The sequence below is a fragment of the Pleuronectes platessa genome, chromosome 9 (genome assembly GCF_947347685.1).
Source record: "Pleuronectes platessa chromosome 9, fPlePla1.1, whole genome shotgun sequence".
Classification (NCBI taxonomy): Eukaryota; Metazoa; Chordata; class Actinopteri; order Pleuronectiformes; family Pleuronectidae; genus Pleuronectes; species Pleuronectes platessa.
In genome coordinates, this window is record NC_070634.1 from 27,472,703 (window position 1) to 27,540,752 (window position 68,050).

A 68,050-nucleotide genomic window follows, 5' to 3' on the forward strand; every position below is an offset into this window, starting at 1 on the left:
ATAAAAGACAAGCAGCTGGAACATCTGTCCTCCCACAATCAGGTGAGTCCTCAGTCTGTCGTCCTCCACAGACCTGGAGACATCCTGTCTGTGCTGCTCCAGCCCTGAAGATGTGTAGCTCACTGACTGACCACAGACCAGGCGGCTCGGCCCCGGTGCAGCGAGCCAGGCTCCAGCAGCTTGACGTGGCAGCGAGCGCAGCCCAGAGGAGGTAAACACCAGTGGGGAGCAAAGGTACACAGAGCGCCTGGTTCAGCATGAAACACTGATCTGTTTCAGCACGCTGCACAACACACCAGGTGTGTGTCTGTGTGTGAGTGTGTGTGTGTGTGTCAGAATGTTTACTAACCACACCAACGTATTCCTGCCATCGCTTGTAAAACAGTCACTGAACTCTCAATTGACAGTTTGCCTCCAGTCTTTTCTAAAGCTGGGTGGAGCAGGACACCCGTATGTGTGTGAGTGTGTGTGTGTGTGAGTGTGTGAGTGTGCGTGTGAGAGTGTGTGTGTGTGTGTGTGTGTGTGTGTGTGTGTGTGTATCCCCTCCCCACCCTGCAGCTGTGTGTGGGACATGTTGAAACAGGCTTCAGCAGGTAAAACCAGGTATGAATCCAGACACTGATCTGCAGCAGCTTCACATTCCAGCTGAACGTCCTGAACTCTGAAGATCTTTATATTCATCAAGTGAATTGAACAGAGAGAGAGAGGGGGGGGGGAGAGAGAGAGAGAGAGAGAGAGAGAGAGAGAGAGAGAGAGAGAGAGAGAGAGAGAGAGAGAGAGAGAGAGAGAGAGAGAGAGAGAGCAGCCATGTTGAGACAGAAGCAAACAGCTGAGCAGCACAATGAGGGGGGAGCTCAGACAGACAGACAGACAGACAGACAGAGAGCTTATATATAGGTTTAAGTTTGAGTTTTAGCCACACAAAGTAAAACATGGAAGTATATAATTATCAAATATTAATTGATTTTTCCTGAGTTATAAAACATTTAATATTTTAACAGCAAACTTGACCAATCCAAGCAGAGTGGGTCTTTCCAGGAGGGGGGGGGGGGAGCCTTAAAGCAACAGGAGCCCAAACCAAGTGTTAGAGACAGAGGCTGAATAGAGGAGCTGCAGCGAGAGGGATTTGACAGAACACATTCCAGATTGAGGACTCTGTGTAAACCAGAGTCTGAACTAGCAGATGCATGTCGGCTAGAGTTTAAATCAAAGGAGCTTCCTCACATACCTGCCTCACATTCCACACATGCAGCCGCTCCACTGAGGGCCGAGGGGCCGGGGGGGGGGGGGGGGGGGGGGCGAGGGCCTGGAGGTTTGTGGCCCTGCAGGACTGGAGGAGGGAGGAGGCTGGACTGGACTTCCCTCTGCCCAGCCAAACACGTTATGCAATCATCCACAACAGGTCTTCACTCTGAGATTTACTGCTCAGGTCACTGTGGACTGTCCCACATCCAGAGACAGAGACACAGGTTCAGAGCCTGAGAGACGGATCCTTCACAGACGGAGACCTTCTCTGAACTGAGGTTCAGACTGAACTGAGGCTTTATTTGTATTCATAAAAAAGTGAGATGGTTGTAACTGAAATCTGGAAAGTGCTCAGAGAGAGGAAGCTGACACAGGTCCTGTGATGAGTGGCGGGGAATCAGGAGCAGAGTCCTCACAAACCACCTGATGAAGATTTGTAGAGTCGAGACTTAAAAACATCTGAAAATGTTTTTCATGAGAAACCTACAGATTGTCTCTATTTGTCTTTCTGCTCCGGACTCTTCTGAACGAGGCTCAGCTCCATCCAAGCTGCCGTCGGGTGAACACATGATGTTAACCTCGGGGGTTCGAACCTGTGTCTCTGCTGACTCATCCTTCTGACTTGTTGATAGTGTGTGAATGTGTCTCCGGCTCTGTGGTCTTTGGACAGAAGATTAAAATCTCTGGGATGTGTTATTACATCAGTTGTAATCACTGGTTACTGAGCCGGGTCACGGGGGGGAGGGGAGGGGGGGCTGTGGGAGCAGCTTGAATTCATTCAATCGAGTGACGCTGGACGAGGTTGTTGTTTCAGTCTGAGGTGGTGACGGAGGGGCGGAGTCACAGTAAGAGAAGAAGAAGAAAACACAGCAGAAAGATGGGGGGGGGGGGGTGCTGACAGCTCCACTCTCTAATTACCCTGATCACACCTTTCCTCCACCCTTCCTTCCTCCTCCTCCTCCTCCTCCTCCTCCTCCTCCTCCTGCTCCCTGACTCATTTTATTTTCCTTGTGTTATGGCAGCCATCATCCGCTCCTCCACCTGAACCTGGCACTGTCAGAATAAAAGCATGCTCCACCCTCCACTTCACTACCAGGAGGAGTAAAAACCATAAAACCTCACAGAGCCACTGATTCTTATTAAACTGACGGACTTTCATTTCAGCCTCTGGTGAACTCACAGCAGCTCCAATAAAAAGATGCAATTTACAGGTTGTTGTCCGAGCAGCTTCACATTTGTTCATATTTTCTCTTATTGGGGGGGGGGGGGGGGGGGTCAAATGAGAATCCCAGCGCAGCTTCGTGGTCTTCAGATTTAAAACCTCTCTGCGGCAGCATGTGTGGAGAAGCAGGCTCCTGCTCTGATCAGAAGCAGGAGCAGTGTGACTCCGCTCTGTGGGAGACATGTAACTTGTGTAGTTATTTTGTGTTGTTACTGTACGAGCTGTCGATGACGAGTGTTTACGAGGCCGACAGCTTCTATCCACCAGAGGAACGTTACTCTCACAGAAACGAGTTCACTGTGAAACTCGGCAGCAAAACATAAACACACATAATGTGATTTACAGAGTTGTGTTTGCTTTATTGTGAGCATGTGCTTATTATTACTGAGCTGCATGTGTTTCCACTCAGTGCTTTTATTAATAAGCAGAATCACACTGACTCATGTTCCTCACGCCTCTTTTACAAATCATCAATAACTCAGTCACATCACCTCTTATTCAAATTATTAAGCAAACACAGAAATATAAAGTGACATAAAGAAATATAAAAGTCTCTATATTTTGTGATTTTTGCAATATTTAAAAACTTGCGTCATCTGGATTATGAGTTTTCCAGCATCTGGAGATGAAACGCTTCTGATCTCGGGTCAGTGTGAAAACTCCAGAGTTGAGTTTGAATCTGGACAAACACAAACTGAGCCTTTCATGAAACCAGCATCCCTCTTCCTGATTGGTTCTTATCAGTCACGTGACTCGACTTCCAGCTGTGAATGTAAAGCGTTGCCAATACTTCAGCTGTTTTCACAGATGAATTCTGGGAAATGTTCTGTGGCGTCTGGACTGAGACAGCTGAAGTGACCCAGTGTCAACGATCATGTGATATTCTCATCTGTATGGATTATAAAATGTAAATATTATCTATTTACTGATGATCATCTAACAAATTACAGGGCTTTATGTTTATAATGTTTCTATTCCTTAAAACGGAATCTGGAGCAGATTGAAAACGTCCTTCAGACAAAGCATCATAAAACACATCACCCCCCCCCCCTACACACACACACACACACACTCAAGAATCAATAAATCTATAGAGAACAGCAAACAGACAGATGCCACCGACTGACAACATCTACACACTGACTCATGTTGAACAATACAACACACACACACTTCAAAAGATATTACATTGACTTGCATTGAATTCATTGAGACTATAATCTTAACCATAGTTACTATGTACCTTACCTAACCCTTAACTTAGCTCTTAACTTAACTTAACTTAAACCTCAAAACTCAAAGGACGATCCTTCCCAACATGTTCACTCTTCTTTTTAGATTTTAATGCCACTTATAGTTTTCATCTGTGATGTGTTTAATCCTTTTAGTGTTTTTAGGGCAGGTGCATTATTCAACTTTTATTCTGTGTTATTAATATTCTGGGTCGTACACGATGTGTCCTGGTACTGTTTGTTGCTGCTGTAGCACTTTAAACCAACAAACACCTCAAACCAGACGTTAACCAGAGTTAATCCAAACCCAACCTCAGCCCACAACTTGATATAAACCTCATCTGAACCTTAACCAGGTCAACACAATGTGACTGTGTAAACAAATGTACATCATACGTAATAACTGGACCACACACACGCACGCACACACACCCTCACACACACACAGAGAGAGCATGCTGGGAGATAAGTAGCCTTTTAGCTCATGAGCATCGAACCTGTGACACATTCAAACATTTGAACTCTTGTTAATCATCATGAAACGACCGGATCTCCTCTCGGTGCAGAACCAGCTGATTACCTCTCACTTCCGGGCGGGTGACAGCGGCTCCATCCTCCTCCGGTCCCCCGCGCACATCACCGAGTCCCCGGTAGATCCTCACGGAGCCGTGCGACACGCAGCCCGGTCCCAGCGGATCCTCCGGTCAGCGGCAGCTTCCCGGTGCCGGTGGAGGCAGAGGGATGCTGAGGCTGAGGAGGAGGAGGAGGAGGAGGAGGAGGAAGAGGAGGAGGAAGAGGAGGATGCTCAGACACGCTGCTCCTCTTACAGCTCATTGGTTCACAGACACCCCCCCGTTCCCCCCTACGACCCAATAAACCGCAGATTGAATTTTCACGCATGAGATGCCCCCCCTCAGTGCGGCACCCAAACATCAAAGGGGGAGCCACGTGGTGGGGGGGGGGGGGGGGGGGGCACATCCAGAGGTAAACACACGAGGGAAATAGATAAATTAGACTTCACTGATAAGAAGATAAAAGTTATTGAGCAGCAGATATGATGACGAGAGAACTGATTATAATCAATAAGTTAAATACTCAAAACAAACTTTAATCAAATGTCTTGATTGTTTTTGGCTGAAGTTTATTTCATCCTTTTCATTTGACGTCAATTTTAAATGTATTTTTTTTGCCTTCATTTGATATTTTAAACTATCATCTCCTTTCTTTGAATTTTATCTGTCGCTCCTGTATGTCCACATTTTACATAATGTTTCTGTTTCACATTTTTCTTCATAAGAAAATGTCCAGAATCACTTTTTCAAATGTCCTGAAGTCGAGATGTTTCCTCACTGAACCTCTGTGTCTGTAACTGTGTCTGTAACTGTGTCTGTGGATGTGGATGTTTCTGTATCTGTGTCTGAGTCTCGATCTGTGTCTGTTCCTGTCTGTCCCATGTGAGCTCACATCCTTTTAGTGTTTCCTTTGTTTCCTTCTTTATTTTTAGTTTCCTTTCATCCCCCCTCAGCTCCTCCCCCCTGCTCAGTGACTGTGAGCCAAACACTGCTCCTGTGTCACCTGCTGGCCAAATGCTGAACTACATCTATTTCTTTTTATTTGTCATCTGCATATTTTGTCAAGGAAGGTTTTGTTTTCTTGAGGATGGACACACACACACACACACACTCACACACACTCACACACACACACACACACACACACACACACACACACACACACAGAGACACACACAGACACACACAATACACACTATGCTTGAAAGCTAGTTAAGGTTTTATTTAAGGAGAAACCAATGTGTGTGTCTGTGTGAGTACATTCTCACATGGATTTGTGTGTCCTGGCATTGAGTGTGTGTGTTGTCTGGGTGTGTGGATGTGTTGGTGAGAGACATTCCTCTGCTGCTCTCTTCAGTTTCCTGCAGTGTTTGTTTGAATCTGTCATAATGGTGGATGAGGAGCGGCCTGTGGTCAGGACACTTCTGTTAATATGAGTTCATCCTGAGCTCGGAGCTGAAGCAGTGATCAGGAGCTTCTTCACTGGAGGACACACACCACTCAGCTGACCCGGGACTGGAACCCATCAGGTCCTGGGACCAGTCCACCCACAGGTGGTTCCATCGTCACCAGCACATGCTGCACAGCTGCTCAGAGCCCAACGCTTCAAGGCTGCAGTTATTTATTCTTACTATTATAATAAATGCTTTACCATAAAAGCCCCAATGGTCCATAACATAAATATGAATGTGAGATGAGTCATTGCTGCGTTGACATTTTTAATCTAATCAGCAGAAAAGGTAATATTGTGCATTTAGGACAGTTACAGTTAAACGCCTGAAACATTAACATGAATTAGTTGTGTTTAAGTTGTTTTAATTGTAAATGTTAAGTTTGATTTACTTTCAGTTGGAGCAGTTCCCATGAACTCACTCCAGGCTCAATGCTAAGCTAAATGCTAAGCTAAATGCTAAGCTAAGACTTGAACAGTGAGGATCCATCGTCACAAACCATCAGAGAATTTCTTTAAGAATGAATAAAAAACTTTTCCAGCAGCTGTGATGGAAAAAGAAAAAGATGAATTGTGTTATTAGGACAAACATGGAGTCACAGTGACAGATGAAGACTCGTCTAACAAAAGGATTTATACATCTGGTGATGTCACTGCGTGTTTCTCTCATGTTCTCCCATCATGCCTTCTGTCTCTGTGGATTCAGCTGATTTACTGAGAGGAAAAGATCCACAGCAGAACAATCCACCAGCAGGAGGAGTGAGGAGGAAGAGGAGTCGGTCCTCGGGGGACGGGAGGTGTCAGCAGGACTTCACGAGGTCCAGATGATCACTGTCCCTCTGCTGAGGAGATTAAATGAGGCTTGAAGGGATAGTTCACTGAAGATCTCCTCATCATCTACTCACCACTTTGACGGAGGGTGAAGAACTCTTCTGGAGTCTGGGGGGGGGGGGGCGACAGCGTAGCAGTATATGGTGAATTCTTCTTCAGATGTAACGGTTCAGTTACAGGCAGGAGGATCCCAGAGGACATTCAGGAAACAGACCTGGAGTCAGTGAGGTCGGTTCGAGTCACTTGGAGCAGGAAGGAGCCATGTTGTGTTTTAGATGTTGTTTCATTACGTCAGACCCCCCCCCCCCCCCCATCACAGTGGAGAGTATAGAGTGAATATTACTTTCTGGGAGAACTGTCCCTTCCATCCCTTGTGTTTCCGTGGGATTGTTTCAGATCAGACTCAACTCTCTCCTCCCAGTTGAGTGATGGAAAGTCACAGTTGTAATTCCAGCAGTCAGACTGGAAACTGCTGTGTCAGAGCTCATTATGGATGCTTGGCTGCCCGTGGAGCTGGGTTCGGTTCATCACGCTCTATGAGCACTGAAGTCATCGGTGTTTTCCTGTGCTTGTGCAGCAGAGCGAGCAGACCCTGGATCCCATGAGGATCCACTACAGGTCCAGAGCGGCTGAGAGCAGGGAGCCGCCAGGACCACTGAGGACACGGAGGGGACGTCCCCCGTCCCCCGACTGCTTTCTGGCAGTTTGGGGATTTAACAGCCTGGGAGGAGAGAGCAGTTAAAACCAAACACATGGTGAGTCGGCTACAGGCTGATGGACTTCACTTATACAAGTTCAAGGTCAATGAAGGTCGACATTTCAAGTCAGAACTTTTCAAATCCGTTCTGACTGGAACCACAAAGTCCGATCCTGAACTCACATTCCTGTGGTTCTGTTCATTCTCACTGGGTTAGTTCATCACCTGAAACTCTAGAGAAAGGTCCCAGTGAAGAAAGGTTCCAGTGAAGAAAGGTCCCAGTGAAGAAAGATCCCAGTGAAGAAAGGTCCCAGTGAAGAAAGATCCCAGTGAAGAAAGGTCCCAGTGAAGAAAGGTCCCAGTGAAGAAAGGTTCCAGTGAGGAAAGGTCCCAGTGAAGAAAGATCCCAGTGAAGAAAGATCCCAGTGAAGAAAGATCCCAGTGATCCAAGCACACACAGAAAGACCCACTCATCGAAATTTCATAACTAAACATAACTCAACACAGTTTAGTGCGATCATACTGGTCTTAATATTTTACATTCGTACATTAAAATGTGGATTAAAATGTTTATTTACATTATTTTGAAATAAGTCTGATATAAAAAACTTTCACACTTGGCTAAAATGGAAAAGTGAATTTATTTGTTGAAATAAAATCCAGAAACTATTTTTTGGAGTTCGGAGATGTTTGAAAACAGCTTCAGGGAAAGAGCTCAGTGTGTGTGTGTGTGTGTGTGTGTGTGTGTGTGAGTGTGTGTAGAAGTAGTGAAGGTAGGAGTCGATTACTGGAAAAAGAAAAACAAAGAAACAGCAGCGAAGAGTTTCTCTCTCTCCCTCTCCCTCTCCCTCTCCCTCCCTCTCCCTTTCCCTCTCCTTCTCTCTCTCTCTCTCTCTCTCTCTCTCTCTCTCTCTCTCTAATCAGGCATTAGTTTAAACATCATTGTTAAATAAGGACGATACAAACACTTCCTCTCGGCTGCAGCACATCAGGCACCTGCCACTTACACTAAATGGATAATTGAGAAAAAAATAAACTGAGGGGTGCTCTGCTGCAGGCCAACGGGGGGGGGGGGGGGGGGGGGGAGAGAGAGTGAGTTTCAGTTATGCAGTGTGTGTCTGTCTGTGTGTGTGTGTGTGTGTGTGTGTGTGTGTGTGTGTGTGTGTGTGAGACTGGAGGGGTGAGCGCACGCACAGCCACCAGCGGGGGGAAAATTGAAGGCAGATTTTCCACGGCAGGCGTCGGCTCCAAATTGCTCGTTTTGGACGGAGAATTTGCTTCTGGCACGAGATGTGACAATGATATTCATTTCAGAGCTCGCCCCCATTCATACCAGGCTGAACAAACACACACACACACACACACACACACACACAAAGACACACACACTCACACACGAGCCGAACCAAAACTATTAGTGAAAACTCAAACTGCCTTCAAAGGAGAAAAAGAAACATTCCTCATAGACTCGAGTTCAGGCCCTGATCAAAAGACATAAACTGTAACCCTCTCTCATAATGACTCTCACACACACACAGACACACACACACACACACACACACACACACACACACACACACAGTGTGTCGAGGGTTATATGCGTTACCAATCCGGGGTCATCATCAAATAACTAATTAAACCAAACTGATCAGAAACACTTGATCGAGTTTGATCTGTGTCCCATGTGTTAACATGGAGGGGGGGGGGGGGGGGTATATGATCTTTGCTGCAACCAGCCACCAGGAGGCGCTCAAGAGGAATCGGCTTCACTCTTAGGAGCTGTCATGTCGTCTGTGGTCTAATCAGATATTTACTGATTCACTCATAGTTAAAGTTTTGGTTGTTTCTCCTGAAATGAAGAAATTAAAAGACATTTAAATCTTTGTTATAATTTCTTTCTTATTAAGTTTATGTTTGTCTGCATGAATCTGTGAGTTCTCAGATCAGCAGGAGGAAATCCATCCAGCTCCACGAGGACTGGGAGACACCAGAGGAAACTGTGGTGATGATGGAAAGCTCCAGAACCATCACTACACGGACCAACGTGAGACTTATATTCATTTTAGTCTTTCTCTAAGATATCATTTGATATTTCTTCATTCCACTGCATCACTTGTCGATAGAGAAACAGGTTTTATTCTTTCAGGTTAGTTAGAATAAAAGGTTTTTAGGGATTGAGCAGATAATTAGATTTTCTCATGGTTTGATTCTCTGAGTCACTTGTTCTGGACACTTTGCTGTGTGGTGGCCTGTGAGGACAGTCAGTGTCCAGCAGAGGGAGGGAGAGTCACACTCGTCCTCTGAGGAAACGACCTGGTGAGTAAAGTGACAGTTGGAGCAGAGGTCAGGTTCTCTCCAGCTTCGTGGAGACACTCAGATCAATCTGTCTTTTAACCGCTTCTCCATCCAGAGCGGTTTGAAGGCAGAAGGAGTTCTGGAGCCTGAAGGCACCGTGAGGCCTCTGGACGAGGACTCATGTTGAAGTCCCTGAGGTCACACATGTCCAGACTCCTCCATGTCTCCCAGGTCGTGACCGTGTCCTGCTGCGAGAGGACGGACTTCCTGTAAGACATCGACTGCTCCGACACTCAGAATAGTCCCGGGACCACGAGGGAGAACGAGCCCGGCCATGATTATAGAGCGATGCTGTCTGGGAGTTCACGTCACGTCACTCACCATAATTGTTGTTTTGGTTGTTGCCCTGTTGGACCTCAGCTTCGCCGGGAGAATTAGAAACACTAATTCATCCTGGACCAGGGCGCTGGCGGCAGCAGCCATCTTAAGTTGAGCCAGAAGCGTTTATCACGGTGGCATCGAGTTACCTCCAGGACGAGAGGGAACTATCTTTGTCTCTGTGGGAAAACACAGAAGTGACTCTAGGTCCTGACATCCTGTACTTTAGAGTCTCTGTCATTTAGACCAATGAGCTCAAACTGAAATAGACGTTTTCATGTGAATCGCTCACAAACACCTCACATCGCAGAAAAGAAGTCGTAAACTTTGATTAATTCTATATAAAGTCATTAAAATCATTTCTGTAAAGAGACATCGACAGGAGACAGGAAGTGACAGTGGACACCAGACGAGACCGGATGAACCAATGAGCAACTGAAGGTGAATCTCAACGTCTCCGTGACACTGGAGGACGTTCAGAGGACGTCAAGTTCAGTGGGAATCGTCCTCAGTGGGAATCGTCCTCACTGGGAATCGTCCTCACTGGGAATCGTCCTCTGTGGGAATCGTCCTCACTGGGAATCGTCCTCAGTGGGAATCGTCCTCAGTGGGAATCGTCCTTAGTGGGAATCGTCCTCAGTGGGAATCGTCCTCAGTGGGAATCGTCCTCAGTGGGAATCGTCCTCTGTGGGAATCGTCCTCACTGGGAATCGTCCTCAGTGGGAATCATCCTCAGTGGGAATCGTCCTCACTGGGAATCGTCCTCACTGGGAATCGTCCTCAGTGGGAATCGTCCTCAGTGGGAATCGTCCTCTGTGGGAATCGTCCTCACTGGGAATCGTCCTCAGTGGGAATCGTCCTCACTGGGAATCGTCCTCAGTGGGAATCGTCCTCAGTGGGAATCGTCCTCAGTGGGAATCGTCCTCAGTGGGAATCGTCCTCAGTGGGAATCGTCCTCAGTGGGAATCGTCCTCAGTGGGAATCGTCCTCACTGGGAATCGTCCTCAGTGGGAATCGTCCTCAGTGGGAATCGTCCTCAGTGGGAATCGTCCTCTGTGGGACTTGTCCTCAGTGGGAATCGTCCTCACTGGGAATCGTCCTCAGTGGGAATCGTCCTCACTGGGAATCGTCCTCAGTGGGAATCGTCCCCTGTGGGAATCGTCCTCAGTGGGAATCGTCCTCAGTGGGAATCGTCCTCAGTGGGAATCGTCCTCAGTGGGAATCGTCCTCACTGGGAATCGTCCTCAGTGGGAATCGTCCTCAGTGGGAATCGTCCTCAGTGGGAATCGTCCTCACTGGGAATCATCCTCACTGGGAATCGTCCTCAGTGGGAATCGTCCCCTGTGGAGACGTCCTCCACTCATGTTTGATCTACAGGTTCTGATAACTGATCTGATGTCAGTTGAGACCAGAGAGAAGCACTGACACAGAGATCTCAACCGTCCTGATACGCCTGTCACCTGCACCCATTGGATGGTCCTAGCTGTCAATCACCCCCCCCCCCCCCCATACATCCTGTGCTTTATGGTCTGTTTGACTCTAAATGATCATAATTCACTAAATGATCATCAGCTGTTTGAAGAAGACTTGAAACCAGAGACTGAGACATCTTCATGTTTCCTGACGTTATAAAGTGAGAAGTCACTTTCTATAGAAACTACCAGAGGAGTCTTCATCCATTGTTTAATAGAGTCTGTTTATCGGACCAGTTAAAGTGTTTCTACTCGTACTGGGAAGTTTCTCCTGACGACTTTAACACCAGAAGTGTTTCCACGAAGCTGCTGACACGGAGAAGCCTCCTCCCTCTCTCTTTGACATGAAGATATTCACACGTGTTGATATCCATGTTTTTAATGATGTTTCTTCTTCTCTAGTTTTTCTCTTCTGGGCAGAGACGATCATAGAAACCTCAACTGAGACTCAAACCTGAATCAAATCATCATCTTCTTCCAACGTGTGGATCAGAACTCGCTGAATCCTGAGAATCCAAGCTGGAGATGCTGATCCATGTCGACACTTGGATTTATGGATTAACTCTTTCAGCCAGAATCCTGAGTTCAGACAGTTGGATTGAGACGCTGTGAGAAGATCTGACGAGTCTTTGTCTGAAGCTCGTCTCTGCTTCGCCACATAAAGAAAACGCTAGTCCTGCTTTTCCTTGGCTCCGACAGCTGGAGCCAGAACCACTGCTGCACTAACCTCCAGTACGATTTAACACTGAGAGATTCACAGCTGCTGCGAGGAGACGACCCCGTGGTGAGAGAACTAGGGCTGCAAAATTCCGGGAATATTCAAAGTGGGAAACCTTCCATGGGAATATACGGGAATATACAGGAATATATGGGAATATACGGGAATTAACGGAAAAAAACTGGATATTGTGTGGGTAATTTATACTAACTGTATTTACCTTGTCATATACAGACATTTTGTTTTGTCATAGGCTGATTTGAGACCTGAGGAAACTTTGGGCACTTGACTATATGCTTCTGGATCTGTGTCATTCTTAACATAGGTCTTTGCACATTATTTGTAAATGTACACAGACTTTCCTTCTACGTTGGCTGGAGTGAAATGTCTCCACACATGAGATAGTGCATGTGGTTTTTCAAAATTCCTAAAATTCCCGAGCTCAATATTCCCATGGAGAGTTTCCGGAAATTTACCGGAAATTTTTCGCCCCTTTGCAACCCTAGATAGAACAGAGTAAAATGAAGTTTAACTTGTTTCTTCTTCATGTGAAGCAGCCGGATTGTCTGCGTTCCTGCAGAAGAAGAAACGCTGAGTCCACATGCTCATCAGCGTTAACCTTGAGACTTTAATTATGTTTCCTTTACAGCGCAGCAGAGAGAGAGAGAGAGAGAGAGAGAGAGAGAGAGAGAGAGAGAGAGAGAGAGAGAGCCGTGCATCTGTGTTTGGGAAAAGTGTGTAATAATAGTGACTTAATCACACAAACAGTGCAACCTCTCCGTCAACTCCACTGTGCGTGGAAACTCCAGATCTCGGGACATTCTTCTGGTCGCTCACCCAAACCACACACTGCTAGCAGCTGTGCAGTATTTCACTCTTCTCTTCTCTTCTCTTCTCCTCTCTTCTCCTCTCTTCTTTCTGACGAGCGCTTTTTCCAAAACCACTCATTAATAAAGTATTTGTGATCATGTGGCACTGACAGCGGGACAAAGATCACTGCCGGCGGAGAGGGAGGGCCGAGCAAGCAAAGGGAGGAGGGCGGGGGGGGGGAGAAAAAGTCAAGAGAGGAGAAGAAACAAAACAAAGAGAAAAGAGGGGATGAAAGAGGAAGAAAAAAGGGTTTGGATGTTTTAGAGGAGAAGAGTGAAGAAACGCTCTCTTTCCCGCTCGGCTCTCAGACTCCCCGCCCCTCCCTCGCTCTCACTGTCTCCGCTGTAATGAGCTCCAGATGTGCTGCTGAGGGTGGGGGTGGGTGGGTGAGGGGGAGGGGGAGGGGGAGGAGAGGGAGTGGTGGTGGTGCTGGGGGGGTGGGGGGGGGTTGCCTTGTATGTCATGTGCTCAGGCGAGGAGAGACGCTGTCCGAGGGGACGCTGTCAGGCCTGATGGAGTGGCTGGCCGAGGCCTGGGGGCGAGGGTGGGGGAGGGGGAGGTGGTGGGGGGGGGGACGGGGGGGTCAAAAAGATCTCCACATCTGGAATCACTTCAGGTCAGCCCAGGGCCCGGCCATGAAAGGTGAGAGGGGCGCCTGGCAGGGGAGAGGGGGGGACAGGAGTCTGACACTGGACATACCACAGAGCGAAACCAGCACAACACAGGAACCAGTGGAGAGAGGACGAGTCCCACCAGCTCCACACACTGTTCAACATGAAGAGATTCAAACCCAGAACCACCCGGAGCCGACGGAGGGAATCGACCGCCTCACGTCATGAGCGGAGCTTTACTTCTAACAGAAAAATAACTTTTCACTTTTCACAAAAACTTCTTTTCAAAACCGTTTCCAGATATTGTGAGAAAAACTGATATTTACACTCGTCGCACGTTGAGTCTGAAATATGAATCTGCACAAAGTCCAGAAGCAAAAATCTAAAGCAGCTCTGAGGTCAAATTAAACGAATGAGGAGGAAGTGAAGCTGTGAACAAGCAGCAGATCGTGGAGATTTAAGTTTCCTCAAATCATTTGAATTTAGAAAATGTTTCAAGCTGAGTTCAGCAGAAGAAGAAGATTCAGTTTTAAGTGATTTTGAAACAAACAGACTCTCGTCCTCCTCGTGTGTCTCCTGTGAGGACGCTCCTCTGCCGCGGGGACATCACCGATCGAGACAACGTGACCACGGCTGTGGTTTCATGTGAGAACCTTTTAGGGCCGTGGAGCGCCGGGCGGGGACGACTGTGGACATGTGTTTGTTGACGTGAAGGTTACGAGGGGCCAAGGAGAAGAAACACCTCGTCTGACAGCCGCCGGCCCGACGAGGCCCCGGGGCCCTCCGTATTAAGGAGAGGATTTCCCTGCTCATAAATATCCGGTTTTTAAGATGGAAATTTCAGGTTGTGGTAATCAGGGAAAAAGAAAACACACAAAGCGGGAACAGCTTGAGGTTTCTCCTGAAGCGGAATCTGTTCTCGAGTTGTAAATCTCCGGTTTATGGGCCGTGCACGAGGTCCGGATCATTTTGCTTTCCAAATGGTCTGAACCATAAACATACTTATTTCTCTTAGTTCCTGAAGCAGAGTTTCGGCCTGGTCGTATATTTGTCTTATGATTCGTCACAAGTCTTCCAGGCGTAAAGATCCAGGCAGAGTTTGTTCGAGGACACAAACTGGGGAAGTAAAAACTCTTTAAACTGAGCGGCTGCACTGCTTGAAATGCATTTTATTCATATACAAGTTTTTATTCTGTTACAGATAAAGGATTATCATAGGAAATGAGGAGAATCTTCTGGTTTTGGATCAGAAATACATTAGCTTCTCCTTTATATTGGACTATTATATGAAACTGTTTGACTGTCAGTGGTATAACATGGAAAGAAATGTGAAAAAACAACTATTTAAAAAAAGTTTGCATAAATGTCAGAAAGTTCTTGTCGCTTTGTTGTTGATTTAAAAAAGAAAATGATAAAAGAGAGTTGTTGATCCCAGTTTGAGTCTTTATCTCCACCGCAGACGGACAAAGACAAATCCACGTGTCCGTCCATGAGTCTCAGGCGATGCAAAGACCTCTGGGTAGAAAAGGAAAAGATCTTTGGGAAACTCGCCTCCGTCTCAGTCACAATCACAAAAGTAAAACTACGCAGATATTCAGCTACAACTTCCAAACAAGACGCCTTTAGACAAAGAGTTCAGTGGCGCCCGGGACGAGAGACAAGGGACAGACTCCCGCCACCGCGTGGTGTCCTTCAGGTACAAGTGGAGTAGAACGCCAAGTGGCTCCATCAGGGAGGAGGGGAGGCTCCGCCCTCCAGGTCACGTGAGATGATGCTCATCCCGGAGACGGCGTCCGGCCGTGGGGGGCCCGCGTCCCCTCGCCTCCCCCTCCTCCTCTCAGTTGACCGTGGGCACCTGGTTCAAGCTGTATTCCTTGGCTTTGAGCCGCAGGTTGGCGATGCTGTTGGCCATGTTCATTCCCTGGGACGTGTTGGTGTTGGAGCAGGTGGGCGGGTAGGTGGCCATGGTGCTGAGAGACGAGAGGAAAAGAGGCGAGAAGGTTACGTCACCTGAAGCTGAGGCTGAGGAAAGAAGAGAAGGAGCCTTGAGATTCAAACCAGGACAAACACACAGAGACACGTCAACAGGGATTTGAACTCATCAGAACATGAAGGGTTAAAGATTCAGGTTCAGTTTAAATTCTGTTTGTGATTCTGTTCTTAATTCACCATCCTGGAGAAAACTTTTCTTTTCTTTGAATCTTCTTTAGAATTAAATTAATTAATAAAGTAAATAAAATAATTATAATCTTCATGCTTTGTGTCTTTAGTCCTAATTGTTTAATCTCTTTTTACTCGATTCAGTTATTTCTGTGTAAATTAATAATTATTTTATTTTACCTGTTTAAGCTTGAAACAGCATCAATCATAGATTTGTGCAGATATTTGGTAGATGAGGGAAGATGTTTATTTTCTCCTCTCGCTTTAATTCACTCATTGATGAGTTGGACTTCTGCACATTAATCATCTCTTTCTGTTATTTTCACATGACATGGTCAAGATATATATATATATTTTTTTAAATGTGGTCATTGAAAGAAGAATTTAGAAAAACTTTCCATTTCATTATCATTGTGTGAAGATTCATCAAATGGTTTTAAAACGACAGATTCTACATCTCAAACATCTTTTAAGCTTCTGCTGGTTAACGGCAGAAAACAGAAGAGAAACCACTTGTTTATAATATAATATATATATATATATATATATATTATATTATATGTGTTTGTACAACAGGAGCCGAGTCCACTTCTAACTGGACGTGTTTGTCTCTTCTCGAGTGTTTTACAGGTTTCTTCAGGACGAGAGGTGAAAAGTCCAGAGATTTAAAAACACTGTTAAAGTTATTAAAAGACAAACACAATAAAAACTATTAAAAAAAACTCTATTTAAGTAAAAATGAACAAATGAAGTCAGATAAATATAATCAGAAGACATTAGTAATCAGAGTTTTGAGCAGATGAACTTTCTTTACAGACGGAGGAGACGTAGTAAAGTGGAAGCGTACTTGTTCTCTGAGGGCAGCATCTTCTGTGGTACTCGGACTGGCCCCCCCTCCGGCATCGGATACCAGCTTTAGGATAATACACACAAGTGTTAGAGTCACATAGCAGGAGTCACACAACAGAGGCCCCCCCGCCGCCCTGCGTCCCGCACTGAGCGTCGAGGGACATTTCATACCGAGTCTCATGACGGAGGTTTACTGTAAATCACGATGTAACCAGAGTCAGAGGACGTGTCCCCGGCCGAGCTGCGTCTCCGGGCCGCGGTCATGATCTGCTGCAGTGGAGCAGCGAGGGGTCACGGGGTCAACGCCGGATTTAATACGGTTTGTTTTCACATTATCACCTCGTCAGAGAGGTCACGGGATCTGTCCACGCTCAGAGGACAGGCTGTTTGGATTCAACACGATTAGTGTGAGTGAGGAGAGAGAGTTTTCTGAAGTGAAGCAAAGGGACAGAGGGACGAGTCCAGCTCGGAGACACAGGAGGACAGAAGACACTTGTGATCTGATCGGGGACTTCAGTGTTTACATCTGCTTCGGGACATTAAAGCTCAGATATGAAGCATTGAACAGAGACAGATGCTTTATGGACATAAGCATCATCACATTTTAAAATGTCTAACGATGTCTCTTTGACTCAGAATAGAATTCTTTACAGATTCTACAAAATAAAACACTGTGATGCTAAAATCACATTTTATTCATTAACACAAACTGTGACTGAGCTTCAGTGAGTTCCATCGTCCACGAGGACAAAATTCAAAAATCAAACGTGACAACTCTTAATTAAATTCACGTTATGATCGAAGTTAAACCTTAAAATACTTTGTCACTGAAATTTCTGTTAAATATAAAACACAGAAGACTGAAGGAGTCATTTTGTGTTTTTCACTTGTTGTATTAAAGTTTGAGTTTAAACCTAAAAGTAAAAAAATCATGCAATAAAAAACAGACTCACTGGAAACACTTGTTTTTCTGATATGAGAATTAATTTCACTTAAACAGAAATTGAATCTGACATTTTGATAATAATTTAATTTAGTTATTAAGTCTCCGTGTTTTGTTCGATGGTGAATTTGAGAAGTTCAGTCGTTCTCTGAGTTCAAATCTTGTTAAGTTAAACTTTGGTTTAAGTTTCATAAATAAAAAAATCCTTGATGTTTTGTCTCATCAGCTCCACATGGTCGTCATATTTATTTTATTCAAAATAGCCCAAATACTCTTATTGTATCTTTACTTAACAACATTTTTGGATTTTTAAAATTCTAAATATATATAAGAAATACTTCTATTATTAAATATTTGAAGAGAGTGAGATTATTCACAGCTACGGGTCTCAGGTCAGTTTGTGTTCAAGCAGCAAAGAGACGAGTAAAGAATAAAAACATGAGAATAAACGTTCTGATGAAGAACCAGACGTTCAGCTCGTGAACTTACAGACAGAAAGTGAACAGAACAGATTGAACAGATTTTAAAGATCAGTCGACATCGTCTACATTTTTCTTATTATCAACAAATCTCCTCAAAAGACTGGAGCCGGCGACGTGTGGTCACTTCCTGTCTGTGTGGTCACTTCCTGTCTGTGTGGTCACTTCCTGTCTGTGTGACTCGTGTTTCTCCAACCAGTCGTTCCCTGTGAGTTTTCAGATTTGTTGATAATAAAGAAAACCTCCAGCCTCTTCCTCTCGTGCACTCACACGTGCACTCACACGTGCACTCACACGTGTTCAAGGCGTGTTCACGTGTGCGTGTGCAGGTGGAGGAGACGCTGCGGCACAGATGGTCCAACGACCTGCGGCTCATGACCGAGGGTCAGTTCGAGTCCAGGTGGATCAGAGGAGATGAAGACGAGCGAGCCAAGAATGAAGAACATGAGCAGGTAGAAGAAGAGGAAATGAAACAATAAGAGAGAGAGTGTGTGTGTGTGTGTGTTTGTGTGGTTGTGTGTTCACATGCAGTTATTGTGGTATCAGCTTGTGTTTTTTTAATACACATGAGAATCAGTTTCTTTCTTTCTTTCTTTCTCCTTCTAGTATTTTCAGATCTTTCTGTAATTTATTTCTATTAAAATGTATCTATCTCTCTCTCTCTCTCTATCTTTCTATCTCTCTCTATCTTTCTATCTCTCTCTCTATCCATCCATCTGTGTTCATGGTGCAGTTCAGAGTGTTGATGTGAAGTGCAGGTCAGGTAGCTGGGGGATGTGAGTGTGGACTCTACCTGTAGGGGGCGGCGCTGCCCCAGGACAGGTAGTCGTTAGGGCGCGGTGCAGGGCGTGGTACGATCGGCTGCTCCACCGCCGTCACGTCCCCGGAGTAGGACTTGAGCAGCGAGGCGTTCTTGCTGGCCAGCATGGCGCGCTCATTCCTACGGAACTTAGCTCTCCTGTTCTGGAACCAGACCTGGAGCCAGAGAGAAGGAACATCGTGAACATCGTGAACAACGTGAACAACGTGAACATTCAGACACTACGATCATCACATGATCATCACACACAGAAGACATGTTTGGGACAAAGGGGCGGAGACATGTGTCATATTCTTATTTGACAGAAACGATGATTAAAGTCTGATCCTGTTGTTTCCTCTTTGTCTCCATTGTGTTTGTCATTGGTGATGTCACACCATCACATGACATGATGAGAACCAATCAGTTCTGTTCTTCAGGTCGTGTTTGAGGATTTGTCCGGTTTCACCGACACAAGCTCGTGAAAATCATTTAAAACAGAATCTAACAGAGCAGAAGCTTTTCAGTCTTTCTGCCGTCTCTCGCTTCTTCAAAACATCTCTCCTCCCTCTCTCCTTCCTCGGGGGGGGGGGGGGGGGGGGGGGTTATGTTGTGGTGAAATCAAATCCATTATTAGAAGCTGCGAGCGCTCGGGGGGGGGGGGGGGGGGCTCGCTGTCCGCTGACGCTCGCCCTCAGGAATGGACCCGAAGTCTCTTTTATCAAAGGGTTCCTGCATCGCTCTCTGCTTCACATTAATCACAGATGTGCTGCTTCTCTCCATCATCACTGTTTCCTCTCCCCCCCCCACCCCCCCCCCACGCTGCCCACAGAACAAATACTTTCACTGCGCTGATTAAAGAGACGCCAGAGAAACGGAGAGGACGTTAGAGATCCACATCGACCTGCAGGACACGTCCCAGTTCTCTGTTTGACACCAGCGACCTGGTGTTGTCAGGTAGAACTTCCTGGTTCCACAGTTTATCTCAGAGTTTCTTCCATGTTTACAGTTTAAAGGTCATAAACACAAACATGCACGGCCACTAGATGGCGCTCTAGTTTTTATTGAAGCCCAGACTGTGAGTAAAGATGGACGACGAGTCTCCACTTCCTCCACAGACGAAGCCGAGAGTATCACAGACACCAACAGACGCTGCCATCTTGTGCAGTCGGAGCCAGAGTCTGTGCAGCAGTGAATGGGGGGGGGGGGGGGGGCGGGGGGAACGGGCTCTAAACCAATCAGGAGTCAGTCTCAGCTGTCAATCATGGTGTCGCTGCCGGAACTGGAATCATGAATCATCATCATGTGATCGTCTGAGACACGAAACTCACTGAATGTGTGTGTGTGTGTGTGTGTGTGTGTGTGTGTGTGTGTGTGTGTGTGTGTGTGTATCAGCGATCTGTAAACCACTGAGGAAATGAGACGTCATTACGTCCACTTTTCTGATCAGATCCAATCACGTCCTCTGGGGACCAGCTGCTCGCGGGCTGTGGTCTCTGCTGTGAGACGTCCACTCGTCCACTCGTCCACCAGACGCTGCGTGGACATGAAACCTGCTGCTGCTCCCAGGAGGACCAGTGAGAGGACGGGTTCAGAGGACACCAGGAGGACGTGAAGGACACGTGATATCTGACCTATCAGAGGCCTGATGTGTAGGAGTGGGTGTGATTTGATGCAAATACAAAATATAATAAAAATAAAATAATAAAAGTGGATGTAGTGAATTTAAAAGTGATCTTTTGAGGAGACGGGATGAGATCATTAATATCTCACCAGGTACAACCAGTTCTTGTGTTTCTCGTTTATTAAAACATCTTCATTTACGTGTCTCTGTAGTTTAACGTCCTCGGGTCTCGACCACAGTGACCGCTCCATGTGAGTGCTACTTCCTGTCTGATCAACAGGTGATGAGATCAGATCCCTGCTGCTGGGGGGGGGGGGGGGGCTCTCACCTGGACTCGGGCCTCGGTGAGGTTGACCCGGCGGGCCAGGTCCTCGCGGACGAAGGCGTCGGGGTAGTGCGTCCTCTCGAACACGCGCTCCAGAGCCTGCAGCTGGCTGCTGTTGAACGTGGTCCTGTTCCTGCGCTGCTTCCTCTTCTTCTTCTCCTCCGTGTTCATCTGTTCATCTGCAGAGGAAGAGGAGATCAGGTTAAAGCTCCGTGCGGGTGAAGCAAAGTGCAGCTCTGCCCACAGGTGCTTCGGTGTTTAGCTTCAGATGTGATTCTCTTTGCTGGAGGGAAACAAATGAAGAAGTAAGAGGTTCAAAGCTCCGTGTCGGGACTCATCACAGTTTAATAACATGGACTCGTAGGTTCCTCCTGCTTCAGGCTGAGGAACCTCCTCACGTTCACCTTCAGCACCCGGACGTTCATCCAGGTCTAAGAACCACGACCAGGAAGAAGCTTCTTCTGGATTTGTATCGTTTGATTTGTAATTTCATGATTTTAAATCCTGCTTCGTTTCTTTACCAAAAAAAACTAAATAAATCAATGTTCATATTTGAAACATCTCACAGCGACAAGTTTAAGTTATAAAATACTTCATAACGTTACATGACTTGTCCCTCACATGGGAGACGGGGCTGAGGAACAAGGAGAAACCTACAGTCGCCATTTTACTTTTCATCTGTGAGGACAAACGAAAACATGGAGTTCCTCCATCGAAGCTCCAGAGCTCAGACTCACAGGTTAGAAGAGGTTCTTCATAACACGGCTGAATGAAGACGTTTCCTACCTGATGGAGATCTGTCCTCTCTCTCTCTCTGTCCTCTCTCTCTCCCTCTCTCTCTCTCTGTCCTCTCTCTCTCTCTCTCTCCCTCTGTCTTCTCTCTCTCTATCTTCCTCTCTCTCTCTCTCTGTTCTCATTATTCCTCTCTCGACCACACGATCAATTAAAGACAGAAATAACAAAGACATACAGGAACACGTCTCGTCTTAAAGGGACGGTCCTCCCACTTCAAAGAGTTGGACACTTTGAGGTTGGAATAAAAAGAATAAAAAAGAATAATTAATTCATGGCAGCGCTCTTCAAAAACAATTATTCTCCATCACAGAGAGTAAAACAAATAAATAAAAGGTATTGTTATTGATAATTGTTAATTCATCAGAAACCGAACTCAACTCAAAGACAAAACACGCGTTCCCTGATCTACCACCTCGATAACACACAAACACACAAACAGCCACAATGACACACAAACACACACACACGCACACAAACAGCCTCAATAACAAACAGCTTCACTAATAAACAAAAACACTAGTGAGCAAACAAACAAAATCTCTTCATCCAAAAAGATGATATCAAATTAAATCTGCTGTGAAACACCCTCAAGATCAGTGTGTGTGTGTCTGTGAGTGTGAGTATGTGTGTGGGTGTGTGAGTGTGAGAGTGTGTGTATGTTGGAGCCTTGTGGCAACAACGAAACCACGAAATAACACTTTAACAGAGGAGAGAGAAAAGAAAACAGAATGTGCTCATCCATGTTCATGCCTAACGCACGCATACACACACACATAAACACACACACACACACACACACACACACACACACACACACCTCAGTACATTTACACTCGTCTTTTGAGTATTCACACTTTAAGAAGCTGTTCATTCATATTTTCACGTCTACAGATGGTTTTAAATTATATGTGTCCGTGTGTGTGTGTGTGTGTGTGTGTGTGTGTGTGTGTGTGTGTGTGTGTGTGTGTGTGTGTGTGTCTGTCGCTGGTTCTGTTTTGGAACCGTTTGGTTGTTATTACAACACAACATCTAGAATCATTGCTTCCTGTCTCGTGTGTTTCTTCTCACTTGTTTTCACTGAGGTTGTTTGTGAAACACGTTAAATCGTCTTCTTCATTTGTTGATATTTAGTCAAACTGAAGACAAATTAATTATTTTAACGTCTAATATAAATATATATTTTTTGCTTGGCAGCATCATGTGTTTGTTTTTTTAATAAGATTTATTATGGAAGTGAAAACGTGTCGTCAGGACCCAGGAATCATTTTCTTATTATATTAATTTAACTTATTATATTTTCTGCAGCTTTGCCTCAAATCTCATGTTTTTCTTCAGCGAATGGAGAAAAGACAAATATCCTGAGGACGACGGAGTCTGAGGCTGAAGAGATTTAAAGTTTATGTGATAATAATTCATATTAAAATACATTTTCTGGAGCTGAGACGAGCTGAAGATCTCAGGTCGACTCAGACATGTGACCGGTCACATGATCGAGATTTTAATGCTTAACAACCACAACACAAAACCTTTACTACACAAACACACAGACACACACACACACTGCAGCATCTTCTCCATGAAAAAGTGTGTGTGTGTGTGTGCGTCTGTGTGTATGTGTGTGTCATTGCTGTTTGTTTTGCTGTCAACATGGGGTCTAATGAGACCCCCCCACACTCCCTCCACCGTCTCAGCCAATCAGGAGGCAGCTCAGAGTCAACAAGTATAAACAGATTGAAAATGAAATGATGGATGTTTCCATCGTTTTGTCTCTGAACTAAAATCTGTACTTTTATTAACTTGTGTTTAAAATATCTGATTTCAAGTTAATTTCATTTGAAGGTTTTTTTTACTTTATTCAGTATTTTTACAGGAAATTGGTGAAAAGTTTGATTATTTCACATAATTTGATGAAAAATAAACGTTTGTTATTATTTAATGAATTTTATAAGAGATGAATAAAATCTCTTTTCTTTTCATTTTGTCTCTTTATTCTTCCTGTATATTTTCATTCTGTCTTTATGCTGTAAATCTTTCTTTATAATTATAATACCTGTCTTTATTGTAATATGTTATAGACACACAGACACAAGTCAGAGGGAACATTATGAAAATCTTATTTAAGACCATTTCCAGTGGATTAAAGGTGGAAACAGTTTTCTATCTTTAACCTGAGTGAAGTTTATAAAATATATTAAATTAAATTTAAATTAAAAGACTTGAGTATAAAATAAATAAATCTTAGTTTTTTAAGACTGTTGAGTTAGCGATGCGTTCAGGTTCAAAGTGATCGGGCGTAAATCTAAGAACTGCCGAGCTTCATAATCTTTTTACCCTTTGACCTTTAATTAAAATGAATCTTCTAACACGTGAACACTTGAAGTGAAAAGTAATTTTCTTCTTCGGACTATTTCAGACGAGAATTTTTAAATTAGCTGAAAAAAAGAAATGTTCAGTTTCTCACAAAATAAAAGCAACAAGATTTATTTTTCTTCTCTTTCGGGAAATCTTTAATATATATTCAGGCTAAAAAGCTGATTTTGGTTCCTCAGATTTATCTCATGATTTATCTTTTTTAAAAGTGATGATATGAACTTTAACTTTCTTGTATTTTATTTAAAGGTTATTCTTCTTCAGGTCGATGTGTTGCTGTTTTATTCCGTTTAAATAAGCACATTGAGTTTCTACCTGTTATATAATTTAATATAAAGCCTTTAAAGTAGTAAATTAAAATTATTTGAGGAAAAGGAGAAAATACGAAAGTAAATCCCCAGAGCCTGAAATTCAAATTCAATCATTTATTTTAAATAAATGATGTTCCTGCTGTTTGGTTTATGACCCTTTTTTAAATTCATTTATTATACCACAAATCTCTGAAACTTTTTATTTTCTCAGTTTGAGTCTTGATGTTTTTTTTTATTAATCTGCAATTTAGTTTTTATTGGAAGATAAAAAAAGAGCAGAGAAGTTAAACTGCAGCTGAAAACGCAAATCGAGCCTCAAACATTATCCTGAAACAAACATTTGGTGATAAACATTAATTTATCACCAAACAGGAGAAAGAGGTGAAATGAAAACCGTAACGTGATTATTCTGACGTATTAAATATAATACAGTTATTATTATTGTTAAATTACTGTTAAGTTATTTTGACTTAAATATCACTTTTAGAAGCAGAACAAAATCAAAGTATAGAATTTAAATATTTCTTTTAACCTTTATTTCTTCCAAATTAAATTTAAATTAAGAAAGCTTTATTGCTGGACAGTAGAAATTCGTCTCTTCAGGTTTGACTCAACACGCTGATCTTCAGTTAAATTACATTTAATAAATAAATAGTAAAACTCGAATTCAGTGAATTTTCCGAGGTGGACGAAATTAAATCTAAATAAAATCCAAACAGAAATTTAAGTAAATTATATTTTAAATCTCCGGAATGTTTTTTTCTTTTTTTCTTTAGGTTCAGGAAGTTTCTGATTCAAATCTGTCTGTTGATAATTCAAACTATTCGATCAGAGCCGCTTCTTCTTCATCATCTTCATCATCTTCATCCTCCTGATGAGACCAACATGTGGATGAAGCTCATTAGCAGCAATCAGCCAAAGTTCATTAATGTCCAAAGTCATAAGTGCAGAGCAGCGATTATTGATTCTACAAGAATAAAATATCAAAGTTGATAATTTCTTCTGTTTCATAATAAAATGTCCTTTTATTTCATCTGGAATCAATAAACATTTATTTGTATTTGTTGGTGGATTTTAGTACAAATTAAATTAAAATGTTGCTTTAACGTCAATAACGGAAAATAAAAACACAGATTGCGTAATTCAGTAACATCTTGTACTGATGTAATGAACCTTCACAATAAAAGAGGGAAGTTGTTTCTACTGATTAAAGATTTTCTGAGGTTCGACCTCGTGACTTGAGACTCGCGCGCTAATGATGACGAACGACTCGGCTCCGGTGTTGTGAAGGACTGTGACAGGTCGAGAAGAACCGAGAAGATTAACGACGTGACCCGAACTTCCTGCTGCGCGTTTCAAAACCAACAATAACACGGAGTCCGAGGAGCGGCTCCTTCTGGACCTTCTGCTCTTCATCACCCGAGTCTTCCTCTCGTGGGTTCTACGTTCTGCTCGGTTCGGTTCCCCTCGCGTCACCTCGGGGGTCCCTCACCTCCAGCGGCTGCTCTGGGATCAGCAGCCGCCTCGGAACTCACGCAACCCGGCCTCGTTTCCTCTGAGAACCCGAACCGTCGCTTTTATTAATATTCATTTCACACGCGAGTCGCTGAACTCACGCGCACGAGGCGCAGCCGTCGAATAAAAGCGCGGCCTCGTGTTTAGTGTGTTCACGCGTTTGAAAGCTCGTGGTTCAGGGGGACGAGCGGTTTGACCGTCAGCCCCAAAGTGACACCACACTGTTACTGGTTAATTAATGGCTGTTTGGAGGGGGGGGGCTGATCCATCCAGGTGAGAAGATGGAGCTTCACCACGCACAGACCTGATCTACACACATTCATCATGAGATCCGGTCTCACTCCGGGTTCGGCCTCGGTCGGTCACTTACTCTCCTGCTGGGTCGTGTCGCTTCCGCTCGTCAGCCCCGGGGACTCCAGCATACTCCTCCCCGCCTCCCCGACGCCCTCGTCGGCCTGGCCGCCCACCATCTCCCCGGCCTCCTCCAGATCCAGCAGGTGGCTGACGGAGAAGTTCTTCTTGGCCTGCAGCGTGTCCAGGTTGGACGTGATCGGACTCTCCAGGCGGTTCCGGTCCATCACGTGCGCGTAGCTAGAAGTCATGACGCAAGAGGGGACTGCGCGAAACACGGACACACAAGAAGAAGAAGAAGAAGAAGCGAGTAGATCCGTGCGTGCAGGACCGCAGCGCGTCCACAGACCAGACCCGGGTCTTCGTGTTCAAATCCAGACCAGCAGCGGAGCCGAGGCGCGAACAAACTTCTGCAAACTTCTGTCTCCTCGTCTGCGTCTCCAGAACAAAACCAATCAATCCATGGAGCGGAGCGCGGCAGCGGGTTCTCCACGAAGCGGCTCCTCTTCCTCCTGCGGGTCCGACACGGGAGGTTCCAGAGGAGGAGGAGAAGAGGAGGAGGAGGAGAGGAAGAGCTGCGTTCCTTCTCTGGTGGACTCACTTCTGAGCAGGACGCGCTGCTGCTGCTGCCGAGGATGATGATGATGATGATGAAGATGATGATGGTGACCAGATGCGCGAAGCTCCGTGTGCGCGTAAAGTTCGTTCCACCGCAGCTTAGAGGAGAAGAGGCTGGACGTTAGTGCCGCACCTCTCTCTCTCTCCCTCTGTGTGGGTCTCCCTCTCTCTCTCTCTCTCCCTCTGTGTGGGTCTCTCTCTCTCTCTCTCTCTCTCTCTCTCTCTCTCTCCCTCCCCCTGTGTGTGAGTGTGTGTGTCTCTCTCTCTCTCTCCCTGCAGAGGGTGGACACACACTCTTACACACTAATGGAAGACCCACAATTACGTGGCGATGCCTTCATACTGTGTCTGACGTTTCACAGGCCCCCATCGCCTGTGCCCCCCCCCCCACAAAACCTCATCCTCCTATTCAGACCGTTAATGAGTGTGTGTGTGTGGGGGGGGGGGGGTGTGTAACCATCAGCTCTGACCACACTTGGTCCACATGAGACCAAACTGTCAAAGCAACATTCTTTAAAGAGCTAAAGTGAATCAGTATTCCCCCCCCCCCCGTAGGTCAGTGGATCTTTTGATGATGGTTAAATGAGTGAAACGTCTCTGAGGCCACAGAGGAGAGTGTCACTGGTTTGACTGGTTTCTGAAGCCGTCTGTCTCTGCAGCTTCTCTTGACTTCACTGAAGTTTCATTAACGTTGCTCAGTTTGTTCAGATTCAAACTGAGCGTCCAATCACAGCAGCTTAACGAGTCTCCTCATTGGACCTTTGAGCTGAGTGGGAAGACAATGTGGACATGTGGACTCGCCTGTTTGAAGACGACTGGGACCAGTGGTGCTGTGGGACTGGTTCAGGCAGACATGTTGGAAACGAGGGAGTCGCTCTGTTACAAATAGAGCAACATGAGCCTGCTAGCTGAGCTGGTTGAGCTAATCAAGCTAATAGCGTGTGGCTGACGTCAGATGAAGCTCGGTCCTGATCCCAGAGAGAGGACGTGAGGTGATGTCCCAGCGGGTCGCGATCCAGACTCAGATGAACAGACCAGTCAGGTTCTTCACAGACCTCAGAGCAGAAGGAAACCCCCTCTCTGGACGCCTGGAACGAGTCGTGACTCCCGATGACGGCTCACAACCTTTACTTTGTTTCACCCGAACACAAACCAGAAGGATCTGGAGCCGCTCTCCGACCAGAGAGGATTTTCTGGGTCATATTTTTCTTTTTCAACATTCTGAAAAAAGTTTCCCTGTGAAGAGAAGAAGGAAAAGTAAAGTCTTCTTGGTACTGAGCTGCTGCTGAGCTGGGTTAGGGCGGAGGGGGGGGCGGGGGGGCTGAAGGAGGGAGTTGGATGGTGGAGGTGATGGGGGGTGACGGGTGGGGGGGGATGGGTGGGGGGGGGGGGGGGGGGGGGGGTTCGTGCATTCAGATGGCAGCAGTGGACTCTGGGCTCCGAGCTGCCACAGTCGACATCCCGTAGCTTCCAGCCCCTGATCTGGGAAAAGAACACTTGATGCCATCAAAGGGAAGCAGATTGAATCCAGATGTGCTGCTCTCGCTCTTTCCATGTATTTAATGAAGGCGCAGGGATAGAGTCGACTTCTTCATCATTAGTTTTCCCCCAGTTTCTCTTTTCCTGCCTACAAGTCCATTCCGGTGCCAGCTCGGGCGAAAAGGAAAAGGCAGAGAGAAACCGGGCCTCCCCACGTCCCAGACTCCCAGTCGTCTGCTCCAGAGCCTCCAGTCTGTGTCCAGAGAGAAGCTCAGAGTGAAGCTCAGAGTGAAGCTCACAGTGAAGCTGCTGCAGCTCGTCAGCGGCGAGAGGAAACGTCCAAACTCGTCTCAGAGGACATCTCCGTCCTGCAGCTTGACGCCCACGTCACCACCACGGGGTCAACGCTCGAGGTCACTGAGGAAGAAGTTTGAAGGTTCGGGTTTTGTTTCGGTTGAATAACATCAGGTTTACATCTGCAGCTTTGGAATCATCACGAAGAAGTGAAGTCAGATCTGATTGTTATGCAGAACGTTTACAGAGGACAGATGTTTGACGGACAGGACGATCACAAACAGACACAAACACGAGGGTCGATGTGTAAACAGATCAAAGCCCGAGGATCCATATTAGAATCAGTTTGAAGTGAGATCAGTTGAAAACATGATTTCAGGATCATCTGACTTTCAGATCCTGGTTTGAGTTCAGACATGAGGCCCATGTCACCCCCCCCCCCCCCCCACCCCCCCCCCCCCCCACCCCCATCCCCACCTTGTCACATCACATCACTGCAACACAACTTCACAAGGAAACAAAATGGAGACACACAGGATTATTGACGAATGAGAACGTTTCTGAGTCGAGATCAAACCTCCATCCGAGGCCCAACAGGCCCTGGAATCTGTAACACAACTGAAGATTCATAGAACATGTGGATTCTCTGCTGAACCACGATCTCATCTACACAACGCTGCTAGTTATCAGTTTGTGAAACATCTAAATCCACTGGATCCAGATTTGAGTTTGGATCCAAATCAAACACACTCACAGATACAGTCTCCTGAATGTCTCATTTCCTTTCAACAAGATTCATGAATTATTTTCTAAGAAAATGGTGAAAACATAATTGGAAAAATGTCTATTTTGTAATGTTAAAGATAAACAAACATCCTGGAGCCTGTAGGAGTTGATGACAAACAAACTTCCTCTGAGAAAATGAGTTTCAGGTTCTGTTTGAATTCGATTATTAGACAAGTTGTGTTCAAACAAACAAACAAACAAAGGTTCATTCAGCAGCTCACGTTTCCTGCACCCAAACAATTTAACACAAACTAGTTCAAGCTTTGTCTTTTCAAAATAAAGCTACTTTACATTAGACACAACAGACAAATCAAAGCAGCACGTTGCTGTGAGGAATCTTCAGATGATTTGATAATTAACGACATGTTGAGCAGTGGGAGGAAACCTTGTGATGTCACTTCCTGTTCCTGAGGCTGACAGGACTGACAGGCTGAGCAGGGAAGAGACGTGAACCCATGAGCACCTGCCGAGCCTCCAGGTGAAGACTGAGCAACAGGTGAGAGGTTCTAATCCCACATGGAGGTTCCTCTGTGAACCTTCAGCCAAACCACAGAGCGTCGGCCCTCAAGCTCTGGAATCTCCTCGTGTTTCCAAGTTCACGTCTTCATCTTCTACATGATCGGCTCCTCTTCTTCATCCTGAGATGTTTGTGTTCCTCATGGACTCTGATAGATTCCAGAGTTTTTAGCAGGAGGCTGCAGAAGATCCAGAAGATGTCAAGAGCCACTGACTCAGAAGCTGCAGAACCCGTCCAGACTTCAGCTCATGTCTGAGGACAGATCTTTGTCTGGTTGAGTTTGGATAAATATGAATAATCCAAAAGTATTATTGATGTATTTTGTTTGTGTTTATACTACAGGTACTAATTGTGTATAGATGGTAAATGTTGAAGCTGTGTTTTCTCCATTAAGGAGGTTTTCACCTGTCTCCGTTTGATTGGCTGATTTCCTTCCATAAAACTACAAAGTTATTGATTGGCTAATTTCTTCCAGGATTATCTTGTTCACTTTCTCTCACAATGTTTAAAGACAAATAAATAATTTCTCCCTGTTGTCTTTAAAAATCCCCCGACAGGAGCTGGATGGTCGTGTGCAGGATTAAAATGATATTTAAATGTAATGAGTCGAACCTCTCCTGTGATAAATATGATGTTCATATTGGAAAGCAGAACATTTGTTTTTGACGTGTTCTCGTGACGGATCCGACACGTTTAAATAAAACACTTCCTCTCGGCTCCTAATGTGTTTTCTTTCTCAGTTGATTCTGTGTTGACTCAGGCTCTTTGTGCACAAACGGCCTCGGGGCTGAAACCATGATGATGATGATGATGGTGCCGCCGCCGCCGCCACCCCCCCCCCCCCCCCCCCCGCCACCGTCGCTGTCCAGTGACCCCTGGTGCTGATTGGAGCAGCGTTTTGGCCTCTGTCCTGTTTTATTTCCCTAATTGGAGGTAAATGGCCTCTTTGTTGACTCTTTACTTCCTGTGCAGGGAAACATATGTTACAGACACACGCCCCCCCCCCCCCCCCCCCCCACCAGAGCTCTGACTGATTGCAGCGGCTGCACCGGGATTTCTCATCATATGTCGGCTGCCTGTGGGTCTGGACAGCCGGGCCGAGCCGAGCCGAGCCGAGCCGGGCCGGGCTGCTGACTCTGAGCTGTCAGCACCGGACCTGCAGTGTTGATACTGAATGTGGCTGCAGGTTTTTCATTTTACTGTAACGTACAATACACACTTACTACACATATATGCATAATATTTAATTTAATATTCCTCACTCCTTCACCCTGTAAACTGCTGCTAGCCCTTCATTTAAATTTAAATTGTTGTTCTATGTTATATGTTATATGTGACTAAGTTATTCAGTGCATGTGACAAACTTTGATTTGATTCAACTTGTTTCTCTACATTAAACCTGATAATAAAGTTTATACAAGTTTATATATATGAATATTTCACAGATGTGAGCTCCTGCCATCGTGATGCAGAATCTTAATAAGCAGCTTATTTGGTTTCATAAATTACACCTCATCTTATTTTTCTGTTTATCTTCACATCATGTGTGTTGATGTTAAACTGGTTTAAGTTGAACTGTTATTGTTACTTTACAACAGAATTTGATGTAATTTGTGATCACATTTAAAATCATCTTATTTTAAATATATTTAGGAAAATGCCTGTTTGTCTAAATATGGTAAATCATTTATTATATTTTACAGCTGAGAGAAATCCCACTGAATGTAAAGGTGTTGTGTGTTTTAAGGTGTTGAGTGTTTTCCATGTTAAAGTAGTGATTTCAGTTTATAGAACATTGTAGATAAGAGTCTAAATTCCCTCAGGAAGACGACAGCCTGGTTATTGTTCTATTTGAAATCTTCCTCCAGCAGTGATTCTGCTCCAGTGAGTGAATGTAGGTCGAAGCATCTTTGTGTTTTACGAGCGGTTGTGTGTAGCGCTGCTGTTGTGTGTGTTGCTGCTGCACCGTTGTGACTGTAAACGTTGTGTGGTGGTGTTCCTCAATCTGCTGCTGATTACAACAACACGCAGACTTTATTTAACAGAGCTCAGGGACCGTGTGAAATTAATTCTCATTATGACAGCACCGCAGCCGGGGGCTCGGCTCCGACCCGGATCCTCAGCTTCTCATTTAATGTCCTGAAGTCAAACAGATTATATTATAAGTATATATTATACTGTATTGATCGTCTTTCAGTTTTTATCATTTATTTCTCCCTTGAAGTTTGGAAGCTCAAATCCACCGGTGACAGAAAAATATGAAAACTGAGATTTTATAACAAAAAAAAAAAAACAATGCTGAGAAAGTTTTGGAAATAAAAAGTCAACGCAGCATTTTGACTTATTTCAGAATTTTGACTTACTATCTGGTAACTTTGATTTTGTGTTATTTTCTTTCACGTCCACATTCAAACAGAAATGAATTTTCTCAGTTATTAAAGCATCATTTCTTTCAGTGGAAGTTTTTAACTTCCTCTTATTTAAAGTTTTATCAAGTTGACTGATAGTGGAGACGTTTATTACAGTGAAACCTTAAATCATAGCAAAGTTTGATAATGAGATTATATCCAAATTATATTATTATCCTGCAGTTTAATTAATCTGGGGAGAAAGAGAATGAACGAGCTCTGATATGAAACTCAGATTGATATAAACACACAGATGATATATTTCTGCGTGATGAGTTCAGGGTTCAGCTGATCAGCGAATCCTCCACACGCACCAGACACTTTCAGTAAAACCTGAGTTTCTCTCTTTGGATCTCGGACCTCTCAGGTTTCAGGGTCTTTCTCGACCTGTCGCGGGACGACAGCGCCACATAAATCACACTTTACTTTATAAAGCGTCCACTCTCTGAAGTCTGGCCCAACACACACACACACACACACACACAGACACACACTTACCCATGGAAATGTGATTTCCAGTGTAGAGATCCCTGCAGCCTGACGGTCGGCTGGATGCCTTAATCTCCGCAGCCTGCACCTTCTCATTTTTCTTTGTCATGATCCGGGGCACGTTTCCTTTTTAACACACTGACACACGCACACACACTGACATACACAACCATCCCCCCCCACACACACACTAACACACACACACACACTAACACACAGACACAACTCCATACATGTTGACTATCGTCGCTCTTCTTCCCTTTTAATCTTTAAAGAAAATTAACAGACTCTCAGATTCAGTTTGTTCAAGTTCAAGCTGAAATAAATAAGAATTTTTCACATGAACTTAAATTAAAATTAATTTTGGTTGAATTAAATAAATATAAAAGTGGGACTTTATTGATGGAGACTTTACAATCAACCATTTGAAATGTAGTCATGTTCAGGTCCGAATTCAAAAATGATCAAAGCTGCTAAATGATCTTATCATGTTATAAAGTTGTTATACATATATATAGTTGTAATACATATTTAGTTGTTATACATATACATGAGATTTCATTTCATTATTGATTTATAAAAATGTTAAAGATTACTTAATTAACTTTAACTCTCAGTAAAGATACCGTCCTGGAAACTAAAAACATATTTTTGTTAAGTATAAAACCTAAACATCCAACTTGTTTATCAACTAATCAATTTGTTAAAATGTTTTTTATTGTAAAGTGAGGGATTGAAAAGAGGCAGATTCACCTCAGCTTTTTAATTTTTAAGAAAAGAGTAAATTACAATCTTAACACACTTAATTTAGATCTTTGAATTTGCAAAACTTCAGAAAGATGCCTCTTATTTTAGTAACATTTTAATCGGCAAAGTTACTTTATTTCCCAAATAAATATTGTGAAGTTAAAATGTACAATATTAAGATCTAGAGTATCAGAAAACAATGAGTACTCACACTGGAGTTGTGTGTGTGTGGCTGAGGTGAGTTTATCTGTGTTCTGGTGAAACGCTGGACTTCAAACGCTGACCCCGGGTCAGACGAGACGGTGGTCGCTCTCCCTCTCCGAGCTTCTGCCTCCCGACTAATTAAAAGAGCTGTTTTTACGGCGTCTCGTTCAGCTGGCCAGATGTGACCGGAGCTGTAAAGTCTCAGAGCAGTTTACAGAAACACTTACTGCACTTTGAAACAAGAGCGAGGACTTGAACCAGCGAGGAGTCGCAGAGCGCTGCCTCCGTCTGGGTCCCGAAGGTAAATCATCCAGAAACTCACATGGAAATCAAAAGAACACAAACTAAAACAAACGATCTTCTTTTAGTTTATTTTAGTAAAATATCAAACAGTAGTGTGTATAATAAACCCTCTCCCCTTTTAAATATTGCAGCTTTAAATAACTTTTCTTTGCCACATTTACTACGAACATTCAAACTAATGAAACTTTGGTCAGAAGCAGATCTTTGTGTTTGGTTCCGTGTGAGATATCATCTTACTGATCTGAGGCTCCGCTGCTGCAGCGACAGGACGACACCGGGCTCTGAGGAGCAGACCCAGGGTCAGCTGCCACCACAGAGACACAATCACAAACTGTCGTCTTCTGCAGAGATCCGTTCACGTCTGATGTGAAACCACAGGTTCTGTTCTGCTGCGGATTCAGACACCAGGAGTTTCATAGATTCACTTTCAACAAAGAACCTTTTTGACAACAGAAGTCAAAGTCCTCAGATAAACACAAGCAGCCTCGAGTGATCTTAACATTGTGCAGGTAATATTTCTGTTGATGTGTTCTCATTCTTTTTAGTCTTTTTTTCTATATTCATCTTGTGAGTTTTTTTTGTTTTTTTTATATAAAGTAAAATGTGTCTCTTTAAATCATGAAATAAATGCAATCAATGTATTAAAATCAGAGAAAACCTGTTTCCAAAGAATCATGAGTAAATTGATTTAAAATAACAAAGTAACAGAATCAGAGAGTTCTGGTTCTGGTCTGAACTCGTAGGTTCTGGTTCTGGTCTGAACTCGTAGGTTCTGGTTGGACCAAGAGACGCCGGCTCTTCCTCTAATGAGACTCGACCCCCCTCTGTGTGAAGCAGGACTTCATTGTGTCTCTCATCATAAAGTGTCTCAGTGGTCGAACCTTTAAACCTTAAACTTTAGGAAGTTGATACCGAGGTCCCATGATATCACCTGTGTGGTGACCGTGGTGCAGATCCGGTAACTACGCTCAGAACTGTTGGTTCTGATCCAGAATCAGCTGAAGGGACATTTCTGTTAGCTGAAGAGTTTTTTTTAATATTTAAATGTTGTCATTCGACACTTGTGTGGAAAATTCCTGCTGAAAACCCATTTCGTCTGTTTTCCTACAGAAGGATTTTGCAGCAGCTGAAGTTTACTTGACGTCTGTTCTCAGGTCAGATTGAGACAGAACTGCTCATCTTGGTTTGATTGTGAAACTGTGACAGATGAGGTCATAAGCTGACCCTGGACCAGAACCTGACGGCAGCTGATCCGCTGGACGTGGAACCCGTTTGTAGAGAGCAGATCTGGATGAAGTCACTTCAGTCGGGACCGATGACTCGAGGTTTGATGCCAGACGGAGACAAACTGTTCAGCAGACCTGAGTTCAGCTGTGACTCTCACTCAGTTTCAGTTTGATCTCCCAGTGGAGCGGGTGTGATCGTGTCCAGATGTTTCAGAGGAGGTGACAAACTGCTCTGTGATCATCAGGACGCCAGCGTCTCGCTGGGGACGCCGTTCTCTAACGTGTGACCGTCCTGCTCAGTCTCTGGTGGTTCAGTCTTTGTTTTGTCTCCCTGGACGTCCCCCCCCCTCTCGTCCTCTGTCGGTTTACAGACTTCTGCTGATTGTTCTGCTCCCTCCTGGTTCGCCACTGAACCGTTTCCCTGCTTCTCCTCACAGCTTCTCCTCCTCCTCTCCTCCTCCTCCCCCCCCTCCTTCAGCTTCTCCAGCACCTCCTCGGTAGCCTGAAGGTGCAGCTGCTGCATCAGCTCCTCCAGCTTGTGGGCCTTGCGCAGCTCGTTCTGCTGGATGATGGCACAGAGGTGCTCCGTCATCTGCTCCTTCGCCTCCGTCTTCTTGTGCAGGTCCAGTTTGGCCGTCACGTACTCGGCCTCCGCCTTCTCGAAGCGCTTCCTGTCACAGACGGGAGGAAACAAACACTTTGTCACATTATATTAGATTTGTGCATTAATCTCAGTTTAACTTTCACTTATTAAAAACTGTTTCTTCATCTGAAGCAGTGGTTCTCAACCAGGGGTCGTGAGATGGTTGTGAAGAAAAAATATATATATTCAAAATAAACATTAATATTTTAGACTGGGAATCGTTTCTATGTTACAGCTGCTGCAGCAGTGATCAGATCAGCTGGAGACTCAGAGTCTGAGGAAGAATAATCGAAGCTTCAGGATTCTTCTTCAAGTGAGAAAAACTTCTATCAGACAAAGATTTGATCTCAACAATTTTGATGATCAAAAAATAGTTTAAATAATTAATGAGGGAAAAAGTGGTGTTCTGATTCTTTGAAGATTTTTCTAATTTGCTTTATTCTTTTTAATTTGAACATCTTTGAGTCACATGTGACACACATTCATTTATCCTTTAAATTAATATATAGTTGACAGATGCAGCTCGGGTTTGAACATGAATGATTGTTTTGTGTGTGTGTGTCTGTGTGTGTGTGTGTGTGACCCTGAACAGAATCTTGTTTATCAACATTTGTTCAAATAAAAATCAACGGTTTAAAAACGTTGGCTTCTTTTGTTGAATAAAACAAAAATAGAGAAACGTATTTACATTACTCCAAACTTTAAATATGCTGAACTGGCACATGCTGTGATATGTTGGGTCCCGGCCGTGGTGAGGACCGGGCCGGTTCCTCCCACAGCGCCGGACACAGGAACATTGTGTTAATCGTGAGGAACAGAACACACAACAACTCGCTGCTTGGAAACAAACCACACAACGTCAATCACTTTCAAAAGATGAATTTTCCCGTCAGGGTCTCATGTTCAAACCTCAGCGAAATCTCCACAACTGATTAAATCAACACAACCATAACACAGTCCAGTGTAATGAGTGTGTGAAGGTCAGGTCCACCTCCCGTTACACAAACATGTGTAATGAAGAGTGCGCATGACGACACACAACAGGCTGCACAAGGTCAACTGGAGATTTACTGGATTTCTGTGAGCAGATGTCGTGCTTCATTATAAACTCTTTATAAACACCACTTTATTTGATATTTTACAGGTTATTCAGGATTTTATTGTTGCCATCATGAATCTCTGTGAGCTGGAGCAGAAGTGCAGAGAGACTCTGGTGTGCATCACCAGTGTGTTAATAAAAACAAGTTACTGTGAAGCAGCTGCAGGGGGCAGTGTTCTGAGCTCAAAGGGTTTTTACAGTAGATCTGCTGTGATTCACCCACTGGTCACAAAGTTAAAGCTCCTCTGGGAAAACGCAGCAGCAGAACTGAACACTGGACTCGTCCAACGTTAAAAACAAACTTCATTCACTAACGATGGCTCAGTTCATCAAGTGTCCCAGAGAGGAAACGTCAATATTCTGATAATAACCAGATTTATCCAAACTTCTGAATAAGACGTCTTGTAAACTCTTGTTCTGAGCATCACAGATGAAGACGTGTGGAGGATTCTAACTTTACTCTCATTACGTGAACATGTATACGTCTTATTCACATTAATACCTCCTGTTGGAGTTTTCACATTAAACTTGTTCAAGTTTGGTTGTTTGTAATTCTGTTGCATGAGTCATAATCAGACTCAGGAAACAGGAACATTCTATCAGCAACTCATGAAAACATAATAATCAGATTAAAAGTCAGTGTAAACGTTTGTTTGGTGGAATCAGATAAATGGAATGAAGTTTTTTTATTCCTGTGGTTAATCTGCATTAGTGGATTGAAGTTTCCCAGTGACACTTCAATCCAACTGGTACTAAGAGCAGCTGTGACCAGTCAGCGTGTCTACTGGGAGGAAGGTCGGTCAGATGTGCACCAGCTCCCAGTCTGAGACGCAGGTGTTTGGGATTCGTGCCACTGGAAGTTCCCGACTCGGTGTTAAAGTGTTTCCTCAGCAGAAGGTTTGTTTGTCAGTGTGTGTGTCTGTCACTCTTCAGGTGGGTGGAGCTTGTGGGTGGAGCTTGTGGGCGGAGCTTGAGTCCTACCTGGCGGCGCTGTAGCCCCAGCTGGCTTGTTCTATCTTTTCTCTCAGGATGCCGATGTCGTTGGACACCATGTCATCGAGGGCCTGCAGCTCCTTCTGGATCCTCTTCAGCTTCACAGCCTCCGCCTGCGTCTGCTTGGACCTGTGCACAGACACACACACGGTTCAACTCCTCTCCTCACTGTTGTGTTACCCCCCCCCCCACCGTGCTGACCATCACATGTCATCACACTGTGCTGCGTACAGACACACACTCACTTCTCAGCGATGGTTTTGGACAGCAGAGCTTTCTTGCGTTTGTTCCCCTCCTCCATGACTTTCTGTTCCTGCTGCAGAAGCTCCAGACGCGTCTTCTCCCGTCTGACACACACAGAGACAACACAATCATTCAAGATGAAAATCATAACACTCTCCGTCTAAAGGAAACGTTTAACATGCACCTCCAACTTAGTGGACATTTTAATTCTATGGTTTATGTCAAAATAACATAGATTCAACCATCTGTAGAATTTAACCTCAGATTAATTTATCTCCCACATGTATGAGCTCAACCTTATGGATTATTATAGATTAAAATTTGACTCTTCATCTCAGCCTGTGACGGCCTCGTCTCGGACCTCAGACTCTGTTCACAGTCTGATCATCATCAAGAGAAGAACTGTGGTCGAGTCCCACACGTCTGTACAAAGCTGTGAGACGTGTTCCAGTGTAAATCAACACACGCTGAGATCTTAGATTTGACCTGATTGACAGCTGCCCTGCCCTGCCCCCCCGGGCTGCTACAGCAGATCGGACCAACACTGGTTCATCCCGGGGGTTTGAGTCCGAATCACAGGGAGACTACGAAGGTTAGAACAGAGCAGCCTTCATGTGGATTTAACAATATGTGAACAGAACCATGTGTGAACAGAACCGGGTGAGAACAGAACCGGGTGAGAACAGAACCGTACTAACATTTCCACCTCTTGTTTCTCCAGCTCTTTCACAACCGGAGTCAGATGGTTTTCACCCGGCTTCACATCGCCGGTCTTCGCTTCTAGTCTGACAGCCGGAGCTCCTGCTGGAGCCGGACCTCCTCCTGGAGCTGGAGCCGGACCTCCTCCTGGAGCTCCTGCTGGAGCCGGGGCTGCAGCTGGAGCCACGGCAGCGGGCTCTTCTCTCGGCGGCGGCTTGGTGAGTTGCTGCTCCGGGGGAAGCCCAGTGCTCCCGGCTCCTCCGGCTCTCTCAGCGGTGAGCTGGAGGGCTCTCTCCCGCAGTAACTGCTGCCGGGTCCGGTTGGCTGGAGCCGGCTTCCGCCCGCGGGCTGCCCCTGGGGGTCCGGCTGAGTCTGGGGACACAGAGGTCGAGTTTACTTCAGTTTATTACACAGAGGACAACATGTCAGTTGGAGCCGGGGTCAGGTGCTGACCTGCCCGACAACATTAGCAACAAGCAGCGGTACCTTCCAGCTGCATCCTCCGCAGCTCCGCTTCGGAGAAACCGGCCCAGCCGCTCATGTCACTGCTTCACACCGAAAACAGCGGGAGCAAGGCGGCAGGAATCCTGCACACGGTCCGGTGCCGACTACTCCCCGGAGATCATCTCCATTCTAAAGCCTGAATTATCCAAACAAGCTGAAGGAAGCTTGGAGCTCCGCCGCCATCTTTGTTTACCCCTGCCACGTCAAGGACCCCGAGAGGACCCGACAAGTGCGGCCGCAGATCCCGCCTGAATATAAAAATACTGAGATGTCGACAATTAATATGAGAATAAAAATCAGTCTGTTCTGCTTCAGACATTTTCAACGTGGAAGTTTTTATGAATATGTCAAATAAACACGACTTGTGTTATTTACGACACTTTTACGTTCAGGCACAAGTTTGATGGAACAACGTTTGAGCGTTTCTGAGCCAGTGAAGATTCACTATGTGTTAATTGTATTAAATCAAATTAAGTTAAATTTAAAAAAAGACACTAAAGACGAATAAGATCGGACCAGATTTGAGAAATAGATAATTAAAATTTTTTAATTAAAATAAAAAATACATATCACAATGAATTTCGATATTTGTTATCATCACTTCATAGATAAAATAAAAGTGTCAAAGAACATAAAGACGATCTATATGGTTTATCAATAATTTTTTTTATTATATATATATAACACATCAAGTAAACGTTTTAAAAGCGCTTCTCAGCACACTCTTTGTAAGTATAGACAGATATAATAATATCTCCATCACAACAAACTCTGTTCACATCTTTGTGTCTTCAACGTGTGTCAGCACTTCTTCACCTTCTCTTGGAAGTGATGCTCATTTCATCCTCCATCTTCATTACTATGAGGCAGAATTAATCCAATCAGTTGATCAGAAATGTGTGATTGCACATATGTGATGGCTTAAAATGCTGTTTGCTATAGTTCCTCTGTCTGTAACTTTCCTGAGGTGACAGAGTCCGACATTCATCCCCTTCTGATGTTTTAACTGTGAAACGTTCTCAGACCTTTAAGCAGAGTTTTCCCCAGAAAGCCGTAAAGTTCCTTATTCCCGTCGTGCTAAGTGAGTCGGCCGTGTGGGGACTGAGGACAGGAGACGGGACTGAAGTTATCTCAGGTCAAGTCTATGTGATTCGTTTTTTATCGTTTTATTGTCAGAACATCACACGCTGCCTCCTTCACGTCTGTTCTTCATCATTAACTCTTTTTAAATGTTCAACTGAGCTCAGCCTCCTTGTTTTCGTCAGTAATTGGTCTGAGTACACAGGGACACAGAGCGTGTCTTTTTAACCTTGGCAGAGCTGCCGAGCCCCAGCGATGCAAAAACAATGACCTCTGCTTGGCAACTAATAAAAACTGGCCTCCACATCTTTTTTGCATCTGGGGGCCAATTACGTGTGAGTTAAAAGGCGAAACACCTCAGGAGGGCATAAATCGCCGGCAGAGTGGAGACAGGGCCAGGCATGGAGGCCAGATGGCAGCGAGGGAACCACTTTGGGCTCAGTGTGTTTGGCGGCGGCGGCGGGCCGAGGATGGGACGGCCTTGCATCCCTGATTAGTGGCAGCCAGAGGGGAGCACATGGCTCATTAGTGAGATGACCCGCCGAGGCACTTCAGGGTCAGAGGTGGGGAAGTGAATAAATGAGTGGTACAGACACGGGAGAAGGGGGTTAACGTGACGGCTGCGCTCGGTTCAGAAGTTCAACTTGTCAGATCTGTTGTCCACGTGTGTCGAGGAGCTTTTTCAAAGAGCAGGAGAAAGTTGTGCTTCTCAGTTTCACAGCGAGTGGACGTCAGTCAGAAATCAGTTTGCATGGGAATAATTAAAACAGATTTCCTGTGTTGGACGATTAATAGATACAACTTTACGAATAAACTCAGCTACTGTTACACAACTTAATTACTCAATGTGTCACTCAAATCAACCAAACCCTCTGACACACATTACAGATCACACGCATGTTTTTGTATATCCGCTATAATTTATTAAAATCATTTATATTTGCATTTATGACAACCATCTTTCAAAGCTTTTTCCAAAGTCCGGTGACAGAGAGTCTGAACTTTGTGGCTCAGATAAAAACATGAGTCCCTTCACTGGAACCCAACCCCCATCAGCAACTATTCAATCAACCTAAACCTGTCACACTTTTCTCATATAATATATTAATACATAATATTATTATGTAACAATGCATTATGTTTTTTAACACATGAAATGTCTGATGTGCAAATGAAACCTTGTTAAAGTCCCAAACAATCTGGGAAATGTACATGAAAGTAAAATCACTGTGAGAAAAAATCACATTTATCTATAATTTGAAAATTGCAATAATTCAAACCTGCAGTTGCAACATAAACCTAAATCTGAGTCACATCACAGCGGTGCCACGAGACTGTGTCAGGTCCAAGGCTCCTCCAGATGTGGGTGGATCCTCCCCGGCCCCACATATCCCATGGTGCTTTGCACTTCAACTGTTTTTCAAAGTTCAGCAAACGATACACGTGATAAAAAAAAAAAACACATTTTCAACCAGTTTAATGAACCAGGGACGTTTTGGTCTGTAGCTCTGTAGCTCGGGGACGTCTCTGAGGGCGGGACGAGCTGGAGGACCTGACGTCTCCTCTGGGTTCAGCCCGTTGGAGGACACAGGAAGTGGAAACTCAAACAGGAAGTGTTAATACTTCACCGCTGGCAGTGGAGTCATGTGACTGATGATAACCAATCAGGAAGAGAACATGTGCGTCCACGTCATCGTTTACACACGTGATGCTATGAAACTAAAAGGCCTTATTGTGGGCGGAGCCTGAGTCTCATCAGCGATCATGAGCTGTCAAGAAATACTTTGGTGCACGTAAATTAAATTTGTATTATTGTTGTCATGATGTTGACAGGAGTGTCCACAGACTTCTGGTCGCCTTCAGCTCCCAGAAACAAAGACACTGAGCCCGTGGCGCTCCATCAAACAGGAAGTGCTGTAGAAAACAAGCAGCCAATCGGAGGAGACGTTGATCCGAGGGCTGCAGCCTGAGAGAAATTGAGGATGATTAGAGGTCAGGCCCTTCTCCGTGGCTCGGAGCAGGAACGTCTAATTGCTGCTTAAAGAAACGTGTATGCAGAGTCCACGCTGACCCGTCGGCCCCGCCCCCGGGTTCCGGCCACGCCCCTCCTCGCCCCTCGGCTGCTGTTCTGAATTTGTTCTTTAATTTCCATCCCTGACCTCTCGTCCTGCCATCTGCAGCCGGTTTGCAGCGCTGAGCCGCCGCCCTGACATCACGCTCGCTGGTTCCCTTTATCTCCTCACCCTGGAGTCCCGGGGTTCTTCTCTGTGGAACTGTTTGGATTTTCTTTGGCCTCTCAGTTCCTCTGTTTTCTTCTTGTCATCATTCATCAGGATTCATCTTTACCTCCTGTTTGTCTGATTGTCAGCGAGAATGCACCAGAGCTTCTGACCTGATTGTATTGAAACTCGGTGGGAGGACGTGGGCCAAGGATGAAACCATTAACATGGAGAGAAGGGGCCTGGCCTTGGTGGAGGATGGACCCTCTGAGTGTCCTCATCATGTGGTTCAGCTTTTGAAAACAGCTTTTTTTGGTTTTTAACTTAAACGAAAACGGCTTTAGTGTCACACACATACATTAAACCAGATAAACTGACATGGTGGTGCTGTTGGAGACTAAATATATAAATCATGTGAGTCTGAAACATCTTTGGAGTTAAAACTATCAAACCCAAAACTATTAAACTTCACGATAAAAAGATCCTCCACCATGGACCTGAAAGCCTCATGCCAAGAACCTCTTAATGTTCTTGGAGCGCTTCCCTGGTCCATCTGAGGCGAGGTCTGTGCTCCAGACTCAGAGGAGTTCCATCTGAGAGGAGGAGAAACAAAGCCTCCTTGTGTCACCTGCCCCCCCGGCCCGGGTTCACCTGGCAGCGTGTGCAGGCCGTGTTCTACTGGGCCAGCGCTCTGACCCTCACGCCCCCCAGGCCCCTCAGGCCGAGGCTCCAGGAATTGAAAGTGAAAGTCGGCGGTGGAGTCGACCTGTCAGTTGTGTTGAGGTAGAAACAGACACGACAGACGCTCAGACTGAGAGACAGACGACTGGAACAAGAGGATGTGATGGAAGGACTGGAGGTGGAAAGAGGGGAGTGTATCAGAACTGGCCCCGAGGCATCCAGACCTCTCATCCATCACCGGCCCCCAAACACACTGAAAATATGAATCTCATCGGGCTCCTCCAAAAGTTAAACTCTGACATTTTTTGGCAAATATTCTTGTTTGAGTTTAATCTCTGCGGCTTCTGAGCTCCATCTTAGTTCAGCCTCATTAAAGACAAACTGGTAGAAACAGCTCCATTTAAAACATTTCACCAACTCCCAGTTGAATCATACACAAACACATGGAAATAGAAAAGTGAAACTGGTTGTTTGTTCCAATGCTTCTCGGAGTCGGTGCTGACTCTGTTTACATTCTTCTTGTCAAACGGACTCTTGCTTTACTGGAAACATGACGACTCGTCTCTGAGGAGCATGATTTTATTCTGGAGTCGATAGAAGCAGGAGGTCGAGCTGATGTCTGGGTCAACAAGGATTCTGACTCTGACACGATCTGACGCAGCAGAACTTAGAGATTAAGATCTTTATGGTTTTGTTGGTCGGTGTTTTGTGGTTTTCAGAGTTTTGGACGTTTGACCAAATGACAGTTCAGGTGTAAATCATAAACTGTAAATAAAGACGAGTCTCCATTTCCTCTCACTGCCCAGAAATGGACTATCCTGGATTTGAACTCCGACATGTTGCACATTGAGAGTCACAGTCTGTGTAGAGTCAGTCTCATGAGTTATAGATCTTCAAATAACTAATTAATGAAATGTTCAAATCAGCTGAGTAGCAGCAGCTAGCCGCCGTTAGCGAGTAAACACAGGAAGCAGTCGTGTCCTCGATCGTCACGCTATTCAAGAGGATTGTGTTCGTCCAGAAACACAAACTGAAACACAAACTGAAACACAAACTGAAACACAACCCCAGAGTTTTCAAACTCAAACGAGACCAGCAGCGTTAATAACTGTTTACTGGAAAGCTGCCGAGTCCAATGGAAGCCAGGTGTAACCACAGTGTGTGAAAAGAAAAGCCCTGTAACTGTTGACTTCACAGATTGTTTTTAATTCTCATGACATGTATGTGCACATGTGATGTTATGAAGTTCCTGCATTGAGCCCAAACAAGGTTCGATCCCCGGCTGAGACTCCTCCTGAGGTGAGAGGACGCCGGCGGCTCACTGGCTGAACCGAGCCGTGTTTGGACTTTGCATCGACCCCGGCTGAACCTGACTAAACACAGTCAGAAAGTTTGGGACTTTTTAAACAGCCAATCACATGTGATGACAACTGATTCATCGGACCTCGAGCGCTGCCCAGAAATCCCCATAAAAAGAGCTCCGTCGAGGTCGGAGCTCATTAGGGAGGGAAATGTGGTCGTGTACATCAGAGCTCAAATAAAGACGCAGCTGTCTCCAACATGGCCTCCAACAATTTGGCCGCTGAATCGGATTCTTAATCAAATTATTTTTAGCTATGGCACATTTAATCCGCTGTTGTTTTATTCATTAGCCATTCCACAAATTTATTGTGGCTCGGGCGGCCTCGCTGTCTCTCATCTCAGCCTTTTCCCAGAGTGTAACGCTCACACATCTGGTTCCCATCACCAGAGGGAGAGCTGCAGAATGCATATTAGCCGTCTCTGGCAGAGGTACACTGAGAACAGCAGTGCCCCATCTCCCCTGGAGTCTCTATTAGTCCTGTGCTGAGGCGCTGCCACGCCCGTATTACCTGATTCCATTACAGGGAAACAGAGCAACAGAAGTTATGATTTTCCTTCCTTGTGGTCGGGGGGGTACAGAGCTCCTGCTGAGAAGGAGAATGCAGATTTATGGCAGAGAACAGTGGAGCCTCAGCTGAAGCCGCGCTGCAGCCAGTTAATGACATTAAATCCAAGTGTGTGTCGTGTTTGAGGCAACGAGAAGCAATAATGACTCATTGTTCCAAACAAAATAACATGTAATAAGTACACTAATTTATGTCCTGCTCTCGTCGGCCTGTTTTATGGTCTTCATAAACAATTACATAAAACTGATTTGATTATTTTCAAAATAAAGTTTTATGGGCGTCATTGGGTCTGAGATTAAAAAACCATACAAATGTGGATTCGTTCATTTTAAGAGACACAGAAATGATTCCTGTAAACAGGGTTTTATTCAAAGTGGCAGCCGGTCGATAAAAAGTCTCTGATGATGTTTATTCTGTTGTGATTTTTGAATGAATGATTCAGAAAGAAAGAATAAAACTCCGACACCATCGAGACCAAAACCACAACCACCATCACATCATTCATCCGCTGAACACACTGAGATCTATGAGAGCTGAGGAATGGACAAAATATCATCCCCTTCACAAATGTCCCTAAAATGTCCTTTTCTTCCAAAACTATATTTAAACTAGAAAGTAACTCTGTAGAGTTGATGCCTCCGCCCTCAGTCTCCTGAAGAAACCACATTCAAATAACAAGAATCCTTATTTTTATAAATATCAGCTGGCCGATCATGCATGTTTTTTTTTTCAAGCAAGATCCATGAATTATTCTCTGAGGAACCTTGAAAAACTTTAGATCTCACACTGTCAAAGAAAGAGAAAAACAGATCCTGGATCGGCTCCCTGATCTGGATCTGCACCGAAATGTAACGAGTTCTTCTCGGATCCATAAAACATCTTCCCACCACGTTTCATGATAATCTGTCGTTTGTTTGTCGTCCTGTTGACAAACAAACAAAGAACGAACCAGATGAAAACAAACCTCAGTGACTTCACAGGTCAGATGGACTGTTCACATATTAATGTGTACTGTTCAATTTTCAGCAGTTTTGCACGAGAGGACACAACCTCACATTATATTTACCTTCTTTACTTTTCCAAATGTACTAAAAATAAAAGAATGAAATCATTTTTTTAAGGAATAAAGGAAAAATTTCCAGCAGAACGGAAACAGGAAAGGGTATCTGAGGAGACTGAAGGGGAACTGTCACACACACACACAGACACACACACACATACAGACACACACACACACACATACAGACACACACACTAATCAGATCCAGGGAACGAGTCGCTGAGCTTTTCCCCCAGAAACCACCTCCATATTTTGTGGTGCTGATTCTAAACATCTCGATGCTTTTCGCTCTGGGTGACACATTCCTGAGCTGCCTCATCAAACCACAGCGGACCAGCTGATACTGGCCGACTGGGAACGTGGTGGTCTGATACCATGAGAACCAGTGAGCGATCACAAACGTTCACACAAAGTCACACTGGTACACAAAGACAAACACACAGAACCACGGCATTTGTGTTTTCTTCTTCTGATTATCACTGCAGACACACAACTTCTCTAATCTGGAACTAGTGACACACACATGAAGCAACAAGGCTGTGACATCATTACAACATTCAGTAAACACAACAAACAAAGTTTTGTTTGTTTCTGGAAACGAAGTAGAGGCTTCATTGGGTTGCTATAGTAACATCAAGATGGTATCACTAGCAGCATCAGAACCTTCAGGCGCAGTACTGCACAGTACTACAGTATAACAGTACTCCACAGTACTACAGTACTCCACAGTACTGCACAGTATAACAGTACTCCACAGTATAACAGTACTGCACAGTACTACAGTATAACAGTACTCCACAGTACTACAGTACTACATAGTACTACAGTATAACAGTACCCCACAGTACTACAGTACTGCACAGTACTACAGTACTACACAGTACTACAGTACTTCACAGTACTACAGTACTCCACAGTACTCCACGGTACCACAGTACTCCACAGTACCAAAGTACTACAGTACTACAGTACTCCACAGTACTACAGTACTCCACAGTACCACAGTACTTCACAGTACTACAGTACTCCACAGTACTACAGTAATCCACATTACTTCACAGTACCACAGTACTACAGTACTACAGTACTCCAGAGTACTCCAGTACTCCACAGTACTTCACAGTACTACAGTACTCCACAGTACTACAGTACTCCACAGTACTTCACAGTACCACAGTACTCCAGTACTCCAGTACTCCACAGTACTACATTACTCCACAGTAGTTCAAATACACCAAATGAACGTCCTCGTGGTTCAATCATTATATCGTTGAAGATGAAGACTCCAGCTGCTTCTTCTTCTTCTTCTTCTTCTGTTTCATTCTGTCTCTACTTCCTGTGATTGGTCCAAAAGTCCAAATTGTCCAACAAAGTGTTTTCACTGCAAACCAACAGAACCTGGTTCAGTTTGATCCAGACCCAGAACTCCTCTTCTGCTCTGAGGAACCTCTCACACCTGATGTTCAGGTTCACACTGAACTTTAGAATGTTCTTTTGACCCTGAGGAGGATCTGCTCAGTGATTCTCTGTGTGAACAGACTCTTCTCAGGCTGCAGCCGTCCAGCACAACACTCAGTTCTGAGTTGATCTGATTCCAGTGACAGTCTCATAAAAGTATCTGCTGTCTCCACCGCAGCTGTTCCTCTAAACGCCGTCTCCACGTATTCATGAAACGAGGCGTTTCATCAGAGGGTGTGTTGGTGTTGATCACTTTTCAAAGAGCTTCTCCATCTCTGGGCGTCATGATCACCACATCACCACATCAGAGCCGCTGCTATAAGTCTCACATTTAAAGCAAACACCAGGGGCTGCTGTGTGGAGGCTGGCAGGGCCCTGCTCCGACAGTCATCATCATCATTACCATCAGACACCTCCACACGTGAAGCGTCTTCACACCACAGGGTCACAAGGCTTTGTGTTTACCTGGAGCAGCTTCAGCCCGGCACAGACTTTTAAAAAATCAGACCATCATGAGTTAAATCTCTTCTTCTTGCAGCAGCATCTGGAACAAACATCTGCAACCAGCTGAAGAGTAGACCATCTACTTCCTGTTTACACCACATGACCAGTGGACGGGAAAGGTCATGTGACGTGTGTTTTCAGGTGTGTTTGTGTGGACGCAGATTATTTCTGATCCGTACGCATTGGGGTGTGGATACCGTGTGATTGACAGCTAGTACCATCCAATTGGTGCAGGTGGCAGGTGTGAGTGGGCGTGTCCTCGAGCGCTCAGTCAGGCTTCACCCCCCCCACTCAACCAAATATGGTTACTTCTGATTTTTTTTTAAACAAGATGGCGCTGAGCGGCTCCGAAACTGACGGGTGACGTCCCGGTGGGTTGATTCCCGGTTTGAACAAATGAGCTCCTGCCAACACACCCATTGGGCGATGACTTGTGAAAATCTGGCGCCAGTGTTACGTTGATAAAAGTCCAAACGCCGATGAACGAGACGTGTTTTGACAATTATGGTCTTTACGTTTGTTTCACCTTTTTAACACGTAGAACATTACTCTCTCTCTCTCTCTCTCTCGCTCTCGCTCAGGTCCCCTGGAGCTGCATTAATAAGCATCTGTTTGTGATTTCACCGCTGCAGCCACCGGTGACACGGAGGTGCCCTGGCACAGATTCACTGGCAACCAGCGCCTCAGCCTACCCTCCACACCCCCCCTCCCCCCAACCCCTTTGCCCAAAATAGTTTAATGAGGATATTTTAATGCCTTTATTATGGTAGAATCTGGCACGGCGCACCGAAGCCTAATGCCACGCCGCCCGCACCTCAGCTCGCTAACTAACCGCCAGAGGTGATGCTGTGTGAGCGACTCTGGACCGGGGAACATTTAAAGCTTGTGTTGCCGTCTTGTTTTTAACACATTAACCCGTAACCACACACTCCTGCACGTACACACCCCCGTGTGCATCTCGCTTGCATGCAAAAAAACGCATCCATGCAAACACACACGTACACATATAATCCTTGGGGGCAGTGATTTACTACCCGGGACTATTTTATTAATTTAATTACACATTTACAATCGTTCTTCTCAGAGGAGAACAGCGAGCAAAGTGCTGCCTGCGTGTTTTTTTGCGGAGGCAGACAATCCTGTTTCATTTTATGGCCGAGAGAGAAAGATGGTGTTTTATTTTACGAGAGGCCTGGAGGTTTCCTTAATGTGTCAGAAACACAAAGGGTGTGTCGTGTCTTTAATCCTCTTTTCTTTGTTTGGTTTCTTCTCTATAAATATCCACCAGCGCCGAAGAGGGAAACAATCACTCCCCATTAAACAAATAACAAAGCTCTTATTTTCTATTTCATTTTCTAATCCCGAGCTGTCCGTCAAAAAGAAACAACAAAGCTTGGCCTTCACGCTGAACCAGCACAGGATCTGCTTTTCATTCTGTGCGCCATCACTTCTTAAACGGCAGATGAGAATGAGCCATTAGCCGGTCTGACGGTTTCCCACATGACAGGAATACAAATGAGACGTGTTCAGTTTGGCTCAGAGACGAATGAGAGTTTCATCCCTGAAGAGGAAAAGATCCAAGAAACGATTCAACAGGTCAGGAGATGAATTTCAAACATTACATCTTTATTTAGATTCTGATAGGGTCCATCTTCACTCCCGGTGCAGAAGATGAGACAGAACCTCTGATCGACTGTAAACAAGTCGGTGTCAAAACTGTTACGATATGAGGACCTACTATTAGAGATATTAGAGAGTGAGCAAGAGAGAGAGTGAGAGAGTGGGAGAGTGAGAGAGTGGGAGAGTGAGTGAGAGAGTAAGAGAGTGAGAGAGTGGGAGAGAGAGTGAGAGAGTGAGAGAGTGAGAGAGTGGGAGAGTGAGAGAGTGGGAGAGTGAGAGAGTGGGAGAGTGAGTGAGAGAGTAAGAGAGTGAGAGAGTGGGAGAGAGAGTGAGAGAATAGGAGAGTGAGTGAGAGAGTGAGAGAGTGAGAGAGTGGGAGAGAGAGTGAGAGAATAGGAGAGTGAGTGAGAGAGTGGGAGAGTGAGTGAGGGAGAGAGTGGGAGAGAGAGTGAGAGAATAGGAGAGTGAGTGAGAGAGTGGGAGAGTGAGTGAGTGAGAGAGTGGGAGAGTAATTGAGTGAGTGAGTCAGAACCTCTGATCTATTGTAAACAAGTCGTTGTCAGAACTGTTAGGATATGAGGAGCTACTCTCAAACTGAAACAAGTTCCACATCTTGACTTCAAACCTTCAGCACACGGCCGTGTTCCCTTCCCAGCCACTCAAGTCACATTAACACATATTGATATTACAACTGGGTTTGACAGATGAAAGTTGAAATCGTTGAAGAAGTTCAGACACAGAAAAAAAAAAAGAACCGTGCTGCACACTGCTTGTCCTCAAGGCGTCCCGTCTCCCTCGTGTTGTAAGAAGAAGTACCGTGTGTGAAGAACACACGGTACCGGATGTCGACACAGCACCGGGTCGCAACCTGGACCTGAGACTGTCGTGGGCGGAGCACGCCAATCATCTCATCACCTTCCTCTGTACGGGCCTGTCAGATGCGCGGCCATTGTATCCACGGATCTGTCATTAGCGTGCGGCCGTCAGCTCTCGGGGGGGGGGGGGGGGGGGGGGGGGGGGGGGTTCGTCTGCGGTGGAAAACATCAGCCGGCCGCCAGCGTCTGACAGAGCTCATTACTCACGTTACCGACTGACGATGGAAAGGAGCCTCGGCCTCGAGTCAAGACATCCAGCCTCTCCGGTTATTTGGACCCTTCAAGTGCCGGAGCAGAACACACACAGACACACACCAGCCACGGAGCCACCAGGAATGTGCTTTTTGCCTTATTTCTGTTGACGTGTACGAGCAGCGAGCGAGAAGCATCTGTCTTCGTTTTCCCTGAAACTCTATATATGCAGAACAAGCTTTAATGCTGTCATTACACCAACCGTCTTATTGCTGCAAATCAAATCCACGGTCAGGGAACTGGTAACAGATACGGCTGACGATCAGTGTGTGTGTGTGTGTCTGTGTGTGTGAGTGTGTGTGTGAGTGTGTGTGTGTGTGTGTCTGTGTGTGTGTGTGTGTGTGTGTGTTTGTGTGTGTGTGTGTGTGTGTGTGTGTGTGCGTGTGTGTGTGTGTGTGTGTGTGTGAGTGAGTGAGTGTGTGTGTTTCTGTGTGTGTTAGTGGTTGGTGGGTCAATAACATGGCCTAGATATTATTTATGTCTGTACTTGTGTATTTCACTTTAAAAGAATTTGATCAATTAATGACACATATTCTATAAAACCTATTTATAGAAATTGTATTTTAGTGATTAATAAAACATTAGAATGTTAAACATTGAAAATAAACATCATTTTAAGAAAACTTAGTTTGAAGCATCACATGGGACGACTCTGGATTTCATGGCTCCAGACAGTGAGTGAGAGAATGAGAGAGTGAGAGAGTGAGAGAGTGAGCAAGAGAGAGAGTGAGAGAGGGAGTGAGAGAGTGTGAGAGTGAGAGAGTGGGAGAGTGGGTGAGAGAGTGAGTGAGTGAGAGAGTGGCAGAGTGGGAGAGTGGGTGAGTGGGAGAGTGAGAGAGTGAGAGAGGGAGTCAGAGAGAGTGAGAGAGTGAGTGAGTGGGAGAGTGGGTGAGAGAGTGAGTGAGTGAGAGAGTGGCAGAGTGGGACAGTGGGAAAGTGAGAGAGTGGGAGAGTGAGTGAGAGAGTGGGGATCGAGTGAGAGAGTGAGTGAGTGAGAGAGTAAGAGAGTGATAGAGTGGGAGAGAGAGTGAGAGAATAGGAGAGTGAGTGAGAGAGTGAGTGAGAGAGTGAGAGAGTGGGAGAGTGGGAGAGTTAGTGAGTGAGAGAGTGAGAGAGTAATTGAGAGAGTGAGTGAGTGAGTGAGTGAGTGAGTGAGTGAGTGAGTGAGAGAGTGAGTGAGTGAGAGAGTGAGAGAGTTAGAGAGTGAGAGAGTGAGAGAGTGAGCGAGAGAGTGAGAGAGTTAGAGAGTGAGAGAATAGGAGAGTGAGTGAGAGAGTGAGTGAGAGAGTGAGTGAGTGAGAGAGTGAGTGAGTGAGAGAGTGAGCGAGAGAGTGAGAGAGTTAGAGAGTGAGAGAGTGAGAGAGTGAGAGAGTGAGAGAGTGAGCTGCAGCCAATCACAGGGACAGCTAGCCTGTGAAATGGACGGTACAGGACCCATCATGGAGGCATGTGAGGGACCAGAGAGGCTCTCGGTCATTAGGACTAAACATCAGCTGAGACCTGGAGGAGCTGGTTTCAAACACGAGAACCACCTGGAAGAACACGAGGACCAATCACACGACCTCTAGCTTGTGCTACATCGGCACCAGAGGGTATCTGGGCCCCTGAGGTGTCTTTAAATAAAAATCTAATTAAGACAGAAACACATGACGAGTTAAAATACGAGCTGTGACTAGTGTGGTTCTTAACACAAAGAAGACACACAAACACACACACATACACACACACACAGACGCACACACACTCTGTGATTGAAGTGATTATCACGCTAAACTACGACACCTGTTAACATTCACGTCTGTTACTGTGCGTGAGCCTGAATTACGGTGAAGAGAAACCATTTCCCTCCGCCGCCGCCGAGCTACAACGAGTCGACTGACCCCTGATCTGCAAACCAGATTATTACAAGAAGTGAATCTAATGCAAACAGACACACACACACACACACACATTAAGATGAAACACAACAGGGATCACAGCTTCGTCCGCGAGTCAAACGTGTGAGACGCTTTACGACAACAAGCGAATAACAAGAACACATGGATCCACTTGGATTTGGTAAATGGAGGATCTGTTGGCTTAGTGGTGTCCAAGGTCGTGACACGTACACAAACAAAACGCCCGAGCACACAAACACACACGCACACACACACACACACTAACACACTGGACTCACACTCAGACCTGAATCCCATTTGTGCCACAAAACATTCATGATTACACAGACAATTCTTTTCCAGTATGAGAAAAGTGTAGATTACTGTGTGTGTTTGTATGTGTGTTTGTGTGTGTGTGTGTGTGTGTGTGTGTGTGTGTGTGTGTGTGTGTGTGTGTGTGGTTCTAAATGAGACGGTAATTGAAAACAAACCCACATGGTGTGTAATGAGGTTAAGTCCCTGCCTGCTCTGCTGCGTCTCACTGAAGGATCATGTGAGACAGAGACGTGTGAGTCGCTGTCTTGTGTCTTGGCTGCTCCTCTGTCATGGGAGAATAAAGCCGGCATCACACTTCATCCATCCAACTGCTGGACAGCTGCCACACACACACACACACACGCAGACACGCACAAACACACACCTAATGTTGTGTTTGTGCGTCAAAACATGAAGCGAATTTTCACCTTATATTTCAAGAACCGACAACTGATTTATTTCAATGTATTTATGTATTATTTTAAACTTTCATCTGCACCTTGAACTCACATGTGTAATAATTCAGCTCCTATTGAATTGTCTTATTGTTTTTTATTTATATATTTGCCCTTGATTTAATGCAGTTTGTAATTCTTGTCTTATTAATTATAGATCAGATTTCAGTTGTTACAGAAGTAGATGTGTTGTATGAGGGACACGTCCTCTGGAGAGTCCATGTCTGAACTCAGCTCAGGTCTCAGAGGTCTTTAAAGAAGACGATGACCAGAGAGCGGTCATGGGTTCTATTCTTCAGCTCCTTCAGTCAAACTCTGCAAAGTGTGTGTACACAGCACAACACACGATTGTTGCACCTGAAGTGAACGAGTGTGTGTGTGTTAACTGAAAGACGAGTGCAGGGGTTTTCCTCGCCACAGCTCGTCTGTGGTGGACGCTCCTCGGCTCTGGGATATTAAACACTGGCTTCACCATGAGGAGCCTCCAGCGTCTGGCAGCCTCAGTAATGCCCGTCTTATTTCTGACGAACAAAAAGCTTGAGCTGTCAAAACGCACCCATCTGGAGCCGGGGAGAGAGAGGCCTCATTGTTCTCCCTCGCCCCACCTCTCCTCCACGACCCCATCTTCCTGTTGTGCTTGCTTGGCGGCGAGAGGGGGATTTTTATTTTGGTTTCTCTGCTGGAGGTCAAAGTTCCCTGGATGTGGAATCAGAGGAGATGTTGCCATGTTTCCCCTCCTTCATTTTTCAACCCTTCCCAGCAGCCCCTCTGGAATAGCGAGCAGCGCATTTCATCTTCCATGAGAAGCGGCGGTGAGTATCGGGATCACACGGCATGCGGAGGTCTGTGCTAGCACGCGATATGATGCCCACGCAGGCATGAGAGCGAACACATGTGCTGCTGCAGATGATTTCACAAACACTCCTGCGCTCCTCCATGTTGCTCAATAGCTCCTCTCTTTTACAACCAGGGAGTTGTTCCTCTCAGCAGAGCTTCTCTCGGCTCTGGAGCAGTTTACTCATCAGCTTCAGAGGTGACACCATCACAGCAGGAACCAGGAACATTCCTGTGCATCAGAATCACGTCTGCACCAAGAACTTCTTTCAGAACTCGTGGTGAAGTTGTGTCTCTGCAGCGTAAAATCTGATCTGAACTAATGAGCATAATGAGCAGACCTTCAAAATAAGACGCAGCTTTTAAAACAAACACTCTCTTCCCACAGTCAGTGGGCGTGTGAGACGGAGCCAATTACATCATTATCTTAACCAGGTCCTCTGAGGAGAGAGAGTTTCTAAACACAGTCACACCAACGTTCATCAGTTCACTTCCTCCGCCCACGTTCTGGCTCTTCTCCTCTCCGATGGCCTCGTCCCTCCTGACTCACGGTGAGATGTTCTGGTGACACGGCTCGGCGGCGCCAGGTGAGCCTGACACCGGGTCGGCTGCAGACGTGTCCAGCAGCCGCAGCCGCAGCTGCAGCCGCAGCCGCAGCATTCCGGACAGACAGCGGAGATGACTCTCCCTTGTTGTGCAGCAGAATGATGAGTCATTAAGTGTTTTTAGGAGGCCTCTTTAGATGTCTGCTCCCCTCCCCGCCCCCCCGCCTGCTTCAGCCCGGCTGTTCATTGCAAATTAGGGGGGTTTAATATTTTCCGTGCACTGTGTCCAGGACATTTACAGTTGGCGTCAGGGTACGCTGTTGGTCTGAGGGGAGGCACTTTGAAGTGTTTGCGGTTTCGCCACATCTGCAGGCAAGATGTGCATATGGGCTCGGGGGGGCTGGAGGGCGGGGGGGGGGGGGGGAGGGAGGAGGCGGTTCAGAGGAGGAGGCGGAGCGTTTCAGTCCGAGCTCCTAATGTCATGTGACAATGAACAACATCCCTCAACTCGTTCCCAGGTACACTCGGCCGGTCGGTTAGTTTTCATTTCTCAGAAATATGTGCACGACCTCCATCGGGAACCTCATGTGCAGACACACACACACACACACACACACACACACACACACACACACACACACAGAAGAGGAGGAGCATGAGCCTGCACTGAAACAGGGACTTTCCCAACATGTGCTCTCTCTGTTGATGGGGAGGTGTCTCTGTGTGATGTTGATAAATGCCCCACATTACTCAACATTACTCAACATTACTCAACAACTCTGGCTCAAGTGATTAAACGCTTATTTGTACAAGTTTACAGAATCATTACTTCAGCTCAGCTCGTTCTAAATATAGTTAAAAACGCTGTTAAAACAGAATCCAAACACGAGCATCATGGTTTCTAAGCTGTGACCACAGGGCCGGGGTGAAGCCGGGGTGGTGCCGCCGGCCTCATGAAACCAGTGTTCAGTGCCCGTTAAACATCTCGTCAGACGTCGGTTGTCTCGGTTTGCTCCTCTTCCTCCTCCTCCTCCTCTTCCTCCTCGTCCTCTTCCTCCTCCTCTTCCTCCTCCTCCTCCTCTTCCTCGAGGCTTCGCCCTGCACGCCGCCAAAGCAAAGTGCAGCGTCTCTTCAGAATGAAGCCCCGCCGCAGGGACATCGATTTAATCATCAGTTTATGGAGCTGGATTTCGCTGAGCCCATAGCTGCCGCACCCACAAGTATTTTCACATTTCATTAGCTGGTGGGCTTTGCCAGGGGCGGCGGCGGCGGCGGAGGGAGGCAGCGGTGAGCCGGTGTTGATCCCAGCTTGGAATTCTGACTTCTCAACTTTCCACACTTTTATTCCTCTCCCTCCCAGCTCCCAGATGCTAGCGCTGCCATTTGCAACCATTATTAAAGTCATATTTCACAGCTTAGTTCATAAAATCACCCAACTTGCTTCAAATTAGTGGGAATGCTCTGCGGCGCCCCCACCCTCAGCATCCCCCCCGATGATGGCTGAGCAGCGGATTTCTCAACGGTTCGGAGTTTTCTCTGTGAGCTGCCATCTCAGGTCAGCATCACTCCGCTCACATCAGGTTCAGGTTTAAGTCTTGGCTCCTGTTCACATGGCAGAGTATTTCCTCACATCATAAATACTGTGATGATTGAGACTGTAGGTGTGACACAGACGAGGCCTCGTTCCTCCGGCGGCTGCTGGTCCACTGGATGAGAGTCCGTCCACACACTGGGACGCATGTGGGACACTCTGCTTTAATAAGGTGACGGCCACAGGTTGACGACTTGTGTTTTTGTTTTTTTGCAGCAAACTTGAGCTCATGTGTTTCGTTGAATCTTCATTGAAATGAATTTACTGCAGAGTCTGTTAAAGAGAGCCGATGATTCAGGTTCTGGATCGTGACCCTGAACTCGTGTCAGGTATGTGAGGTGGAAGGTCGCCCAGATTTTCCATCTTCCAACAGGAGCCCAATGTTTTCCTCTGCATGCGCTCAGAGCACTTTATTAAGAACACCTGTCTGTTGCTGCAGTTATCCAATCAGCTGATCCAGTGTCAGCAGTGATCTCCAGAGGTTTCCCTCAGAGCGGATCAGAACACAAACCCGTCCAGTGAGCAGCAGCTTGAAGACACAGCTCAGAGCTACAGTTACTCACATAACCACCTTACATCTCTGAGCTGAAGGCCGGACGTCCCCCCCCCCCCCCCCCAGCGGGTCGGAATGGGTCTGGACTGGACTTGGAGTTCATCACGAGAAGCGGGTCGGGTCCAGATCAGAGCTTTGGGTGCAGGCCTGCTCAGCCAGGCTCCGCCCCTCGCCTGAATGTTCCACTTCCTGTTTGACCGATTCTGACCCCGAGTCTCCGTCCATTCAGTTCTACAGTCTCTGGTTCTTCCTCTAGTCCACTTCAGGTCTGTGTTGTGTAAACACCTTGTCGCACTTCAGTCCAGTTTCTGCAGGTTCATGGTAAAAAGGTTCAATAATAATAATAATCAATAATCAATCAGTCGTTTAACTGGGTTCAGTGTTCTTTAGATTCTAGGTGTAGTTCCTCCATGTTTCTTCACTTAGTCTCTTTATTTATTCTCATTTACGATCGTTTCTTTGTTGTGTTTCTTTGTTTTCCTGTTTTTATGCACTTGAGATATTAATGACTGTGAAGCACTTTGTGGGTTCTGATCACATGACTTAACTTTCTCTTCCTTTCTGAACCCAGTGAGATTTATGTTTCTTTAATTCTCATATAAACCAACAAACAAACACATAAACCTTCCGACTCTTTCATGACGTAAACTGAGATCAAAAGTTAAATTAAAGAATTTCCCGCCCACATCGATTAAACTAAATATTTGATTTCAAGCATGAAACACTTAGATGATGAAAGTTTTAATTGATCATTAGCTTCATAATTATCATAGTTCATGATCTCAGTTACACACAAATTACTTCTAACTATCCTACTCCTCTACCCCTCTGCCCCCCCCCCCCCACCCCCCCCGTGAAGGGCCAATTACTATTAGGTTTGACTAAAAATGTCGCCCATGTGAGTCCAATAAATTTCCCCCTCACATCTTAACCACTGGGGTGTTTCAATGTTCCCCTTGTATACAAGCCCAGAACACTGCTAAACAATGTCTCCTTCCATCATAAACTGCTTTAGTGTGGTCTTAAAAGTTCACATCCTGTTTTCCTCAAAATGCAAACACCCTGCTTGAGGTTGAGGAGCTTCGAGCGGCTGAAAACCAAGAGGAACAAACACACACACACACACACAGACACACACAGACACACACAGAAAGCTGAAAGGCGCTGCTGTCCTTCTCTGGGTCGTCTCAGACTGAAGGAGGCGTTCACTGTCTCCTCCTCGCTGCGTCTCTAATTGAAAACAAAAGCATTGGTCCTTCTCTGAATGTCTGGGACAACAGTCTGTGTCTCCTGAGGAAAGACAGAAGTCGTCCTGTGAAACCTCTGGGACATGAAGGACGTCCGCATGTGTCCTCGTTCCTTCTGAAATAATAAATCAGTCATTTCTCCTAATTGACCAGAGTCGATGAAATGGTCCAATTAACCTGGAGAAGGCCGCCTGGTGGCCGTGACCACCATGCTTCCTCAGCGTTTGACCTTTGACCTCTGAAGGTGGCAGTTTAACGCTCCTTCAGAAACTTTTATATTTAAGCCGTTTCCCTCCTTGTGAATAAACACATTTTATTAGTGGACCTCTTGATAACAGTTTAGTTTCTGCTTCATGATAACAACATCTTATTGTCAGAATAACTGATTTTAAAACTTTGCCACTGAGTTCAGAGCTTGTCCTGAATCCTCCAGTTACAGCAGTTGGCTGCTCTCACTGTTCACAGGACGTTCACACACACAAAATGAAATGTAATAATAAACTGTTGACATCGAACCACAACTTATTATGAAGGCTGAATCCCCCCCCCACCGGCAGAAATGAGCTCTGCCTCCCGAGATCAAGAGGCAGGAAATACCTGCCGCCGATCGGCCGCCTCTCTCAGGTCCCTGCAGATTTACTGGAGCAGCTAATGGCTCCAGCAGCGAGGCCTGTTCCTCGCAATCAGGAATACATCACACACACACACACACACACACCAGATGCACACACACACACCAGACGCACACACGAACACACACTTGCACACAACGGTCTAAAATCATTTATTCCATCAAAATTCTTTTAACTCTGTAAAATTCCACTTCAATAAGATCTGGTTAATGAGAACAGATTGAGAAATGAAGCTGTTCCCAAACTTTCTGGCCTGTGACACCGTAAAGCAAAGATATATTAAAGGTTAAAGGTTAAACACCAGAATCAACACAGACACGATATCTAAGAAGGAGAAACTCTTCCATCAATGAAATGTTGTTTGGGAAAGTAGGAAAAAGTGAATTTGCACATTTAGCTTTCAGTTGTAACTACTAACTCGATATTAAACAGAACCAAGAGAAGTGAAGACGGAAACAAGAAAGACATGAAACAGATAAACACGATGCATGATCAGTATCTGCATCCTCAGATACACACAGTCACAAACTCACACATTGGACACACACACTTGACTCCCATCAGACACACAACCCGCTGCAGCCCTGAGTCACGCAGGGAGAAGAGGTTTGCCGGTGGAATCACACAGTTTGCATGTGAGAGCCATTTGGACTCATTACCTCTGGATCTGAAAGGTTATGGAATCCAAACCAGCGTTGAGGGACGGAGCTTCCAAGGGCACGAGAGCGCCGGGCCCCGAGAGTGTCTCCACATGTCTCCAGACAACACACTGCCACAGCAGCAGGGAGGGCGGGGGGGCGACGCCGGGGACCGCGGGTGGATCTAATTGGGTGGTTGAGCTCATAGACCTCACTCAGGGCAATGAAACGAGGTGTTTGTTGTACCTAATTGCTCTGAGTTAATGTACACACACACACACACACTTACACACACACACAAATGCCATAGTCTGTGGTGTGTGTCTCCAGCTGTGTGTGTGTGTGCTGCATGTTGTGTGTTGTCAGGGGAGCAAACTTGTTTGTTTACAGGAGAACACAACACGTGGCCAAATGTAAGTGGACGAGTCAAAACATTCCACCGGGCTCAACACGGGACCGTGGAATCATGGGAGCGTCATGAGGAGGTTTCTGATCAACGTTCTTCATCATCATCATCATCATCATCATCATCATCATCATCATCATGGCCCGTTCTGACACTGCTCAGGTTTGACAGCATCAGGTGAAACACTGAAGCCTGATGTTGGCCTCTGGAGTCAAAGCGTCTCTTGATAGATCTGTAACTGTTCTGACACTCAGACTGAAGAAGCTTCACTCTGGACTCTGCAGGAGACAACAGGTTCTGAAAGGTTTCATGTAGAAGGTGTGAGGGCGGCAGCTGCAGGAGAGAGATGGAGCTGGATCAGATCAGCACCAGGTGAGAGACTCCTCAAGAACCTTCACACCTGGTTGGCTTCAGAGCTTCAGACTCTTCAGTTCAGTGTGAACCTGAACATCAGGTGTGAATGGTTCCTCAGAGCAGGAGAGGAGTTCTGGGTCTGGATCTACCTGAACCTGGATCTGTTGGTTTGCAGTGAAAACACTTTGTTGGACAGTTTGGACTTTTGGACCAATCACAGGAAGAAGAGACAGAATTAAACAGTAGAAGAAGAAGAAGAAGAAGAACGAGAGTGAGTACTTTAGTACTGTGGAGTACTGGAGTACTGTGTATTACTGTAGTACTGTGGTACTGTGGAGAACCAGAGAACTGTAGTACTGTGGAGTACTGTAGTACTGTGGTTCTGTAGTACTGTGGTACTTTAGTACTGTGGAGTACTGCACAAGGTACTGATGCTGCGAGAGATGTTACCATGGCACGCCCACGTCAGACGCCTTCTACAACCCAATCAGAGTCTTTGATTGGTAGACTCCGCCCCCCTGTGGTCGAGGTCATGGAACCGTCCTGATCTTGATTAAAGAACTCGTTGACTTTCAGTTGGACTCGACAACGACATCATCTCCACTTCCTCCTTTGTTCATCGCCACAATAAGAGTCGTTTGTCACTTGAGCAGAAACATGTGTTGTTTTTTGGGTCTGTTGTTCTGTGAGGATGTGGTTCAGTGTTCTCCTGCTGTTGTTCCCTGTGTACTCGTGTGTGTCTGTGTTTGTCATTGTGTGTGTGTCATTGTGTGTGTGTGTGCGTGTTTGTGTGTGTGCGTGTGTGTGTGTTGGTAGGCGTGCCTCTTGTTTTCCACCAATTAAACTCGCCTGAGACTCGTCTGCCAATCAGGTGTCCCTACGAGCTGCAGGACTCTGACCTCACAACCTCACGACCTCAGGTACACATCCCGACGTCCAGCAGAGCAACACAACACAACACAAACAAGCTAACAGACTCACAGTCCAGAAGCAACAACACAAGGTCGACATCCTTCAGCCTCTTCGAGCTCAACGAGTGAAACACGCTCTGATATTTACTCTCTACTCGTTTCTTTCTCAGACACCTTTTCTTTTGCTCTTCTTCATCATCTTCAACATCCTCTTCGGTTGTGTTGGTCCAATCTGAGAACGTGGAGCGAGTTGTGTATTCGCTGTGTGTGTGTGTGTGTTTGATGTATATATGTTATTTTTTCTTTGATAATAAAACTACAAAAGTCACTTTGATTTCATGTCAATGTTCAATAAAACAAAAACCATCATTCCAAAAAGAATTGATGATGCACAAATATCTGTTGTTTTTGTGTTGTGTAATACATGTGGAAGACACACACATGCACTTACACAACACACAAACACACGTGTACATGCACCTCGCAGAAAAGTTGCACCACGTCCTTACAGTGTACGAGTATGTATGTTTCACTCTGGGTCTGCACATAGAGCCAATAACACACTGACTGTGCACGGCTCCACAGTGAATCACACAAACACACACACACACACACACACACACACACACCAGCCCCAGATGTAGTTGTTGTTGTTGTGAGTGATGCTTTCCACCCGACGAAAGGCTCATTTTCGGGAAGAGAAATGATTCCTTCTTGGTCTTTGCTCAGTTTCTCGTCCACTCAGCAGTTTTTCTGATCCTCATGTATTCAGCTGGAGTTGTAACTTCAGAGAAGTTCTACATGTGAACGTTTGTCATCGTTTGTTCATCGCTGGCTCGGAGATGAAACCCTCCCAGTCAGCCGCACCTGATCCCGGCTCCAAACCCACATCGCTGGATGAAATATGACATGTTCTTTCTGGGCCTGGAAGGAGCCAGTGTAACTGATCCCTGGCCTGTGAGCCGAGGAGCTGGAAACCCACCGTCAGACCCCCGGCCACATGCTGGGAGAGTTAGAACCCTGCACAGCCAGAGAAACAACAGCCCTAACATCACCAGGTCTGTTTCTGCTAGTGACATGAGTTACTGTGAGAACCAGAGAGGAGGAGCAGCACATTCCTCTGGTCTGAAGGCTCCAGGGACGGAGGTTAGTCTCTTCTCTGTCTGTCTCTGAAACCATCGAGACTCCAGAGACCGACCGGCTGAGGTTTCCCTCCACTGTCGATTCCACAAAGACTCTTCTCAGGATGAAAGCTCCGGCTGTCTGCTCTGACGGGACCGCTCTGGAGAGAGACTGCTCTGGTGCTTCCTGGGGGGGGTTTACCATCGTGAGGAGGAACCACCACCATGTCCCCCCCTCTGTCCCCCCCTCTGTTCATCTTCATCAGTTGGTTTATTGGAGTTCAGCTGGTGGCAGCCAGTTAATCAGGATGTTCCAGATGTTTCTCCACCTCGTCCCCAGGGTCCTGAGACGTCCCCAGGACTGACGGGAGGTATAATCCCAGTGAGTAACAGGTCCATGCACTGGGTTTCCTCCCAGTTGAGCAGGAAGACCTTCTGGCACAAGCAGCTCTAACCCAAGATCTGGCTGGATGTCCGAGCTCCTCCAGCTGAGGACAGAGACCCTGGAGAGAGAGTTCTGTGTGAGGATCGTGACTGAGGGTTGAGACGTAGATCATCTGTTGATGGAGCTTCAGCTTCTGGCCGAGCTTCCTCTGTGGAGCGACGTCATCAGCTGCTCTCTGACGTGTTGGACGACACATCATGAGGTCGTTTCACAGCTGGAACAACATGACCGGCTCAGTGTCACATGACGTAGTGTGGAGCTGCAGCCACACCTTCAGGAACACATGCTTTCATTAAATATACATATCATCTAATTTAGTAACGTCACAGAAGAGCTGCTGTAAAGTTTCTAACAACCCGGTTAGACAATGTGAGCTAACTCCAGTTACTCTTTCATCTATAACCAGCACGTTTCCTTTGAGAGTCGCAGTGGGACCAGTGGGCGAACTGGTTTTTGTAAACATCATTTAAAACAGTTTTTATTGTTGTTCTCAGAGGAGACGACCTCGATGGGTGAAGATCTCAAGCAAACATGAACATTCTTCTGCAGCTTTTCCAGAAACATATGTTCTTTCTTTTATATCTATATTTGTACCCTATATATATATATATATATATATAGGGTACAAATATAGATATAAAAGAAAGAACATATGTTTTATATATATATATATAGGGTACAAATATATACTACTATATATATATAGTAGTATATATGTATATATAACTACTATATAACTACTATATATATATATATATATATATAGTAGTTATATATACTATATTTTCACTGTGATGATGTTAACTTAGCGTAGCAGCTAGCAGGGACAGCAAACTGGGGGGAAACTGGAGATGAGCTTTGTTCTTATATATTTCTCTGTAGTTCCACTTGTATCCTGATGGAGTGAGAAGCCTCTGACATTAAGGATCTTTGAATCTTCTACATTTTGAGTTAAAGTGGTAAAAATAACAAAATGTTCTATATTACAACGACGCATCCAGTTAAACTTTCAACTGAATTTAATACAGTAAATACAATGTTCCTCTGCTGTGCGTCTCATTTCCTGTCTGTCTCCATCTTGTCCACTGTCCAATACAGTCAAACGTCCAGTCACCAGTTGGCAGCTGCTGTGGTTCCCAGTCACCCAGACAGAATGTTCAGTATGTGTCTCGACCCGCCAACAACGGAGCCTGTTTACTTTCCTGTGTTTTGACGTCTGACTCCAGCGTTGATGCTGGGGGGGGGGGGGGAACTGCTCCCACTTGTGTTTTACATATTTAACCGAACGCAGAAACACAAACTCAGAGTCGGTCACATCTTCGCCCGGAGCGCTCTGTCCTCCTCCCGTCAGCTGTCGGAGATCCAGTCGCTCTGGAGCCGGGCCCAAACCTCGGCTGTGCTGATGTGACGGGACAAATTAGCGTTACCGCGGCTAATATATTCAAACTGCTGCCGAGCGGCTGCCGAGGACGTTGAGCCGGATTCGAAGCGATCGGCTCGACGCTAAACGCTCCTGAAAAGGTGACGGCACATTTGGCTGCAGAGAGAAAAAGAAAAATTACCTACAAGTTTGACTTTGGGGCATTTTTGATCTTTAACGCGTACGGGATGTGGAGAATGTGTTGGTTCCATTCACAGCTCCAGAGCGATCATCTCACGCTATCGGTCCTTCAACACTCACACCATGTTGTAGCTTCTCAGCGCCGGGCGACTCCCTCACAAACTCTCCTTTCATGAGTCGCTCTGGACGAACGAGTCGCTCTACGCTGTCGAGCGCTCACGCTGAATATCTGAGGCGACTCCCGGACGTGTTTCATGCTGACGACATGTGACAGGTCTGAAATGAAGCCAGGGCAGATATGAAAGTCGGCACTGTCTGTCAAAATCAGGAAATAATCAGCCCCCCCCCCCCCCCCCCCCACCACCACCACCACCACCACCACATCCAGCTCAGGGGCCCAGCTGAAAGTCATTAGCTCAAAACAATGTGCTGCTTCAACTGTTAGTCTGAGAAAATAATAACTCATAATAATACTTAGGAGAATTACCATAACCGTTTGAGAGGATCTGAATTATCTGGTGTGTTCGGTGGAGGAGGGCGTCGACTCAGGGAAACGTTTGTGTTCCAGTCCTGATTATAATGACTGAAGGTGATCGACCTGCTCTAATCCCATTAGTCTCTGAACAGGGATGAAAACATTAGATATGAAAAGACAAACTGCATCCATATTCAGAGCTTTAGAAAAACACTCAAACTTCAGTGTTGATGTTGTTTAAGTGAAGCTGCACAATTCTACATGTACACAAACACACACAAGAAGTCAATATAAAAATGCAATTTTACAAGCAAAGTATAAAACACAAGGTCACATAAAAACAAAATCAACATGTGACCGACCTGTGAACGAGCTGAAGGCGATGAATGGAAATTTGTCTCTGAGATGTTTTGTCTTAATGTTTGTCCGACATCTTGGATTTTGAGATAAATTCTCTCTCTCTCTCTCTCTCTCTCTCTCTCTTGCTCTCTCTCTCTCTCTCTCTCTCTCAGCGCCCCCTATCGGACCTACAAACTGAGTTATTAAAATAATAAAAGGTGTGAATGTAAAAGCCTGTGATCAGATGTCATGTCCACCTCACATATGTACATGCAGATCACATGTTCACTGTGCACAACAACATTTGAATCCAGTCCACTATGACACGTCACTGACACGTTACTGACACGTTACAATCCAGCAGTAAACCTGAATTCACATGTTATTCCAATGATCCTCCGGCAGGAACAAGCTTCTCCCACAGAGACCTGAGGCTCGGAGGTTTGATGCCGGCGGACACCGAGCCTGGTGGTGGACAGTAAATCACAGAGTGTCTTTGTGGACACGCCGAGTGCTTCTGTGGAGGTTTAATGTCCCACTGAAGCTTTCTCTCATGTCAGTGCAGAGCAGGAGGAGGCTCCTGTCTCCTGAACGTCACGCTGGGCGTCATGTCCCCGTCTTCAGGATTTATCTCCTGATGACGTGAGGAGCTCTCGCTGTGTGTTTGTAGGTTTTAGAGAATCAATCACGAATCTTAAGGACTTTAGCAGAACTGGAATAACACGTGAATTCTGCTTTATGGTGGATTTCCCTCCTGGTTCTCGAGAAACAACGATCTGAAACTTTTCACAGAACCACTGTGGCGTCTATTTCATGGCGATCATCCAGACGGGCATGATGATCTCAGGGAATCCTTCCTGCAGCTCCACCTCCAGCACCTCCAGGCCGGCCTTGGCGATGATGCACTTCATGATGTCCAGGTGGCGGCTGATGGTGCTGTCGATGGAGTCCAGCTTGCAGCCCTGCCGCGCCATGTTGTCCTTCATTATGATGACGCCGTTTGGACGCAGGCTCTTCTTACAGCGAAACAGGAAGTTCATGAGGTCCTTGTCTGTCAGGTGACCTGAAGAAGAAGACACGAAAAAGAAGAGTTCACAGAAGAGTTCACAGAAGAGTTCACAGGGAAGTTTGAGTCTACACTGAAAACTGGTGATTCTGCATCATGCATCAGCTGATTGAGATTATTTGTCGATGTCATCCCCACACATGAATCGTTCCAGGGCCAGAGGAGGGTTATATGTTCTCTGCCCTGCGGGGGGGCTGGTTCTGGTTGGTCCAGAACCTCAACTTGAGGATCAGTGATGTGTTCAGGAGGACTTTCTCAGGTGGACTCGATACTGAGACACTTACAGGCCACCCACTGCATCCAGATGACGTCGTACTTGTTCTTCGGGGGGGTGAACTCCTGCAGGTTGTAGCAGTAGTACGTCTCGATGCGGTCGGCGTCGTCTCCCAGGTACTCCTCGTGCGCGTGCAGCAGGAAGTGCTCCATCATGTCCGCCATTTCCATCTTCTCAAACACAGGCAGGAGGACGCCTTTGGTCACGCGCCCGATCCCGGAGCCGCAGTCCAGGGCGCAGTGCGTTCCGGCCTTACCTGGACCCTGTGGGTTCAAGACCGAATATGTCAACTCACGGTTTGTATTAAAACTGAGTTGAAAACAGAAAAACATGAGACATGAGTTTAAGTTTCTCAGGAAAACCAAATGTGTGCTTCCCCGCGGCTTCTGATTTCCATATCTCTGAGCTGGTCTGATCCAGATGTCGAGGCTCAAACGCACCGACGCCACAAACACGTACACGTCAGTTCCTCAGGTCAACGAACCTCTGACCTTTAGCACCGGGGAACAGAAACTCTCCTCTCTTGAATCACGCTGTATGCTGACCCCCCCCCCCCCCCCCCCCATCAGGGGCCCCGGTGGGTGATTGAGTGAGAGACGGGGCCCGAGGAGCTCTGCCCCTGCTGCACCAGGCCCTGGTTTCAGTTTCATCTGAACACTTTCTAGATCGAGTCCTTCTGCACTTTCAAACGGAGACGTCAGGTTCTAACAGGAGCTGGAAATATGGAATAATAATAATCCTGTTCTCAGCTTAAAATATTAGATAAATTGTAAATCATTTATAAAGCAAAATAACTTTTCTGTCCAGGAGCGTCACATGTTATGATTTTCATGTTTACAACTGTTGAATAACAGTTATCAATAACTTTTACTTTCCTGTTTTTAATCAATGTTATTGACTAATCACTCTGATCTATAGTTATTGTCTTAACTGTGTTTTCTGTTATGATTAGTCAGAGAAATGTAAACATATTGTGAGTCACTACATATGTGTATGTTTGAATAGTGAACTTTGCTAAGTTTAGTTTCTATTGTGTTAAAATGAATGTATGATGTCATAGAGCCGGTGAGAGTGGGTGCACAGGGTGGTGCTGATAGGATGGAGAGGAGGGAGGTGACGGGTGATGTGTGATATACAGGATGAAGCTTCATAGAGCATGAGATCAGTAGAGGACCGAGTTGTAATGTTAACTAGGATCAGCTGGACGTGTGTTCAGATAAACCTCGTTCACTAAGTGTGAGTGTGTTGACTTTGAATGAGTCACAGCAACACACTGTGCTAAGTGACTTACAGGAGCTTGGATCCATATAAACAGCCACGACATATTTAATACTATAATAAACTGACCTCTGAACGTGACTGTGTGGA

General features: G+C 45.6%; 3 protein-coding genes across 5 annotated transcripts; all 3 read right to left on the minus strand.

Moving 5' to 3' along the window:
• Positions 1-14,789: 14,789 nt before the first annotated feature.
• Positions 14,790-26,838, minus strand: prrx1b (paired related homeobox 1b). 3 transcript variants are annotated; one of them, XM_053430918.1, is made up of 5 exons: positions 26,134-26,838; positions 20,776-20,951; positions 18,818-18,999; positions 16,601-16,666; positions 14,790-15,563 (listed from the first exon to the last, which is right to left on the minus strand). In XM_053430918.1, the coding sequence occupies exons 1-5, from the start codon at positions 26,363-26,365 to the stop codon at positions 15,431-15,433; spliced, it is 789 nt and encodes a 262-aa protein (XP_053286893.1). In that variant the 5' UTR covers positions 26,366-26,838; the 3' UTR covers positions 14,790-15,430. The 3 variants fall into 3 exon arrangements, with proteins under 3 accessions (XP_053286893.1, XP_053286894.1, XP_053286895.1); XM_053430920.1 differs by having other exon boundaries at positions 15,417-15,565; positions 16,607-16,666; XM_053430919.1 differs by lacking the exon at positions 16,601-16,666.
• Positions 26,839-34,011: 7,173 nt separating this feature from the next.
• Positions 34,012-39,560, minus strand: gorab (golgin, rab6-interacting). The gene is made up of 5 exons (XM_053431276.1): positions 39,349-39,560; positions 38,862-39,234; positions 38,166-38,267; positions 37,909-38,049; positions 34,012-35,856 (listed from the first exon to the last, which is right to left on the minus strand). Exons 1-5 carry the CDS (start codon positions 39,401-39,403, stop codon positions 35,427-35,429), a joined length of 1,101 nt encoding a protein of 366 aa, XP_053287251.1. The 5' UTR covers positions 39,404-39,560; the 3' UTR covers positions 34,012-35,426.
• Positions 39,561-66,148: 26,588 nt separating this feature from the next.
• ntmt2 (N-terminal Xaa-Pro-Lys N-methyltransferase) lies at positions 66,149-66,942 on the minus strand. Its single transcript, XM_053431329.1, has 2 exons — positions 66,693-66,942; positions 66,149-66,405 (listed from the first exon to the last, which is right to left on the minus strand). Exons 1-2 carry the CDS (start codon positions 66,850-66,852, stop codon positions 66,149-66,151), a joined length of 417 nt encoding a protein of 138 aa, XP_053287304.1. The 5' UTR covers positions 66,853-66,942.
• Positions 66,943-68,050: the final 1,108 nt, after the last annotated feature.

What these genes read in the sequence shown, in the direction of transcription:
- ntmt2 (XM_053431329.1), bottom strand. Translation starts at nt 66,852, where the DNA reads ATGGAAATGGCGGACATGATGGAGCACTTCCTGCTGCACGCGCACGAG. An exon ending in CTGGATGCAGTGGGTGGCCT is followed by an intron (nt 66,406 to 66,692) that starts GTAAGTGTCTCA and finishes CTTCTTCTTCAG; the next exon opens with GTCACCTGACAGACAAGGAC.
- prrx1b (XM_053430918.1), bottom strand. Translation starts at nt 26,365, where the DNA reads ATGACTTCTAGCTACGCGCACGTGATGGACCGGAACCGCCTGGAGAGT. An exon ending in CGACACGACCCAGCAGGAGA is followed by an intron (nt 20,952 to 26,133) that starts GTAAGTGACCGA and finishes CTTCCTCTGCAG; the next exon opens with ATGAACAGATGAACACGGAG. An exon ending in GGCAGCGCCGCCCCCTACAG is followed by an intron (nt 16,667 to 18,817) that starts GTAGAGTCCACA and finishes ATTATCCTAAAG; the next exon opens with CTGGTATCCGATGCCGGAGG.
- gorab (XM_053431276.1), bottom strand. Translation starts at nt 39,403, where the DNA reads ATGAGCGGCTGGGCCGGTTTCTCCGAAGCGGAGCTGCGGAGGATGCAG. An exon ending in TCCAAAACCATCGCTGAGAA is followed by an intron (nt 38,050 to 38,165) that starts GTGAGTGTGTGT and finishes GTCTGTGCACAG; the next exon opens with GTCCAAGCAGACGCAGGCGG. An exon ending in TGGGGCTACAGCGCCGCCAG is followed by an intron (nt 35,857 to 37,908) that starts GTAGGACTCAAG and finishes CGTCTGTGACAG; the next exon opens with GAAGCGCTTCGAGAAGGCGG.